The sequence below is a fragment of the Pseudophryne corroboree genome, chromosome 5 (assembly GCF_028390025.1).
Source record: "Pseudophryne corroboree isolate aPseCor3 chromosome 5, aPseCor3.hap2, whole genome shotgun sequence".
Lineage (NCBI taxonomy): Eukaryota > Metazoa > Chordata > Amphibia > Anura > Myobatrachidae > Pseudophryne > Pseudophryne corroboree.
In genome coordinates this window covers 220,658,627-220,719,670 of record NC_086448.1, presented here as the reverse complement: position 1 = coordinate 220,719,670, position 61,044 = coordinate 220,658,627, and the positions used below count along the sequence as shown (strand labels likewise).

Genomic DNA, 61,044 nt, shown 5'->3' with positions numbered 1-61,044 from the left:
GGTATCTGTGTACACACATATAGATCAGCCCACATATGTCTCTTAAAGATAACGTATCACCAATGGTATGGCTGATTAAATATGAGTCGAAAACTAAAGCAAGTATGAAAGATAACCCAATTAATTAATTACTTGATTGAAAAAAATTGGAAATGTTCTGGTTAGTCTATTCTAATAGACTTGTAGGGGGATGCAGACACTGTGGCTCTACACCCAAATCCTATCCAACCAGCACAAGCAGGGCTTGTGTTAATGAGACCTCAATGGGTCAATGGACTGGACTGCTATTGGGAATATAGATCCTTGTTAATAATAAAATGTATACATTTTTCGGAATGTCAGGGAAAAACGGCACATAAGAAAAAGATCCAGTAAAGAAGCAAGAAGAAAAAGTAAAGAGATGATTGAAGAAAAAATGTGGTGATCCTGCTGTTGGTATATAGTCGAGACAGGTCATGAATTACAACACCGGGTATTCTCTGGGGGTCCCCCTCACAGATACTGACCCAGCCCACCACCGTTTTGCTTCCAAGATCGGACGAGATCGGGCTCTATCGGTGGGGTATGGTAGTAATTTCTTGGGGCCACTTCAGCCGACTTACCAATGAGAGTGCACCTAAGGAAGAATTGGAGAGAGGAAAGAAAAAATTGCGGATCTGCTGTCTACGTTAGGCACAGGATTGCCCCGTGAATCATAGATGAGAGTCCGCGGATATAAGTAAATGGGAAGTAAAGAAATGAAAAATTAGTAAATTGGGACTGTATCAGGTGTCAGCATATAATGTTATGCCGGCACTGTGTCAGAATTGGAATTGGGATGCATAGATCAGAGCAATTACAATATCAAGTATGCTTAGCAGTCACCCTCTTTCCAAACACAATAAAGCAAACAGGGGCACATAGGCCCTAATGAGTGCTGATTGGCCCAATTACTCATACATATATACACATTAAATCCCTGTGCAGGACTATCTAGGTTCTATTGGATAGTTGCTGGAAAAAGTATAGCCAGGAAAAATTGGTGTCCCTAAACACTGTTAGTTTGGTATAGGTTCCATTCTAATGATGCCCTGTAATGTTGAGTATACCTCGTTATCTACTGGGTGTTGTACGCTTAATGCTGACAGTATACTGTATCGGATAACTAGGGAATAACAATCCCTGCCCAGATCCCTGGGTCACCATAAGTACAGTCAAATTGGTTTTAGTGTAGGGCTATAGATCTGTGCTTGACAGCCTACTGGAGACAAAATATGTCCAGAAAGTATCCAGATCCCTGAGTCCAGGGGCGGATTGGGAACAAAAAGCGGCCCTGGAAAAAAAATTGTACTAGTGGCCCCACTTGGGCAGCACCAGAGGTGTAAGGTCTAGCCATGGGCCATGGCAGCAGCACCCTCCCCCCAAAACTTTCCAGATAGTGGGCAAGTTAAAAAGAAATAAAATTAAATATTATGAGCACATTATATGATACACCTTTAGAATTTAGGAAACTATATAATTCTTTAGAAAGATATATTTTCTTGCTTATTACACCAAACATATCCCAATCACTATTCACTCAATCTTATATGTCAGCCAAGCAGGTAGACAGAGCATACACTAGATCATCTGCAATCACAGGCTAAGTGGCAAAGTCATTTTCATATATGCAAATTGTTTGGCATCTTATTCATTATGTCTATAAATAGGACCACATGTCCTCAAACAAAACAGGCACCACAGGTGCGTCGGTCCACCGGGAATCTTCCCTGTAGACCCTATGGCCCTGTGACCCTATTCCCTGTAGACCCTATGGAACTATTAATTAGTATGCCTTATACTGTTGAGGGGTTAGAACAAGGACGTGAGGAGTATCTCCTAGATCCTGTTAACCCCAGACTGACCCAGGGACCTGGGCAGGGACCGGTACTTTTCTATCCAGCCATCAAACCTTATATACCAATTACATTGGAATTGATATATACATCTAACCCCTCAACAGTATAAGGCATACTAATTTCCAATTCACACGAAACTGAGGGACTCAGGGATCTGGATACTTTCTGGACATATTTTGTCTCCAGCAGGCTGTCAAGCACAGATCTATAGCCCTACACTAAAACCAATTTGACTGTACTTATGGTGACCCAGGGATCTGGGCAGGGATTGTTATTCCCTAGTTATCCGATACAGTATACTGTCAGCATTAAGCGTACAACACCCAGTAGATAACGAGGTATACTCAACAGTACAGGGCATCATTAGAATGGAACCTATACCAAACTAACAGTGTTTAGGGATACCGATTTTTCCTGGCTATACTTTTTCCAGCAACTATCCAATAGAACCTAGATAGTCCTGCACAGGGATTTAATGTGTATATTAGAGATGAGCGGGTTCGGTTTCTCTGAATCCGAACCCGCCAGAACTTCATGTTTTTTTTCACGGGTCCGAGCGACTCGGATCTTCCCGCCTTGCTCGGTTAACCCGAGCGCGCCCGAACGTCATCATGACGCTGTCGGATTCTCGCGAGGCTCGGATTCTATCGCGAGACTCGGATTCTATATAAGGAGCCGCGCGTCGCCGCCATTTTCACACGTGCATTGAGATTGATAGGGAGAGGACGTGGCTGGCGTCCTCTCCATTTAGATTATAAGAGACTGAGAGAGATTTACTGGAGCTGACTAGGAGGAGTACTGTTACTGTAGAAGTGTAGAGACTGAGTGGAGAGAGTTTACTAGTGAGGACAGTGCAGTTTACTTTATAATCCGTTCTCTGCCTGAAAAAAGCGATACACAGCACACAGTGACTCAGTCACATACCATATCTGTGTGCACTGCTCAGGCTCAGGCCAGTGTGCTGCATCATCTATTATCTATATATAATATTATATATATCTGTCTGACTGCTCAGCTCACACAGCTTATAATTGTGGGGGAGACTGGGGAGCACTACTGCAGTGCCAGTTATAGGTTATAGCAGGAGCCAGGAGTACATAATATATTATATAGTGAGTGACCACCAGACACACAGTGCAGTTTATTTAATATATCCGTTCTCTGCCTGAAAAAAGCGATACACACAGTGACTCAGTCAGTCACATACCATATCTGTGTGCACTGCTCAGGCTCAGGCCAGTGTGCTGCATCATCTATTATCTATATATAATATTATATATATCTGTCTGACTGCTCAGCTCACACAGCTTATAATTGTGGGGGAGACTGGGGAGCACTACTGCAGTGCCAGTTATAGGTTATAGCAGGAGCCAGGAGTACATAATATATTATATAGTGAGTGACCACCAGACACACAGTGCAGTTTATTTAATATATCCGTTCTCTGCCTGAAAAAAGCGATACACACAGTGACTCAGTCAGTCACATACCATATCTGTGTGCACTGCTCAGGCTCAGGCCAGTGTGCTGCATCATCTATTATCTATATATAATATTATATATATCTGTCTGACTGCTCAGCTCACACAGCTTATAATTGTGGGGGAGACTGGGGAGCACTACTGCAGTGCCAGTTATAGGTTATAGCAGGAGCCAGGAGTACATAATATATTATATAGTGAGTGACCACCAGACACACAGTGCAGTTTATTTAATATATCCGTTCTCTGCCTGAAAAAAGCGATACACACAGTGACTCAGTCAGTCACATACCATATCTGTGTGCACTGCTCAGGCTCAGGCCAGTGTGCTGCATCATCTATATATATTATATATCTGTCTGACTGCTCAGCTCACACAGCTTATAATTGTGGGGGAGACTGGGGAGCACTACTGCAGTGCCAGTTATAGGTTATAGCAGGAGCCAGGAGTACATATTATATTAAAATTAAACAGTGCACACTTTTGCTGCAGGAGTGCCACTGCCAGTGTGACTGACCAGTGACCTGACCACACTGACCACCAGTATAGTTAGTAGTATACTTATATTGTGATTGCCTGAAAAAGTTAAACACTCGTCGTGTGACTTCACTTGTGTGTTTTTTTTTTTTTTATTCTATAAAAATAAAACTCATTCTGCTGACAGACAGTGTCCAGCAGGTCCGTCATTATATAATATATAATATATACCTGTCCGGCTGCAGTAGTGATATATATATATTTTTTATATCATTTATCATCCAGTCGCAGCAGACACAGTACGGTAGTTCACGGCTGTGGCTACCTCTGTGTCTCTGCACTCGGCAGGCAGTCCGTCCATAATTGTAATACCACCTAACCGTGGATTTTTTTCATTCTTCTTTATACATACATAGTTACATAGACATCTTCTCTTTATCAACCAGTCTATATTAGCTGCAGACACAGTACAGTACGGTAGTTCACGGCTGTGGCTACCTCTGTGTCTGCACTCGGCAGGCAGTCCGTCCATAATTGTATACCACCTAACCGTGGTTTTTTTTCATTCTTCTTTATACATACATAGTTACATAGACATCTTCTCTTTATCAACCAGTCTATATTAGCTGCAGACACAGTACAGTACGGTAGTTCACGGCTGTGGCTACCTCTGTGTCTGCACTCGGCAGGCAGTCCGTCCATAATTGTATACCACCTAACCGTGGATTTTTTTCAGTCTTCTTTATACATACATAGTTACATAGACATCTTCTCTTTATCAACCAGTCTATATTAGCTGCAGACACAGTACAGTACGGTAGTTCACGGCTGTGGCTACCTCTGTGTCTGCAGTCGGCAGGCAGTCCATAATTGTATACTAGTATCCATCTCCATTGTTTACCTGAGGTGCCTTTTAGTTGTGCCTATTAAAATATGGAGAACAAAAATGTTGAGGTTCCAAAATTAGGGAAAGATCAAGATCCACTTTCACCTCGTGCTGAAGCTGCTGCCACTAGTCATGGCCGAGACGATGAAATGCCAGCAACGTCGTCTGCCAAGGCCGATGCCCAATGTCATAGTACAGAGCATGTCAAATCCAAAACACCAAATATCAGAAAAAAAAGGACTCCAAAACCTAAAATAAAATTGTCGGAGGAGAAGCGTAAACTTGCCAATATGCCATTTACCACACGGAGTGGCAAGGAACGGCTGAGGCCCTGGCCTATGTTCATGGCTAGTGGTTCAGCTTCACATGAGGATGGAAGCACTCAGCCTCTCGCTAGAAAAATGAAAAGACTCAAGCTGGCAAAAGCAGCACAGCAAAGAACTGTGCATTCTTCGAAATCCCAAATCCACAAGGAGAGTCCAATTGTGTCGGTTGCGATGCCTGACCTTCCCAACACTGGACGTGAAGAGCATGCGCCTTCCACCATTTACACGCCCCCTGCAAGTGCTGGAAGGAGCACCCGCAGTCCAGTTCCTGATAGTCAGATTGAAGATGTCAGTGTTGAAGTACACCAGGATGAGGAGGATATGGGTGTTGCTGGCGCTGGGGAGGAAATTGACCAGGAGGATTCTGATGGTGAGGTGGTTTGTTTAAGTCAGGCACCCGGGGAGACACCTGTTGTCCGTGGGAGGAATATGGCCGTTGACATGCCAGGTGAAAATACCAAAAAAATCAGCTCTTCGGTGTGGAGGTATTTCACCAGAAATGCGGACAACAGGTGTCAAGCCGTGTGTTCCCTTTGTCAAGCTGTAATAAGTAGGGGTAAGGACGTTAACCACCTCGGAACATCCTCCCTTATACGTCACCTGCAGCGCATTCATAATAAGTCAGTGACAAGTTCAAAAACTTTGGGTGACAGCGGAAGCAGTCCACTGACCAGTAAATCCCTTCCTCTTGTAACCAAGCTCACGCAAACCACCCCACCAACTCCCTCAGTGTCAATTTCCTCCTTCCCCAGGAATGCCAATAGTCCTGCAGGCCATGTCACTGGCAATTCTGACGAGTCCTCTCCTGCCTGGGATTCCTCCGATGCATCCTTGCGTGTAACGCCTACTGCTGCTGGCGCTGCTGTTGTTGCCGCTGGGAGTCGATGGTCATCCCAGAGGGGAAGTCGTAAGCCCACTTGTACTACTTCCAGTAAGCAATTGACTGTTCAACAGTCCTTTGCGAGGAAGATGAAATATCACAGCAGTCATCCTACTGCAAAGCGGATAACTGAGGCCTTGACAACTATGTTGGTGTTAGACGTGCGTCCGGTATCCGCCGTTAGTTCACAGGGAACTAGACAATTTATTGAGGCAGTGTGCCCCCGTTACCAAATACCATCTAGGTTCCACTTCTCTAGGCAGGCGATACCGAGAATGTACACGGACGTCAGAAAAAGGCTCACCAGTGTCCTAAAAAATGCAGTTGTACCCAATGTCCACTTAACCACGGACATGTGGACAAGTGGAGCAGGGCAGGGTCAGGACTATATGACTGTGACAGCCCACTGGGTAGATGTATGGACTCCCGCCGCAAGAACAGCAGCGGCGGCACCAGTAGCAGCATCTCGCAAACGCCAACTCTTTCCTAGGCAGGCTACGCTTTGTATCACCGCTTTCCAGAATACGCACACAGCTGAAAACCTCTTACGGCAACTGAGGAAGATCATCGCGGAATGGCTTACCCCAATTGGACTCTCCTGTGGATTTGTGGCATCGGACAACGCCAGCAATATTGTGTGTGCATTAAATATGGGCAAATTCCAGCACGTCCCATGTTTTGCACATACCTTGAATTTGGTGGTGCAGAATTTTTTAAAAAACGACAGGGGCGTGCAAGAGATGCTGTCGGTGGCCAGAAGAATTGCGGGACACTTTCGGCGTACAGGCACCACGTACAGAAGACTGGAGCACCACCAAAAACTACTGAACCTGCCCTGCCATCATCTGAAGCAAGAAGTGGTAACGAGGTGGAATTCAACCCTCTATATGCTTCAGAGGTTGGAGGAGCAGCAAAAGGCCATTCAAGCCTATACAATTGAGCACGATATAGGAGGTGGAATGCACCTGTCTCAAGTGCAGTGGAGAATGATTTCAACGTTGTGCAAGGTTCTGATGCCCTTTGAACTTGCCACACGTGAAGTCAGTTCAGACACTGCCAGCCTGAGTCAGGTCATTCCCCTCATCAGGCTTTTGCAGAAGAAGCTGGAGGCATTGAAGAAGGAGCTAAAAGGGAGCGATTCCGCTAGGCATGTGGGACTTGTGGATGCAGCCCTTAATTCGCTTAACAAGGATTCACGGGTGGTCAATCTGTTGAAATCAGAGCACTACATTTTGGCCACCGTGCTCGATCCTAGATTTAAAGCCTACCTTGGATCTCTCTTTCCGGCAGACACAAGTCTGCTGGGGTTGAAAGACCTGCTGGTGACAAAATTGTCAAGTCAAGCGGAACGCGACCTGTCAACATCTCCTCCTTCACATTCTCCCGCAACTGGGGGTGCGAGGAAAAGGCTCAGAATTCCGAGCCCACCCGCTGGCGGTGATGCAGGGCAGTCTGGAGCGACTGCTGATGCTGACATCTGGTCCGGACTGAAGGACCTGACAACGATTACGGACATGTCGTCTACTGTCACTGCATATGATTCTCTCAACATTGATAGAATGGTGGAGGATTATATGAGTGACCGCATCCAAGTAGGCACGTCACACAGTCCGTACTTATACTGGCAGGAAAAAGAGGCAATTTGGAGGCCCTTGCACAAACTGGCTTTATTCTACCTAAGTTGCCCTCCCACAAGTGTGTACTCCGAAAGAGTGTTTAGTGCCGCCGCTCACCTTGTCAGCAATCGGCGTACGAGGTTACATCCAGAAAATGTGGAGAAGATGATGTTCATTAAAATGAATTATAATCAATTCCTCCGCGGAGACATTGACCAGCAGCAATTGCCTCCACAAAGTACACAGGGAGCTGAGATGGTGGATTCCAGTGGGGACGAATTGATAATCTGTGAGGAGGGGGATGTACACGGTGATATATCGGAGGGTGAAGATGAGGTGGACATCTTGCCTCTGTAGAGCCAGTTTGTGCAAGGAGAGAATAATTGCTTCTTTTTTGGGGGGGGGTCCAAACCAACCCGTCATATCAGTCACAGTCGTGTGGCAGACCCTGTCACTGAAATGATGGGTTGGTTAAAGTGTGCATGTCCTGTTTTGTTTATACAACATAAGGGTGGGTGGGAGGGCCCAAGGACAATTCCATCTTGCACCTCTTTTTTCTTTTCTTTTTCTTTGCATCATGTGCTGATTGGGGAGGGTTTTTTGGAAGGGACATCCTGCGTGACACTGCAGTGCCACTCCTAGATGGGCCCGGTGTTTGTGTCGGCCACTAGGGTCGCTAATCTTACTCACACAGTCAGCTACCTCATTGCGCCTCTTTTTTTCTTTGCGTCATGTGCTGTTTGGGGAGGGTTTTTTGGAAGGGACATCCTGCGTGACACTGCAGTGCCACTCCTAGATGGGCCCGGTGTTTGTGTCGGCCACTAGGGTCGCTAATCTTACTCACACAGCCACCTCATTGCGCCTCTTTTTTTCTTTGCGTCATGTGCTGTTTGGGGAGGGTTTTTTGGAAGGGACATCCTGCGTGACACTGCAGTGCCACTCCTAGATGGGCCCGGTGTTTGTGTCGGCCACTAGGGTCGCTAATCTTACTCACACAGCTACCTCATTGCGCCTCTTTTTTTCTTTGCGTCATGTGCTGTTTGGGGAGGGTTTTTTGGAAGGGCCATCCTGCGTGACACTGCAGTGCCACTCCTAGATGGGCCCGGTGTTTGTGTCGGCCACTAGGGTCGCTTATCTTACTCACACAGCGACCTCGGTGCAAATTTTAGGACTAAAAATAATATTGTGAGGTGTGAGGTATTCAGAATAGACTGAAAATGAGTGTAAATTATGGTTTTTGAGGTTAATAATACTTTGGGATCAAAATGACCCCCAAATTCTATGATTTAAGCTGTTTTTTAGTGTTTTTTGAAAAAAACACCCGAATCCAAAACACACCCGAATCCGACAAAAAAAATTCGGTGAGGTTTTGCCAAAACGCGTTCGAACCCAAAACACGGCCGCGGAACCGAACCCAAAACCAAAACACAAAACCCGAAAAATTTCAGGCGCTCATCTCTAGTGTATATATGTATGAGTAATTGGGCCAATCAGCACTCATTAGGGCCCATGTGCCCCTGTTTGCTTTATTGTGTTTGGAAAGAGGGTGACTGCTAAGCATACTTGATATTGTAATTGCTCTGATCTATGCATACCAATTCCAATTCTGACACAGTGCCGGCATAACATTATATGCCGACACCTGATACAGTCCCAATTTACTCGTTTTTTCATTTCTTTACTTCCCATTTACTTATATCCGCGGACTCTCATCTATGATTCACGGGGCAATCCTGTGCCTAACATAGACAGCAGATCCACAATTTTTTCTTTCCTCTCTCCAATTCTTCCTTAGGTGCACTCTCATTGGTAAGTCGGCTAAAGTGGGCCCAAGAAATTACTACCATACCCCACCGATAGAGCCCGATCTCGTCCGATCTTGGAAGCAAAACGGTGGTGGGCTGGGTCAGTATCTGTGAGGGGGACCCCCAGAGAATACCCGGTGTTGTAATTCATGACCTGTCTCAACTATATACCAACAGCAGGATCACCACATTTTTTCTTCAATCATCTCTTTACTTTTTCTTCTTACTTCTTTACTGGATCTTTTTCTTATGTGCCGTTTTTCCCTGACATTCCAAAAAATGTATACATTTTATTATTAACAAGGATCTATACTCCCAATAGCAGTCCAGTCCATTGACCCATTGAGGTCTCATTAACACAAGCCCTGCTTGTGCTGGTTGGATAGGATTTGGGTGTAGAGCCACACTGTCTGCATCCCCCTACAAGTCTATTAGAATGGACTAATCAGAACATTTCCAATTTTTTTCAATCAAGTAATTAATTAATTGGGTTATCTTTCATACTTGCTTTAGTTTTTGACTCATATTTAATCAACCATACCATTGGTGATACGATATCTTTAAGAGACATATGTGGGCTGATCTATATGTGTGTACACAGATACCATTACATTCTTACTGATTAACTGTGGTGTAATATGAAAGTGTGGATCTTTTCTAAAAATAAATAGATAATAAAAGTTATGTTTTAATATTTTCATATAAACAAATCAATACAAGAGTGCACCAACACAAGAGTCTTCTGTAAGCAAATTTTCTTCCAAGTTTCCCTCTGACTCTGGGTGCACCACCAGGTACAAATATTAGGAATTGTTCCTGTACACTGTTTTAATTCTGGTACTATACAATTTTGTCTGGACCTTTTTTGGACTGGTGCTGAATCATACCCTTTTCTCTCAGATGTGTACTCATACAGCTAGTTATATATGACCAGCGCGACTGAGCCAATCTAAAAGATGTGGCATTGTAGGCACAGCAAAAAAACTGCTTACAGTGTTCCAGAGACATTAGGCTGTAACTTTACACACAGGCCCAGCGCTACCCGCTCAGCAAAGGGAAGCAGGGCAGGGAGGTGCCAGGCAGGAGAGGCGCTCTCCTGCTCTGCATCCCCGCTATTGCGCTGCCTGTCTCTCCTGCTGCTGCTGCCGTGCCTGTCACAGTAGAACAGGCAGCAGCGCCGGCAGCTTGAAACCTCCTCTCCTATCCCCAGTGACAGTGTCAGCGGTCAGCACAAAGGGGGTGGAGCTACACGGATGGAGGGGGTGGAGCTACACAGATGGAGGGATGGAGCTACAAGGGCAGAGGGGGCGGAGCTACACGGGACCAGGCTACCTACTGCAGAGATCCAGTCAGTATGTGGTAAGTGGATGGAAAGAGTGTGTGAGAGAAAGTGTGTGTGTATATGTGTGTGTTGTTAATGTGTGTGTGTGTGTGCACGCACACGCAGTTCAGGATTTTGGGGTGGGGCACACAGTCACGTGTCTCCCCTGTCATTTTCAGGCATTTTATTTATTTTTTTAATTGCTGTCTGCAACATATCCAGGCTGCGGTGACAGGAGAGGACTTTACTGGCAGTTGGGATGTCTACACTGTGGGGCTACCTCTCTTATGGGTCTTACCCCTCACAGCCTCTCCCCAGTGCCAGCTGCTGTTGGAATTTCTCCACAGGACCTCCTGCATCCATCCCCACAACCCCTGTCCCGTCCCCTCAGTCCTCTTCCCCCATATCCCTTGCAGCCATACCCACAGCCTGTTCCAAAAGCCGTCCTGCTTTACCCAGGAATCTGTCCCCTTTGGCCGCTGTATTCTGTCCCCACAGCCCTTTCTCCTCTTTAGCCAGGGTTCTAACCCCTGCAGCCTTTCTGCTGCGTCCACTGTATTCTGTCCCTGCAGCCAGTGTGTCCTGTCAGCGCAGTACTCTAACCCTTGCAGCTGCTGCATAAATGACTGGGTCTCTGAGATAACACCATGAACTTCAGTCTCAGGTAAGTAATTAGCAGGGCTGCAAGTTTGGCGGTACGGGTCAGTAGTGCGTACCGGCAAGAAATTGCCAGCATGCCCGACCGCCATGCTTGCAGCCATTGCTGTGTGACGGGAGGCGAGCGCAGCGTGTGCCTCTCCTGCCCCTCAATGCTCAGTGAAGTGCGGTCTCTGGCGACGGCAGCGGCGTGAATCTCAAATAAGGCGCTGGTTCATTAGCCAATCAGAGCTTGCGGACCCGCAGCCTCATTTGAGATACACGCCGCCGGAGACCGGACTTCACTGAGCATTGAGGGGCAGGAGAGGCGTGCGCTGCGTTCTCCCCTAACACAGCAGCAGAAGCAACAACAGCAGCGGTAATTAGTGGAAAGGGTTTTCATGTGATTCTGGTGGGGGTAGCGAGTTTACTGTGCTGTGGGTAGTATTTGGGGGGGTTTCTTGCTAGTTGCGGGTGCTGCTAATGAGGGTGGGAGGGGGGCCAGTGTCTCTGGTTGTGGGTGCTACTGACGGTAGGAGGGGTCATGGGTTTTGCTGGGAGCCGCAGGCAAAAAGGACACAGCAGGGAGGAATATAAAAAGACCACATGTCACCCACTGCCTCCATCTTACCAACTTCCTTCCATTTCACCCACTATCTCCATGTCACCATCTGCCTCTCCCTGTTACCCCCGCTTCTCTATTGTCTCTGTCACCCACTGACTCCATATCACCCATTGCCTCCCCAGTTACCATTTCCTTGTGAGACCACACCCCTTTTTTGACACGCGCTGCAGGCGCGCCTGTCCCTTTTTAAAGTATGGGCGGGCAGAAATTTATAGTTTGCAGGGTGGCGCCGAACACCCTAGCACCGGCCCTGTTTACACACATACAAAGTTGCAGATCAAGCAATGTAACTTGGCGTGAGAAAAAGCTGCAGCCGCTACATTGTAGCACTTCAGATATAGATTCAGACCCATCTGCATACAAATGATGTACATCAGATTGATCAGTGTAATCTAGCAGAGTCGATTTCCGCTTCAAGTTTTTATAGCTGTGAATGAGATGCAGTATTTGAGCGACAAATATTGTCTGCGCAGTCAATCAGGATTTGGCTGTTTGGAGCAACTGTATGAGGACACATTTGTATGCTTGCTAATATTTTATTATCCACATGAATAAGTGGAATGAGGCGATTCACACTTCTTATGGTGAAGGTTCAGTCCTCTGCAAGTAGGGGTGAATCCATTTTCCTCCACTTTTCCTCCATTTGATGTAGTAGTTACACCTATAAAATGACTCTTGTCACCATGGGGGTCATTCCGAGTTGTTCGCACGCAAGCTGCTTTTAGCAGCATAGCACATGCTAAGCCGGCGCCTACTGGGAGTGAATCTTAGCTTCTTAAAATTGCGAACGAAAGATTCGCAATTTTGCGATAAGACATCTCTGTGCAGTTTCTGAGTAACTCGAGACTTACTCGGCATCTGCGATCAGTTCAGTGCTTGTCGTTCCTGGTTTGACGTCACAAACACACCCAGCGTTCGCCCAGACACTCCTCCGTTTCTCCAGCCACTCCCGCGTTTTTCCCAGAAACGGTAGCGTTTCTTCACACACTCCCATAAAACGGCCAGTTTCCGCCCAGAAACACCCACTTCCTGTCAATCACATTACGATCACCAGAACGAAGAAAAAACCGTGAGTAAAATTCCTAACTGCATAGCAAATTTATTTGGCGCAGTCGCAGTGCGGACATTGCGCATGCGCACTAAGCGGAAAATCGCTGCGATGCGAAGAAATTTATCGAGCGAACAACTCGGAATGACCCCCCATGATCTTCCCTTTCTGGAAAACTTATCATGTTAAGATTTTTTCTCTTTTTAATTAATAATGTGAAAGTGCTTGATCTAATCGTCTACACTTGAACTGTTTTTAAATGAAAACCAGAAAGCAGAGAAATATCACCAAATGCTACTGTGGGGTGCCGCAGGGAGAGAGGAGAGGGGAGAGGAGTGTGGGTACTAATTACCCAGGCCCAGGCCTGATGGAGGGGCCTGAATCTGTTACCACCCCCTGTTACCTGGCAACAGTAGCTGTGCTTAATGTATTGTTTTTCCTGTATTGTCTCTATGGAAGTGTAGCCATGCCTCCAGCAATTACTTCCCCACCCCTCAAAAAAAAAGTACATGGCCCTGGCCAGGTTCTCTACTGCCATGCCTGCTCACAGCAGACACACTGATGTTCCATAGAGCCTTGAGAGGTGAGAAATGGCTCTACAGTACACTTTACACTTGCCACCAAACACGGCTATGATTTGTATACTGGTGGTTAGAGTGAGCTCTGCTCATTTGTTCATAATCTCCCTGAACGTCCAGAAGACTTGCAAATTTCGGGAAGTCCTTAGAAACCCAGGCGCAACAGGCTGCTGTCTCGCATGTTGCCAACTTCCTAGGGAAATGGTTGTGACGGGTGGGTTAATAAGGCGATTCTCAGATAATTCTATCATCACTGCCCCTACCCTTCCGGAGGAGTGATTAAAGAGACGGAAACATGGCTTTGTGTGGTATAGTCTGCACCAAATTGTATAGTGATCATTAAACTGCTCTGCTTTGCATGCTTGCCACCAATGGACTCACTTTGGTAGGAATGCAGCTGAGAATGGTGTACATATGACAGTATGTGATGGGCATGTGGCTATATACAGTATAATGAATTGTGCTACATAATATGATATCCATGGGACTATATAATATTCTTAACAGCTGGGCCTGATATGCACAACATTTACTTTCAAGCCATACCATGCATGACATGTATTAAGTTCTCCACTGTGCCATGTGCTGTGCATTGCAGCAGTACTCAGGCAAAGTCAGCTGGATATGTGGAGATTCCAGGATCAGCCACCATGGTGTGAGCTTCTGAATAATGTACAGAAAAAAGTGCAATGCAGCAGCTTCCAGCAACATCTCCTGGTAACTATTTGGCACAAAAAGTTCACAAAAGTGCAGCCACCAGCCGGACCCCCTACCCCTTTCCTAAACAAGTATGGGTGCTGTGTGTCCAGGGACCAGTTCAATAAGCATTAGGGTTTCTGCAATGTTGGCAAGGGCTGTACACAGTGATCAGAGCCTACGCGATGTAACAGATGGTCTGTGCAATGATACCGGAAATATATGCTACTTGTCTGGAAGACCTGCACATTAAAAATGAAGTTTACTAATGGGGAGAGGTCACTGGCATCTTGTACATCAGGATGCCAACTGCATCCCATGGGGAGAATAGATTAAGCATGAGGTCCCATAAGAGATGATACATCTCTGTAGGATATCATTGCTAGCGCAGCAGTGAGAGGCATAGCCAGAAGTTTGTGAGCCCCAGAGCAACATTTAGAAGAAGCCCCTGTCCTTATGCATCTGGAGAAACAGCTCTCCACAGCATTTTGTGATTTTGTGCCCTAGATCCTTTTCTGAACCGTAGTAGTGGCCTAGCTTATTTTATGCCCCATTGTAGTACCCTAGTTTACATTATGTCACATTGTAGGGCTGCCAGTACACATTATGCAACATAGTACTGCAACTTCACATTATAGCATACAGTGCCCTCATTTCCCATTGTACCTCATTGCAGTGACCCGGTTCATATTATGTAACATTATATTATGCCCTTCATTTCATTTATACCACATTACAATGAGCAGGTCCAGGGGCATAACTAGGCTCCAAGGCCAAAGTCTGTAAGGGCCCCTATGTACCACCACCCAATGGAGATAAATATATGTAATTGTGACAGGGTATTAGCCCCTCTGAGCTCTGAGCCCCAAAGCTGCTGCACTCCCTGCACCTATGGTAGCTACACCCTTGACTGCAGTGTTTCTTGTACCATATTGCCATGAATCGTTTGCAAGACCTCATCATGACAGGCTCCTACCTGACCTCGGCTCACACTTCATGGAATTTACTTATTATTTTATATTTATATGGCTGCAAGAGTTATGTAGCGCCATACATGGGGACAAGAACAAACATCACATTATATTTATATATATATATATTAGTGATGAGCGGGTTCGGTTCCTCGGAATCCGAACCCCCCCGAACTTCACCCATTTTACACGGGTCCGAGGCAGACTCGGATCCTCCCGCCTTGCTCGGTTAACCCAAGCGCGCCCGAACGTCATCATCCCGCTGTCGGATTCTCGCAAGATTCGTATCCTATATAAGGAGCCGCGCGTCGCCGCCATTTTCACTCATGCATTGGAGAGGATAGGGAGAGGACGTGCAGCGTCCTCTCAGTTGTGTTCAGTGTGCTACAAATATCTGTGCTCAGTGTGCTGCAAGTATCTGTGCTCAGTGTGCTTGCAAATATCTGTGCTGAGTGTGTTGAAAATATCTACGTTCTCTGCCTGAAAAACGCTCCATATCTGTGCTGCATTGTAGTATAGGAGGACAGGACAGTGCAGAATTTTGCTGTCCAGTGACCACCTGTATTGCAGTATGGTACAGTAGTCCACTGCTCTACATACCTCTGTGTCGTCAAGTATACTATCCATTCATCCCTGTGGTGCATTTTAGTTGTTGTGCGGTGTATATATAGTAGGAGGACAGTGCATAATTTTGCTGACCACCAGTATATAATATATAGCAGTACGGTACAGTAGTCCACTGCTCTACCTACCTCTGTGTCGTCAAGTATACTATCCATCCATACCTGTGGTGCATTTTAGTTGTTGTGCGCAGTAGAAGGAGGACAGTGCATAATTTTGCTGACCACCAGTATATAATATATAGCAGTACGGTACAGTAGGCCACTGCTCTACCTACCTCTGAGTCGTCAAGTATACTATCCATCCATCCCTGTGGTGCATTTAAGTGGTGCGGTGTATATATAGTAGGAGGGCAGTGCATAATTTTGCTGACCGCCAGTATATAATATATAGCAGTACGATACAGTAGGCCACTGCTCTACCTACCTCTGTGTCGTCAAGTATACTATCCATCCATCCCTGTGCTGCATTTAAGTGGTGCGGTGTATATATAGTAGGAGGACAGTGCATAATTTTGCTGACCGCCAGTATATAATATATAGCAGTACGGTACAGTAGGCCACTGCTCTACCTACCTCTGTGTCGTCAAGTATACTATTCATCCATACCTGTGGTGCATTTTAGTTGTTGTGCGGTGTATATATAGTAGGAGGAGAGTGCATTATTTTGCTGACCACCAGTATATAATATATAGCAGTACGGTACAGTAGGCCACTGCTCTACCTACCTCTGTGTCGTCAAGTATACTATCCATCCATCCCTGTGGTGCATTTAAGTGGTGCAGTGTATATATAGTAGGAGGACAGTGCATAATTTTGCTGACCACCAGTATATAATATATAGCAGTACGGTACAGTAGGCCACTGCTCTACCTACCTCTGTGTAGTCAAGTATACTATCCATCCATCCCTGTGGTGCATTTAAGTGGTGCGGTGTATATATAGTAGGAGGACAGTGCATCATTTTGCTGACCACCAGTATATTATATATAGCAGTATGGTACAGTAGTCCACTGCTCTACCTACCTCTGTGTCGTCAAGTATACTATCCATCCATACCTGTGGTGCATTTTAGTTGTTGTGCGGTGTATATATAGTAGGAGGACAGTGCATAATTTTGCTGACCACCAGTATATAATATATAGCAGTACGGTACAGTAGGCCACTGCTCTACCTACCTCTGTGTCGTCAAGTATACTATTCATCCATACCTGTGGTGCATTTTAGTTGTTGTGCGGTGTATATATAGTAGGAGGAGAGTGCATTATTTTGCTGACCACCAGTATATAATATATAGCAGTACGGTACAGTAGGCCACTGCTCTACCTACCTCTGTGTCGTCAAGTATACTATCCATCCATCCCTGTGGTGCATTTAAGTGGTGCAGTGTATATATAGTAGGAGGACAGTGCATAATTTTGCTGACCACCAGTATATAATATATAGCAGTACGGTACAGTAGGCCACTGCTCTACCTACCTCTGTGTAGTCAAGTATACTATCCATCCATCCCTGTGGTGCATTTAAGTGGTGCGGTGTATATATAGTAGGAGGACAGTGCATCATTTTGCTGACCACCAGTATATTATATATAGCAGTACGGTACAGTAGTCCACTGCTCTACCTACCTCTGTGTCGTCAAGTATACTATCCATCCATACCTGTGGTGCATTTTAGTTGTTGTGCGGTGTATATATAGTAGGAGGACAGTGCATAATTTTGCTGACCACCAGTATATAATATATAGCAGTACGGTACAGTAGGCCACTGCTCTACCTACCTCTGTGTCGTCAAGTATACTATCGATCCATCCCTGTGGTGCATTTAAGTGGTGCAGTGTATATATAGTAGGAGGACAGTGCATAATTTTGCTGACCACCAGTATATAATATATAGCAGTACGGTACAGTAGGCCACTGCTCTACCTACCTCTGTGTCGTCAAGTATACTATCGATCCATCCCTGTGGTGCATTTAAGTGGTGCAGTGTATATATAGTAGGAGGACAGTGCATAATTTTGCTGACCACCAGTATATAATATATAGCAGTACGGTACAGTAGGCCACTGCTCTACCTACCTCTGTGTCGTCAAGTATACTATCCATCCATCCCTGTGCTGCATTTAAGTGGTGCGGTGTATATATAGTAGGAGGGCAGTGCATAATTTTGCTGACCGCCAGTATATAATATATAGCAGTACGGTACAGTATGCCACTGCTCTACCTACCTCTGTGTCGTCAAGTATACTATCCATCCATCCCTGTGGTGCATTTAAGTGGTGCGGTGTATATATAGTAGGAGGACAATGCATAATTTTGCTGACCGCCAGTATATAATATATAGCAGTACGGTACAGTAGGCCACTGCTCTACCTACCTCTGTGTCATCAAGTATACTATCCATCCATCCCTGTGGTGCATTTAAGTGGTGCGGTGTATATATAGTAGGAGGGCAGTGCATAATTTTGCTGACCGCCAGTATATAATATATAGCAGTACGGTACAGTAGGCCACTGCTCTACCTACCTCTGTGTCATCAAGTATACTATCCATCCATAATTGTGGTGCATTTTAGTTGTCGTGCGCAGTATATATAGTAGTAGGCCATTGCTATTGATATATTACTGGCATATAATTCCACACATGAAAAAATGGAGAACAAAAATGTGGAGGGTAAAATAGGGAAAGATCAAGATCCACTTCCACTTCATGCTGAAGCTGCTGCCACTAGTCATGGCCGAGATGATGAAATGCCATCAACGTCGTCTGCCAAGGCCGATGCCCAATGTGATAGTAGAGAGCATGTAAAATACAAAAATCAAAATTTCAGTAAAATGACCCACAAATCAAAATTAAAAGCGTCTGATGAGAAGCGTAAACTTGCCAATATGCCATTTACGACACGGAGTGGCAAGGAACGGCTGAGGCCCTGTCCTATGTTCATGGCTAGTGGTTCAGCTTCACATGAGGATGGAAGCACTCATCCTCCTGCTAGAAAACTTAAAAGAGTTAAGATGGCAAAAGCACAGCAAAGAACTGTGCGTTCTTCTAAATCACAAATCCCCAAGGAGAGTCCAACTTGGTCGGGTGCGATGCCTGACCTTCCCAACACTGGACGGGAAGAGGTGGCACCTTACACCATTTGCACGCCCCCTGCAAGTGCTGGAAGGAGCACCCGCAGTCCAGTTCCTGATAGTCAAATTGAAGATGTCACTGTTGAAGTACACCAGGATGAGGATATGGGTGTTGCTGGCGCTGGGGAGGAAATTGACAAGGAGGATTCTGATGGTGAGGTGGTTTGTTTAAGTCAGGCACCTGGGGAGACACCTGTTGTCCGTGGGACGAATATGGCCATTGACATGCCTGGTCAAATTACAAAAAAAATCACCTCTTCGGTGTGGAATTATTTCAACAGAAATGCGGACAACTGGTGTCAAGCCATGTGTTGCCTTTGTCAAGCTGTAATAAGTAGGGGTAAGGACGTTAACCACCTAGGAACATCCTCCCTTATACGTCAACTGGAGCGCATTCATCACAAGTCATTGACAAGTTCAAAAACTTTGGGTGACAGCGGAAGCAGTACACTGACAACTAAATCCCTTCCTCTTGTAACCAAGCTCCTGCAAACCACACCACCAACTCCCTCAGTGTCAATTTCCTCCTTACACAGGAAAGCCAATAGTCCTGCAGGCCATGTCACTGTCAAGTCTGACGAGTCCTCTCCTGCCTGGGATTCCTCCGATACATCCTTGTGTGTAACGCCTACTGCTGCTGGCGCTGCTGTTGTTGCTGCTGGGAGTCAATCGTCATCCCAGAGGGGAAGTCGGAAGACCACTTGTACTACTTCCAGTAAGCAATTGACTGTCCAACAGTCCTTTGCGAGGAAGATGAAATATCACAGCAGTCATCCTGCTGCAAAGCGGATAACTCAGGCCTTGGCAGCCTGGGTGGTGAAAAAAGTGTTTCCGGTATCCACCGTTAAGTCACAGGGAACTAAAGAATTGCTTGAGGTACTGTGTCCCCGGTACCAAATACCATCTAGGTTCCACTTCTCTAGGCAGGCGATACCGAAAATGTACACAGACGTCAGAAAAAGAGTCACCAGTATCCTAAAAAATGCAGTTGTACCCAATGTCCACTTAACCACGGACATGTGGACAAGTGGAGCAGGGCAGACTCAGGACTATATGACTGTGACAGCCCACTGGGTAGATATATTGCCTCCCGCAGCAAGAACAGCAGCGGCGGAACCAATAGAAGCATCTCGCAAACGCCAACTCGTTCCTAGGCAGGCTACGCTTTGTATCACCGCTTTCCAGAAGAGGCACACAGCTGACAACCTCTTACGGAAACTGAGGAACATCATCGCAGAATGGCTTACCCCAATTGGACTCTCCTGGGGATTTGTGACATCGGACAACGCCACCAATATTGTGCGTGCATTACATCTGGGCAAATTCCAGCACGTCCCATGTTTTGCACATACATTGAATTTGGTGGTGCAGAATTATTTGAAAAATGACAGGGGCATGCAAGAGATGCTGTCTGTGGCCCGAAGAATTGCAGGCCACTTTCGGCATTCAGCCACCGCGTGCCGAAGACTGGAGCACCAGCAAACACTCTGTTAGGATCTCCTGCTCTGTGCTGCCACGTCGCCATGGCAACCGGGAGGTAAGTGTTAGCGAAGTAACCTGAGCGCAGCTGATACTCCGGTCCGGGTTTTAACTGTGTAGTGGTTACAGGCTCTGTGCACGGCAGGGAATCCGGTGCTGGTTTTGTGCTCACAGTCTGTGAGATCTGAGTGGGGCGTGGACAGCACCTGCTATATAAACCATCCTCTCAGGCTAGGCAAATGCTGCTGAATCTTTGTTTGTTAGTCAGTTCCAGAGAGTTAGCTAGTACTGTGTGACTTTGTATTTACTTGTTGCTTACTGCGAATAGGCCTTGGGATTCGGTACTTCATTCTGCCAATCCGGACCTAGCAGTAAGACTGGAGTCAGTTGTTTGACCTGCTGGGGTTCTTTTGCTATTCTGTGAACCCAGCAGGTTTGCGGCTGTACTCTCAGACCTGCTTGCTTAATCCTCCCTCACTGTGCAGGGCGTCCAGGTGTCAGTTTAGTGGCAGTAAGCTGAACCTGTGCCCTGCAAGTGGGGGTTAGGATTGTGGATACTCTCCTTGTGTCTATATTTCTATCTCTGACCAAGGAGTTTATTCCCACACCCGTTGGTAACCCTTTGGGTTTTTCTCTGTTGCTCTTAGCAACATCATTTCTGGTGCTCCACATGTTAAATCACTACACCTCGCTTCATTGTCCGCTCTATTCCATCTGAGCATTCCTGACACTAGGGAGACACCCAATTCCTGAGGCTTTGGGCTTCTCCGTTCACTTTGTGTTTATTAGTTATTCCTTCACCTCCTGTGTATGTTATGTTATACTGTCTGTGAATTCGTTTGCTTCGCTTCCCTCTCTGTTCATACACCGGTATACTCCTGTTAGCACTGGTGTGCGTAACATATTCAGCAGCCCTACTCCTGTTGAAATTTTGTGGGAATATGGAGCATACCCCTCAAAATACTTTGTAACAGGTGGTCGATCAGGTGCAGGTCCTGACTCGACAATTTAATGAGATGTCCATTAAAATGAACACCCCGCAGGCCGCTAGCGGAGCTCCCGCAGCAGCAGTGGCAAGTTCAGGGGTTAAGGAGCCGAAAGTAAATCTCCCGGATCGTTTTTCTGGAGATCGCTCGCAGTTCTTTTGTTTCAAGGAGAGCTGTAAGCTATATTTCAGGCTTAGGCCCCAGTCTTCTGGGTCGGAGATTCAGCGGGTGGGCATGGTGATTTCCTTGCTACAAGGAGACCCACAGGTCTGGGCATATGGGTTACAGCCTGACTGTCCGTCGCTTAAAAGTGTTGATGCTTTTTTTACGGCACTGGGTATTTTGTATGATGACCCTGACAAGATGGCTTCAGCCGAGGCTCAGACTACGGTTCTTAAGCAAGGGCGACGGCCAGCTGAGGTTTATAGTACGGAGTTTCGGAGGTTGGCTCATGATACCCAGTGGAATGACCCAGCCCTGAGAAACCAGTACCGAAGGGGCCTTTCTGACCAGATAAAGGACCAACTGGTACAATATCCCTCGCCTGATAGCTTAGATCAGCTCATGCAGTTATCCATCCGGGTGGATAGACGGCTGAGAGAGCGTAGGCTTGAAAGGGAGACCGCAGTTTCCTTTTTTCCCAAGGGAACCTCAGACTCTGAGGAATATTCCGAGGAGCCTATGCAGATTGGGGCTACCCGCCTCTCCTCGCGTGAGAAGACGCGGAGGAGACAGCAGGGTTTGTGTTTGTACTTTGGGAATAAAGGTCATGTTGTAGTATCATGCCCAGAAAAAACGGAAAACTTCAGGGCCTGAGGGTGATGGGAAATATCCTGTCAGGCCAGAAGTCAGAATTTCCCAAAAAGACTTTTCTCATTCTGGTGACTTTGGAGATCCGCGGTCAAAATGTCAAGACTGAGGCCTTTGTTGACAGTGGGGCCGATGGGGTTTTCATGGACCGTCAATTCGCCCTGGAACACTCTGTTCCCTCAGTACCTTTGGCATCAGAGATTGAGATCTGTGGGTTAAACGGGGAACCATTGTCCCAGGGTAAAATTACCTCCTGCACCAGCCAAATTCCTTTGTTTATTGGAGCCACACACTCTGAAAAATTGTCTTTTTATGTGACTGTCTGTTCTTTTGCCCCATTGGTTTTGGGGTTACCCTGGTTAAGGGCCCATAACCCTCAATTTGACAAGGTCTCTGGGGAGATTCTTAGTTGGGGTAGTGATTGTTTCAGGAGTTGCTTGAGCCTTCCAGTCAGGCTCTCGCAGCTAAGTTTGCCAGGATTGCCAGGATGTTATGCAGATTTCTCTGACGTCCTAGTGGATGCTGGGAACTCCGTAAGGACCATGGGGAATAGCGGCTCCGCAGGAGACTTGGCACAAAAGTAAAAGCTTTATGACTAGCTGGTGTGCACTGGCTCCTCCCCCTATGACCCTCCTCCAAGCCTCAGTTAGATTTTTGTGCCCGGCCGAGAAGGGTGCATGCTAGGTAGCTCTCCTGAGCTGCTTAGAGTAAAAGTTTAAATAGGTTTTTTATTTTCAGTGAGACCTGCTGGCAACAGGCTCACTGCATCGTGGGACTAAGGGGAGAAGAAGCGAACTCACCTGCATGCAGAGTGGATTGGGCTTCTTGGCTACTGGACATTAGCTCCAGAGGGACGATCACAGGCTCAGCTTGGATGGGTCCCGGAGCCGCGCCGCCGGCCCCCTTACAGAGCCAGAAGAGCGAAGAGGTCCGGAAAAATCGGCGGCAGAAGACGTTCCTGTCTTCAATAAGGTAGCGCACAGCACTGCAGCTGTGCGCCATTGCTCTCAGCACACTTCACACTCCGGTCACTGAGGGTGCAGGGCGCTGGGGGGGAGCGCCCTGAGACGCAATAAAACACGTTTTAAACCTTATATGGCTAAAGAAATGCATCACATATAGCTCCTGGGCTATATGGATGCATTTAACCCCTGCCAGTTTTCCTAAAAAAAGCGGGAGAAAAGGCCGCCGAAAAGGGGGCGGAGCCTATCTCCTCAGCACACAAGCGCCATTTTCCCTCACAGCTCCGCTGGAAGGACGGCTCCCTGACTCTCCCCTGCAGTCCTGCTACAGAATCAGGGTAAAACAAGAGAGGGGGGGCACTAATTGGCAGATAATACAAATACAGCAGCTATAGAAGGGAGAAACACTTATATAAGGTTATCCCTGTATATATATAGCGCTCTGGTGTGTGCTGGCAAACTCTCCCTCTGTCTCCCCAAAGGGCTCGTGGGGTCCTGTCCTCTATCAGAGCATTCCCTGTGTGTGTGCTGTGTGTCGGTACGATTGTGTCGACATGTATGAGGAGGAAAATGATGTGGAGGCGGAGCAATTGCCTGTAATAGTGATGTCACCCCCTAGGGAGTCGACACCTGACTGGATGGTCGTATGGAAGGAATTACGTGACAGTGTCAGCACTTTGCAAAAAACTGTTGACGACATGAGACAGCCGGCAAATCAGTTAGTGCCTGTCCAGGCGTCTCAAACACCGTCAGGGGCTCTAAAGCGCCCGTTACCTCAGATGGTCGACACAGACCCAGACACGGATACTGACTCCAGCGTCGACGGTGACGAGACAAACGTAATGTCCAGTAGGGCCACACGTTACATGATCACGGCAATGAAGGAGGCTTTGAACATTTCTGATACTACAAGTACCACAAAAAGGGGTATTATGTGGGGTGTGAAAAAACTACCCATAGTTTTTCCTGAATCAGATGAATTAAATGAGGTGTGTGACAAAGCGTGGGTTTCCCCCGATAAAAAACTGCTGATTTCTAATAAATTATTGGCATTATACCCTTTCCCGCCAGAGGTTAGGGCGCGTTGGGAAACACCCCCTAGGGTAGATAAGGCGCTCACACGCTTATCAAAACAAGTGGCGTTGCCGTCTCCTGATACGGCCGGCCTCAAGGAACCAGCTGATAGAAAGCTGGAAAATATCCTAAAGGGTATATACACACATACTGGTGTTATACTACGACCAGCAATCGCCTCAGCCTGGATGTGCAGCGCTGGAGTGGCTTGGTCGGATTCCCTGACTGAAAATATTGATACCCTGGATAGGGACAGTATATTATTGACTATAGAGCATTTAAAGGATGCATTACTATATATGCGAGATGCACAGAGGGATATTTGCACCCTGGCATCAAGAGTAAGTGCGCTGTCCATTTCTGCCAGAAGAAGTTTATGGACACGACAGTGGTCAGGTGATGCGGATTCCAAACGGCATATGGAAGTTTTGCCGTATAAAGGGGAGGAGTTATTTGGGGTCGGTCTATCGGACCTGGTGGCCACGGCGACGGCTGGGAAATCCACCTTTTTACCCCAGGTCACCTCTCAGCAGAAAAAGACACCGTCTTTTCAAACTCAGTCCTTTCGTCCCCATAAGGGCAAGCGGGCAAAAGGCCACTCATTTCTGCCCCGGGGCAGAGGAAGGGGAAAAAGACTGCAGCAGGCAGCCTCTTCCCAGGATCAGAAGCCCTCCCCCGCTTCTGCCAAGTCTTCAGCATGACGCTGGGGCTTTACAAGCGGACTCAGGCACGGTGGGGGCCCGTCTCAAAAATGTCAACGCGCAGTGGGCTCACTCGCAAGTGGACCCCTGGATCCTGCAGGTAGTATCACAGGGGTGCAAATTGGAATTCGAGACGTCTCCCCCTCGCCGGTTCCTGAAGTCTGCTCTACCAACGTCTCCCTCCGACAGGGAGGCAGTATTGGAAGCTATTCACAAGCTGTATTCCCAGCAGGTGATAATCAAGGTACCCCTCCTACAACAGGGAAAGGGGTATTACTCCACGCTGTTTGTGGTACCGAAGCCGGACGGCTCGGTGATACCGATTTTAAATCTGAAATCATTGAACACTTACATAAAAAGGTTCAAATTCAAGATGGAGTCACTCAGAGCAGTGATAGCGAACCTGGAAGAAAGGGACTATATGGTGTCTCTGGACATCAAAGATGCTTATCTCCATGTCCCAATCTACCCTTCTCACCAAGGGTACCTCAGGTTTGTGGTACAAAACTGTCATTATCAGTTTCAGACGGTGCCGTTTGGATTGTCCACGGCACCACGGGTCTTTACCAAGGTAATGGCCGAAATGATGATTCTTCTTCGAAGAAAAGGCGTCTTAATTATCCCTTACTTGGACGATCTCCTGATAAGGGCAAGGTCCAGGGAACAGTTAGAGGTCGGAGTAGCACTATCTCAGGTAGTGCTACGTCAGCACGGGTGGATTCTAAATATTCCAAAATCGCAGCTGATTCCAACAACACGTCTACTGTTCCTAGGGATGATTCTGGACACAGTCCAGAAAAAGGTGTTTCTCCCGGAGGAGAAGGCCAGGGAGTTATCCGAGCTAGTCAGGAACCTCCTGAAACCAGGACAAGTGTCAGTGCATCAATGCACAAGGGTCCTGGGAAAGATGGTGGCTTCTTACGAAGCGATTCCATTCGGAAGATTCCATGCAAGAACTTTTCAGTGGGATCTGCTGGACAAATGGTCCGGATCGCATCTTCAGATGCATCAGCGGATAACCCTATCTCCAAGGACAAGGGTGTCTCTCCTGTGGTGGTTGCAGAGTGCTCATCTTCTAGAGGGCCGCAGATTCGGCATTCAGGACTGGATTCTGGTGACCACGGATGCCAGCCTGAGAGGCTGGGGAGCAGTCACACAGGGAAGAAATTTCCAGGGCTTGTGGTCAAGCATGGAAACGTCTCTTCACATAAATATCCTGGAACTAAGGGCAATTTACAATGCCCTAAGTCAAGCAAGGCCTCTGCTTCAGGGTCAGTCGGTATTGATCCAATCGGACAACATCACGGCAGTCGCCCACGTAAACAGACAGGGCGGCACAAGAAGCAGGAGGGCAATGGCAGAAGCTGCAAGAATTCTTCGCTGGGCGGAAAATTATGTGACAGCACTGTCAGCGGTGTTCATTCCGGGAGTGGACAACTGGGAAGCAGACTTCCTCAGCAGACACGACCTCCACCCGGGGGAGTGGGGACTTCACCCAGAAGTCTTCCACGTGATTGTAAACCGTTGGGAAAAACCAAAGGTGGACATGATGGCGTCTCGTCTCAACAAGAAACTAGACAGATATTGCGCCAGGTCAAGGGACCCTCAGGCGATAGCGGTGGACGCTCTGGTAACACCGTGGGTGTACCAGTCAGTGTATGTGTTCCCTCCTCTGCCTCTCATACCCAAAGTATTGAGAATCATAAGAAGGAGAGGAGTAAGAACTATACTCGTGGCTCCGGATTGGCCAAGGAGGACTTGGTACCCGGAACTTCAAGAGATGCTCACGGAGGACCCATGGCCTCTACCTCTAAGAAAGGACCTGCTCCAGCAGGGACCTTGTCTGTTCCAAGACTTACCGCTGCTGCGTTTGACGGCATGGAGGTTGAACGCCGGATCCTGAAGGAAAAAAGCATTCCAGATGAAGTCATCCCTACCCTGATCAAGGCCAGGAAGGATGTAACCGCAAAACATTATCACCGCATTTGGCGAAAATATGTTGCGTGGTGTGAGGCCAAGAAGGCCCCTACAGAGGAATTTCAACTGGGTCGTTTCCTGCATTTCCAGCAAACAGGACTATCTATGGGCCTAAAATTAGGGTCCATTAAGGTTCAAATTTCGGCCCTGTCAATATTCTTCCAAAAAGAACTGGCTTCAGTGCCTGAAGTTCAGACGTTTGTCAAAGGGGTACTGCATATACAGCCTCCTTTTGTGCCTCCAGTGGCACCTTGGGATCTCAATGTAGTGTTGAGTCTCCTAAAGTCACATTGGTTTGAACCACTCACCACTGTGGAATTAAAATATCTCACATGGAAAGTGGTCATGCTGTTAGCCCTGGCTTCAGCCAGGCGTGTCTCAGAATTGGCGGCTTTATCATATAAAAGCCCTTACCTAATTTTTCATTCAGACAGGGCAGAACTGAGGGCTCGCCCTCAATTTCTCCCTAAGGTGGTTTCAGCGTTTCACATGAACCAGCCTATTGTGGTGCCTGCGGCTACTAGGGACTTGGAGGACTCCAAGTTGCTGGACGTAGTCAGGGCCCTGAAAATATATGTTTCCAGGACGGCTGGAGTCAGAAAATCTGACTCGCTGTTTATCCTGTATGCACCCAACAAGCTGGGTGCTCCTGCTTCTAAGCAGACGATTGCTCGTTGGAATGGTAGTACGATTCAGCTTGCACATTCTGTGGCAGGCCTGCCACAGCCAAAATCTGTAAAAGCCCATTCCACAAGGAAGGTGGGCTCATCTTGGGCGGCTGCCCGAGGGGTCTCGGCTTTACAACTTTGCCGAGCAGCTACTTGGTCAGGGGCAAACACGTTTGCTAAATTTTACAAATTCGATACCCTGGCTGAGGAGGACCTGGAGGTCTCTCATTCGGTGCTGCAGAGTCATCCGCACTCTCCCGCCCGTTTGGGAGCTTTGGTATAATCCCCATGGTCCTTACGGAGTTCCCAGCATCCACTAGGACGTCAGAGAAAAAAAGAATTTACTTACCGATAATTCTATTTCTCATAGTCCGTAGTGGATGCTGGGCGCCCATCCCAAGTGCGGATTGTCTGCAATACTTGTATATAGTTATTGTTACAAAAATCGGGTTGTTTATTGTTGTGAGCCATCTTTTCAGAGGCTCCTACGTTTATCATACTGTTAACTTGGTTCAGATCACAAGTTGTACGGTGTGATTGGTGTGGCTGGTATGAGTCTTACCCGGGATTCAAGATCCTTCCTTATTATGTACGCTCGTCCGGGCACAGTATCCTAACTGAGGCTTGGAGGAGGGTCATAGGGGGAGGAGCCAGTGCACACCAGCTAGTCATAAAGCTTTTACTTTTGTGCCCAGTCTCCTGCGGAGCCGCTATTCCCCATGGTCCTTACGGAGTTCCCAGCATCCACTACGGACTATGAGAAATAGAATTATCGGTAAGTAAATTCTTATTTTTGCGGATGTGTTGTCCAAAAAAGTTGCGGAGGTACTACCTCCCCATCGCCCCTATGACTGTGCCATTGATTTGTTGCCAGATGCTAAGCTTCCCAAGAGCAGGTTGTACTCCCTGTCACGTCCTGAGACTCAGGCTATGGCAGAGTACATTCAGGAGAACTTGGCTAAGGGATTTATCAGACCCTCACAGTCCCCAGTTGGGTCGGGGTTCATCTTCGTGGGTAAAAAGGACGGTTCGTTGCGACCCTGCATCGACTTCAGGGAATTGAACCGTATCACGATTAAAAACTCGTACCCGCTGCCTCTCATTTCGGTTTTGTTTGACCAGCTTCGTACTACCACCATTTTTTCTAAGATTGACCTACGCGGTGCTTACAATCTAATCCGAATAAGAGAGGGGGATGAATGGAAGACTGCCTTTAATACCCACTCAGGGCATTATGAATATTTGGTGATGCCTTTTGGGCTCTCTAATGCCCCGGCAGTCTTCCAGGAATTCATGAACGATGTGCTCAGGGAATATTTGGATAGATTCTTAGTTGTTTATCTAGATGACATCCTAATCTTCTCTCATTCCCTGGAGGAACATCGGAAGCATGTACGCTTAGTCCTCCAGAAACTCAGAGACCACCAGCTTGGGGCGAAGCTGGAGAAGTGCGAGTTTGAAGTCCAGCAAATCGCATTTCTAGGGTATATTATCTCCTCAGAAGGTTTCCAAATGGAGGGTTCTAAGGTGCAGGCAGTCCTGGATTGGGTGCAGCCCACTAGTTTGAAGGCGCTTCAGCGTTTTCTGGGCTTTGCGAATTTTTATAGACGGTTTATCGCTGGATTTTCGTCTATAGTGGCCCCCTTGGTGGCACTCACTAAGAAAGGGGCGGATGTTGCTCACTGGTCTTGTGAGGCCAAAGCGGCCTTTGTCCATCTCAAAAGGGCATTTGTCTCAGCCAAGGTGCAGCGACACCCAGATCCAGAGCGTCCTTTTGTGATAGAAGTGGATGCCTCTGAGATAGGTATTGGGGCAGTGCTCTCTCAGATGGGGGTGTCTGATAATCGCCTTCATCCCTGTGCTTACTTTTCCCGTAAATTTTCATCTGCCGAGATGAATTATGATGTGGGTAACCGGGAATTGTTGGCTATAAAGGATGCACTCGGGGAGTGGAGACACTGGCTTGAGGGGGCTAAGTTTGTGGTCTCAATTCTCACCGACCATAAGAATCTGGCATATTTAGAGTCAGCGAAGCGGCTCAATGCCAGGCAGGCACGATGGGCTTTGTTTTTTGCTCGCTTTCATTTTTTGATAACATATCGCCCTGGGTCAAAAAACATCAAGGCTGATGCGCTCTCGCTGAGTTTTGCTCCAGTTCAAGAGACCACCGAGGAGCCATTGTCCATTGTGTCCCCATCATGTATAAAAGTGGGCATTACCCAGGACCTCTTGTCATTAGTCCTTAGAGCACAGGAGCAGGCTCCTCCAGACCTTCCGGTAGGTCTCTTGTTTGTGCCTCCTAGGTTAAGACAGCGAGTGTTCCTGGAATTCCATGCCAAGAGGTCGGCAGGGCATCCGGGTATTGCCAGAACTCGGGAGTTGCTGTCTAGGGTGGTGTGGTGGCCCTCGGTGGCTAGGGATGTGGATCAGTGGGTTCGGGCATGTGACGTTTGTGCCCGAAATAAAACTCCTAGAGGGGTTCCTGTCGGCCCATTACATTCACTCTCTATTCCGTCTAAGCCATGGACCCACATTTCCATGGATTTTGTGGTGGACTTGCCCAAATCCTCGGGGATGACAGCCATTTGGGTTGTCATTGACAGGTTTTCGAAGATGGCGCATTTCGTTCCACTGGTTGGGTTGCCATCGGCCAGACGCCTGTCTGAGTTATTTATGCAGCATGTTGTGCGCCTCCACGGGTTGCCACTTGATGTGGTCTTTGACCGTGGATCCCAGTTTGTGGCCAAATTCTGGAGGGCATTTTGTTCTGATCTCCAGATTTCTGTGAGCTTGTCGTCAGGCTACCATCCACAGTCTAATGGGCAGACTGAGAGGGTGAACCAGTCCTTGGAGCAGTTCCTCAGGTGTTATGTCTCCAAGTGTCATACTGACTGGGTTGCTCATCTGTCCATGGCGGAGTTTGCCTATAACAACGCGGCTCACTCTGCTACAGGTATCTCTCCCTTCCTTTGTGTGTATGGGCATCATCCTAAGGCCAATTCTTTTGACCCCCTGGATTCCACGCCTGGTGGTTCCTCTGTTGTTTCGGTCCTTAGGGGTATTTGGAGGAAAGTGAAGAAAGCCCTTGTGTCTGTGTCATTAGTGACCAAAAGGGTTTTTGATAAGCGGAGAAGACCCTGCAGCTTCAAATTAGGAGACTTCGTCTGGTTGTCCACCAAGAATTTGAAGTTGAGACAGCCATCTCATAAGTTAGGCCCCCGGTTCATCGGCCCTTATAAGATCACCAGGGTTATCAATCCGGTGGCATTTCAGTTAGATCTGCCCCGTTCATTGGGTATCAATAAAACATTTCATTGTTCCCTTTTAAAACTGGCGGTTAGTAATCCTTCTTCCAGTGGAAGACCTTCTCCTCTTCTGATACGGGGTCAGAGGGAGTTTGTGGTTGAAAGGGTTCTTGACTCCAAGATGGTTCGGGGTCGGCTGTCATTTTTGGTGCACTGGAAGGGGTATGGCCCGGAGGAGCGGTCGTGGGTGCGCAGTTGTGATCTTCATGCCCCCAGACTGATACGCTCTTTCTTCTCGCAGTTCCCCGATAAACCCGGTGGTAGGGGTTCTTTGACCCCTCGTCAGAGGGGGGGTACTGTTAGGATTTCCTGCTCTGTGCTGCCACGTCGCCATGGCAACCGGGAGGCAAGTGTTAGCGAAGTAACCTGAGCGCAGCTGATACTTCGGTCCGGGTTTTTACTGTGTAGTGGTTACAGGCTCTGTGCACGGCAGGGAATCCGGCGCTGGTTTTGTGCTCACAGTCTGTGAGGTCTGAGTGGGGCGTGGACAGCACCTGCTATATAAACCATCCTCTCAGGCTAGGCAAATGCTGCTGAATCTTTGTTTGTTAGTCAGTTCCAGAGAGTTAGCTAGTACTGTGTGACTTTGTATTTACTTGTTGCTTACTGCGAATAGGCCTTGGGATTCGGTACTTCATTCTGCCAATCCGGACCTAGCAGTAAGACTGGAGTCAGTTGTTTGACCTGCTGGGGTTCTTTTGCTATTCTGTGAACCCAGCAGGTTTGCGGCTGTACTCTCAGACCTGCTTGCTTAATCCTCCCACACTGTGCAGGGCGTCCAGGTGTCAGTTTAGTGGCAGTAAGCTGAACCTGTGCCCTGCAAGTGGGGGTTAGGATTGTGGATACTCTCCTTGTGTCTATATTTCTATCTCTGACCAAGGAGTTTATTCCCACACCCGTTGGTAACCCTTTGGGGTTTTTTCTGTTGCTCTTAGCAACATCATTTCAGGTGCTCCACATTTTAAATCACTACACCTCGCTTCATTGTCCGCTCTATTCCATCTGAGCATTCCTGACACTAGGGAGACACCCAATTCCTGAGCCTTTGGGCTTCTCCGTTCATTTTGTGTTTATTAGTTATTCCATCACCTCCTGTGTATGTTATGTTATACTGTCTGTGAGTTCGTTTGCTTCGCTTCCCTCTCTGTTCATACACCGGTATACTCCTGTTAGCACTGGTGTGCGTAACACACTCCTGAACCTGCCCTGCCATCATCTGAAGCAAGAGGTGGTAACGAGGTGGAATTCAACCCTCTATATGCTTCAGAGGATGGAGGAGCAGCAAAAGGCCATTCAAGCCTATACAGCTAACTACGATATAGGCAAATGAGGGGGAATGCACCTGACTCAAGCGCAGTGGAGAATGATTTCAACGTTGTGCAAGGTTCTGCAACCCTTTGAACTTGCCACACATGAAGTCAGTTCAGACACTGCCAGCCTGAGTCAGGTCATTCCCCTCATCAGGCTTTTGCAGAAGAAGCTGGAGAGATTGAAGGAGGAGCAAATACACAGCGATTCCGCTAGGCATGTGGGACTTGTGGATGGAGCCCTTAATTCGCTTAACCAGGATTCATGGGTGGTCAATCTGTTGAAATCAGAGCACTACATTTTGGCCACCGTGCTCGATCCTAGATTTAAAACCTACGTTGTATCTCTCTTTCCGGCAGACACAAGTCTGCAGAGGTTCAAAGACCTGCTGGTGAGAAAATTGTCAAGTCAAGCGGAACGTGACCCGTCATCAGTCTGGAGCGAGTGCTGACATCTGGTCCGGACTGAAGGACCTGCCAACGATTACTGACATGTCGCCTACTGTCACTGCATATGATTCTGTCACCATTGAAAGAATGGTGGAGGATTATATGAGTGACTGCATCCAAGTAGGCACGTCAGACAGTCCGTACGTATACTGGCAGGAAAAAGAGGCAATTTGGAGGCCCTTGCACAAACTGGCTTTATTTTACCTAAGTTGCCCCCTCCAGTGTGTACTCCGAAAGAGTTTTTAGTGCAGCCGCTCACCTTGTCAGCAACCGGCGTACGAGGTTACTTCCAGAAAATGTGGAGAAGATGATGTTCATCAAAATGAATTATAATCAATTCCTCCGTGGAGACATTCACCAGCAATTGCCTCCAGAAAGTACACAGGGACCTGAGATGGTGGATTCCAGTGGGGACGAATTAATCTGTGAGGAGGGGGATGTACACAGTGAAAGGGGTGAGGAATCGGAGGATGATGAGGAGGTGGACATCCTGCCTCTGTAGAGCCAGTTTGTGCAAGAAGAGATTGATTGCTTCTTTTTTGGTGGGGGCCCAAACCAACCAGTCATTTCAGTCACAGTCGTGTGGCAGACCCTGTCGCTGAAATGATGGGTTTGTTAAACTGTGCATGTCCTGTTTATACAACATAAGGGTGGGTGGGAGGGCCCAAGGACAATTCCATCTTGCACCTCTTTTTTCTTTCATTTTTCTTTGCATCATGTGCTGTTTGGGGACTATTTTTTGAAGTGCCATCCAGTCTGACACTGCAGTGCCACTCCTAGATGGGCAAGGTGTTTGTGTCGGCCACTTGGGTCGCTTAGCTTAGTCGTCCAGCGACCTCGGTGCAAATTTTAGGACTAAAAATAATATTGTGAGGTGTGAGGTATTCAGAATAGACTGGAAATGAGTGTAAATTATGGTTATTGAGGTTAATAATACTATGGGATCAAAATGACCCCCAAATTCTATGATTTAAGCTGTTTTTGAGGGGTTTTTGTAAAAAAAACACCCGAATCCAAAACACAACCGAATCCGACAAAAAATTTTCTGGGAGGTTTTGCCAAAACGCGCCCGAATCCAAAACACGGCCGTGGAACCGAATCCAAAACCAAAACACAAAACCCGAAAAATGCCCGGTGCACATCACTAATATATATATATATATATATACATACAGCGGTATGACTTGGCACTCAATATTGGGAAAAGATTACTTGCTGCGGTGCCCTCTGGGGAACTGATCCAGATCCTTAATAGTGTACTGGAAGCAGCGGCACTCAGAAGTCTGGTCTGGTACAAAAAAAAGCCTTTATTCCGGTCCAAATAAAGGCTTTATTTGTACCAGACCAGACTGCTGAGTGCCGCTGCTTCCAGTACACTATATATATATATATATATAAAACATAATTACAACATTCAAACTCTCTCAGCAAAGCGTAATGACGCAAATAGTCCAATCCTGCACCCGTCACTGGACACCCGTATCTCCTCTCCGGGCCTCTCCAGGAAAGATTATCAAAGTAAACAAACAGGGCCGTTTCGAGAGTTGGGCAAGCCATGCAATAGAGAGCAGCGCCGGCCCACAGCTAGTGTGTGCAGTATTCTATGCAGTCTGGTCGGCCACATATAATACTGTGAAAATGTCCATCCCAAAATGGCCACCACCTGAGAGACGACAGTTGTGAATGAAGCTAGAGTAGGCTGCAGCCATTTTGGAAGGGACATTTACTAGTAGAGGAATGCACGTGTGAACAGAGCTCCCCGGAAGTGCCGGGACACCAGACTGACAGGATAGGGAGTGCGCAAACAAGATGCTGAGCTGGCATACTGCATTTAACCCCTGACAACAAACAGCTATTTTTGAAGGGGCATTACTGTGTGGGCATAACATGATGTCAGGGGCACCATTGTGTGGAGCGTAAATAATATGGTGTTAATGTGCACTATTATGTAGAGCATAATAAGGTGTAAGGGGTACTTAATGTTATAAGGGGCATTTTGGTTGTGTGGCATGAAGTTTAAGGGGCAGTATGGTGTGGGGCTTAATACAGTGCAGTGAGCATTAATGTGTGGGGTATAGTATGGTGCAAGGAGCATTACTGTGTATGGCTTAACATGGTGCAAGGGGCATTACTGTGTATGGCTTAATATGGAGCAGAGGGCATCACTGTGTGGGGCATAATTTAGTAGAATTTTTCTTTCCTGTGGTGGCCGAGATCTGGGGATGCAGGGTCAAAAACTGTGGTGTAAAGTAGTCTTTTCCTGCAAGGACATGCCCATTTTTGCATGGCCACACCCATTTTAGTGAGGCCACACACCCTTTCCGGGAGGGAGGGGTGCATTTTAGAATGTGTATGGGGGTGAGGGGGGAAATTTTTTTACTGTCTGCACTGGGATCTAGATTGGCTAGAAACGCCTCTGTAAACAATTATTTACATAATTTCATAAAAGGAACAAAGGGTCTGTCCATGAGAGATAACAGATGTGCCCCTACGGGTGTGTGCAATGTGACATGACACTGTGCAATGTGACTATCAGACTATGCAAAATTGATTATTGTCTGTGCACTGTGTCTGGGGATCTGTGTAATATGACTGCAAATGTGGCTTCTGTGATATTGTGGGAGAACTAACTAGCACACTGTGGAGATCTAAACACTTTATAATGGGGTGTGGTATTGAAGGTCAATCACAATTAGGTCGAATGTGTCTAGGTTGACCACTATTGGTTGACAGTAACTAGGTCGACAGGTCAAAAGGTCGACATGAGGTTTTAATCTTTTTTTTTTTTGTCTTTTTCGCTGTACAGTGACCGGGAACCCCAATTAGGGCACCACGCTGCTGCGCTCGCCATGCTTCGGGCAAGTTACCGTTCCCAATCATAGTCCATGTGAATCGTAAAGTATGAAGAAGTACAAAAAAAGAAAAAAAATGAAAAACTCATGTCGACCTTTGAAACCTATCGACCTAGAACATGTCGACCTAGAGACCCTGTCGACCTAGAAACCCTGTCGACCTAGTTACTGTCGACCAATAGTGGTCAACCTAGACACTGTCGACTTAAGTCTTGTGTACCTAATGTACCTAATACAGTTGTTCACTAACTCTACACTAATTGTATTCCTCTTATGTCAGAGTGGCTTAGAATGAGACTGGCCCTGCTGGCAAACTGATAACAAATAATGCTCGCCAATTCTTTAATTTACTGAAATCTGTTAGGAAACTGTGGCCAAATTTAGTTGTGTTTTGTTTAACTTAACAGAGGCATTTTATTGGGTTATTTACTAATTGCTGCTAAGCGTAGCGACTTTCTCCAAACAAATGTATGACTTTTGTACAAGTTTCCTTTCAGAATGTGTACACAATAGCACATCTGTTATGATGCAGAGCTGTAGTTTCATCCCCTGGCTTATTTCTTTCACATTAGCACCCACAGAGACGTTTTAACACTGAATCATTTGCAAACCACATGTGCTACAAGGGCAGAAATAAGAGTCATAAATTATGAGTGCTTTCCCAAGTGGCTGCTAGTGGCTAATAGCAGTGTTACTTATGCATATGTTTTGCACACAATTTATCTGCAGTATGTGTCTCTTCACAATGTGCAGCCAGAAGTCTGTCTTGAGTTTACATTATGTTGCAGTGCTAATAAAAACTGTCATGAGTAAATGCAGTTAACAATATGTCTTCTAATTAATTTGTTAACCTAAACTGAAAGGCATGGCGGAAAAATTAATAATAAGATTTTAATATTTCATAAATCACTTCTTTCTGGACATGACATTATGTCAGATTAAAATAATCATATTATGTTACTATATCTTTGATACTAGCAATATGTGAGTTAGTAGTTAAGTTATTGAAATATAGCAGAAACAGATGTGAATGAATGAATGTTCATTCCCTCACAGTTTAGTCTTGTAACCTGTGGTAGCATTTAAAGCTGCTGTACCACACACAGGGGGTTATTCAGAGTTGTTAGCAAACCTAGCAAACCAAAAAAGCACACTAATGGACAAAACCATGTTACACTGCAGGTGGGGCAGGTGTAATGGCGTCAGAAGGCGGGTGCCCTCGGAAGGGGTGACGCCAAAGTGCCAGCTCTTCTGCAGTGACAGGAGCCGAGTGCTGCAGTGAGATAATCTCCTGCAGCACTCAGCTCCTGTCACAGATAAGAGCCGGCACACACACAATCCAGTCTCCGGGGGCAGCCAGCATGACCCGTGAGGCTATGCCCCTTTTAAAATAGACCATGCCCCCTTTTTGGACACCCGCGGCTCCAGCGGCCTAAGCGGGGAGGGGGTGTAATATTACAGAGTGTGCTCCGGGTGTCACCACACCCAGTGACGCCTCTGGGCAGATGTAACATGTAACATGTGCAGAGAACTTACATTTGGGTGGGGTGTGTTCAAACTGAAATCTAAATTGCAGTGTAAAAAAGCAGCCAGAATTTACAATATAGCCCATCCAAATCTAAATCTCACCGCACATGTTATATCTGCCCCACCTGCAGTGCAACATGGTTTGCTAATTAGTGTGCCTGAATAATTCCCACTATTCATTTGAAAAATAAGTTAAAGATTACACAAGCAGGACCCATGGGGCTGCTCTGTGTAGTCTTTTACTTTGGGCCATAGTTGAAACCCACTAGTACTGTGTTGTCTAACTCCAGCACTAAAGGTGCATACACACGGTGAGATTCGGGCTAACCCCGATTCTCACTGTGCAATAGGGACTAGGGCGAGTATTTACTAAAAATCTGAGTTTGGACGATTTGTGTTTTTTTTTCTAAGTCCCAATCCGGGAATTCACTAAGCAGAAAACTCGGCAGTGTCTGGTCTATTCGTAATGGTTTGATTGGCAAAGTTCTGAAATACGAATGAATAGACCATCGGTCAAACGCGGCTGTTATTTCATACAATACGGGCATTCACTATTCATTCGTATTTGGGTGTTAGTCTCTGAGTGCTCAAGTGCGGGTCTATTTTTTTTCGATTCGTTAAAAAAAGCAGCAAAAAAAATAGACCTGCTTTTTCCAGTCGAGTTTGGATAACTATGCACGGATCAGTGAGATCTGTGCATGGTTATCTATGGGAAAGGGTCTGTTTAGTGTAAAAACTGAAAAAAAAATTGCGTGGGGTCCCCCCTCCTAAGCATAACCAGCCTCGGGCTCTTTGAGCCGGTCCTGGTTGAAAAAATATGGGGGGAAAAATGACAGGGGTTCCCCCATATTTAATCAACCAGCACTGGGCTCTGCGCCTGGTCCTGGTTCCAAAAATACGGGGGACAAAAAGCGTAGGGGTCCCCCGTATTTTTGAAACCAGCACCGGGCTCCACTAGCCAGGTACATAATGCCACAGCAGGGGGACACTTTTATAGTGGTCCCTGCGGCCCTGACATTACATAACCAGCTAGTCACCCCTGGCCGGGGTACCCTGGAGGAGTGGGAACCCCTTAAATCAAGGAGTCCCCCCTCCAGCCACCCAAGGGCCAGGGGTGAAGCCCGAGGCTGTCCCCCCCATCCAAGGGTGGCGGATGGGGGGCTGATAGCCTTTTGAAGAAATGTGAATATTGTTTTTAGTAGCAGTACTACAAGTCCCAGCAAGCCTCCCCCGCAAGCTGGTACTTGGAGAACCACAAGTACCAGCATGCGGTGGAAAACCGGGCCCGCTGGTACCTGTAGTACTACTACTAAAAAAATACCCCCCAAAAAACAGGACACACACACACACACACACCGTGAAAGTATAATTTAATTACATACATGCACACCTCCAAACATACATACTTACCTATGTTCACATGAGGCTCTGTCCTCTTGTCCCTGTAGAATCCTTGGGGTACCTGTGAAAAAAATTATACTCACATTATCCAGTGTAGATTGTGTCCAATGTATAATTCACGTACTTGGCAAAACAAAAAAACGGAAACCCGACCACGCACTGAAAGGGGTCCCATGTTTACACATGGGACCCCTTTCCCCGACTGCCAGGACCCCCCTGACTCCTGTCAAAGAGAGTCCCTTCAGCCAATCAGGTAGCGCCACGTCATGCCACTCTCCTGATTGGCTGTGTGCTCCTGTAGTGTCTGTGAGGTAGCACACGGCAGAGATACAATGTAGCGCCTATGCGCTCCATTGTAGCCAATGGTGGGAACTTTGCGGTCAGCGGTTGACCGAAAGTAACCTCACCGCTGACCGCAAAGTTCCCACCATTGGCTACAATGGAGCGCATAGGCGACGTGGCACTCCCTGATTGGCTGAAGGGACCCTCTTTGACAGGAGTCAGGGGGGGTCCTGTCAGTCGGGGAAAGGGGTTCCATGTGTAAACATGGGACCCCTTTCAGTGCGTGGATCGGGTATGCGGTTTGTTTTTTTGCCAAGTACGTGGATTATTAAAAAAGGACACGACACACTAGATTTAGGTGAATATAATTTTATTTTCAGGTACCCTGGAATCGACGTCGAGACGTGGGCCGAGTCGGCATCTGAACATAGGTAAGTATGTGTGTGTCGGAATGTATGTAATAAAGTTGTACTTTCAAGGTGTGTGTGTCCTGTTTTTATTTGGGTATTTTTTTTGCAGAAGAACTATAGGTACCAGCGGGCCCGTTTAACCCCCGCATGCTGGTACTTGTGGTTCTCCAAGTACCAGCTTGCGGGGGAGGCTTGCAGGGACTTGTAGTTCTTGTGCAAAAAACAATATTCTTTTATTTTACACTTGGCTATCAGCCCCCCATCCGCAGCCCATGGATGGGGGGGACAGCCTCGGGCTTCACCCCTGGCCCTTGGGTGGCTGGAGGGGGGGACCCATTGATTTAAGGGGTTCCCACTCCTCCAGGGTACCCCGGCCATGGGTGACTAGTTAGTGATTTAATGCCAGGGCCGCAGGGACCTATATAAAAGTGTCCCCCGGCTGTGGCATTATCTCTCTGACTAGTGGAGCCCGGTGCTGGTTCAAAAAATACGGGGGACCCCTACGCTTTTTATCCCCCATATTTTTTGCACCAGGACCAGGCGCAGAGCCCGGTGCTGGTTGATCAAATATGGGGGAACCCTTGTCAATTTTTTCCCCATATTTTTTCAACCAGGACCGGCTCAAAGATCCCGAGGCTGGTTATGCTTAGGAGGGGGGACCCCACGTAATTTTTTTCAGATTTTTAAAAACTTTTAAAACCTTTTTGAGGTACACAATGAAGCCCTGCACGGATCTCACAGATCCGGCCGGGATTCCTTGTATTTTGTCAGGCAGTGTTTTACTCATCACTCCCGTAAAACACTGCCTGATATTACGAATCACATCGACATCGGAAAATACGAATTGTGAAAAGTCGGCAGCTTAGTGAATGACCGTATCAGGATTCAAAAAGTTGCAGTAAAATGCACCCGATACCAATTAGTGATGAGCGGATTCGATTTTACTCGGTTCTCAATACGGCATCTTATTGGCTATCCAAAACACGTGACATCCGTGAGCCAATAAGATGCCGTTTTGAGAACCGAGTAAAACCGAGTAAAACCGAATCCGCTCATCACTAGATACCATTCGAGTTCAAACACCCTTAAAACCGGCCAAAACACGAATCTTTGTAAATATACCCCTAGATCATTATCGCAAGCATATAACGACTGTGCTTGCGATACTGACTATGGTGGTCATTCCCAGTTGATCGCTCGTTATTTTTTTTTCGCAATGGAGTGATTAGTCGCTAATGCGCATGCGCAATGTCCGCAGTGCGACTGCGCCAAGTAAATTTGCTATTAAGTTAGGTATTTTACTCACGGCATTACGAGGTTCTGGTGATCGTAGTGTGATTGACAGGAAGTGGGTGTTTCTGGGCGGAAACTGCCCGTTTTATGGGTGTGTGCGAAAAAACGCTGCCGTTTCTGGGAAAAACGCGGGAGTGTCTGAAGAAATGGGGGAGTGTCTGGGTGAACGCTGGGTGTGTTTGTGACGTCAAACCAGGAACGAAACTGACTGAACTGATCGCAGTGGCAGAGTAAGTCTCGAGCTACTCAGAAACTGCTAAGAACTGTCTATTCGCAATTCTGCTCATCTTTCGTTCGGAATTTTACTATGCTAAGATTCACTCCCAGTAGGCAGCGGCTTAGCGTGTGCAAAGCTGCTAAAAGCAGCTTGCGAGCGAACAACTCGGAATGAGGGCCCTGGTTTTGCCGAACTGCTAAAAAAATTCCTGCTGCGATCAACTTGGAATTACCCCCCATGTGTACACACCTTTAGGGAATTCTTAAGCTGGGATCACACTTGTCCAGCAGATCAGACTGTGTATACAATCCATACTTGCCTACCTGACTCTCTCCAGGGGGTAAATTTACTAAGGTGGGAGGGCCAGATACATAAATGCCCCCACAGTGCCAGATACATAAATGCCCCCAGTGCTAGATATGCCCCCACAGTGCCAGATACATAAATGCCCCCACAGTGCCAGATACATAAGTGCCCCTACAGTGCCAGATACATAAATGCCCCCACAGTGCCAGATACATAAATACCCCCACAGTGCAGATATAACCCCACAGTGCCAGATATGACCCCACAGTGCCCTGCCTGCTCCAATACATAAATGCCCCCAGTGCCCGATCCATAAATGCCCAATACCTGTGGTGCTGGGAGCCATGAGGGGGAGTGCTGTTGAGGGCGCGAGCAGACTCTTCAAAACTCTTGTGTGCATGCTATGCGTGCTGTGCGGCGCCGGCGTCTGACATAAGACGCCGGCATCGCATAGAGCGCACACAAGAGTTTAGGCCGGTGCCAGGACACTGCAGGCTGGCTCCAGGCATGAATATGGCGGCACCAGCGCGCGGCGCCCATTAAGGGTGGCGCCCCACGCGGCCGCTCTATTCAAACATGCCTGGAGCCGGCCCTGGCAGGTTACCGCTAACTTTATGAGTTTATTAACTTGACTTCAGTTGCTTCAATTTCAATAAAAACTAAAATAATGTGGGAGTCCTAAAACTTTTGACGGGTAGTGTTTCTGAACACATATTACATTTTCTTGGGAAGGCACCCTGGCAATATAACTCTGGATGAGTACTGAGCATCTGTGGCTGAATTGTATTTAGAATTCACTTAAAATTACAGCATTAATCTACATTACTTTATTACCTAAATTCTCTAGTACTATGTATCCTACAGGTCCAAGCTGGTAACTGTTAATACTCAATCTATGTCATACAATCAAACATCAGCTGGATTTAAAACACCCGGAGTGACCAGCATTTATCAAGTGACAGTTGTTTTGCTAACATTTTGATAAATTCTTGCTTTCTTATAGTATCAAAAAGAATGAAACTATATTATATGAAACATAACAATATGTTGGCTGTGTACTGTAATTTTGCAGGCAATGGGGAATAAGTTTTAGGCAATCTGTGGGTCTCCAGCTGTTGTATTGAAACGTGTGTTGCTAGCTGGTAGGACATACTTGGAGGTAGTTCAAGAGAATTTGTAGAACCATACTGTAGAGGATAGGCTTTCCAAACACACAGTCGAGGTTTAAGAGACAGAAGTAGCAACAGAACATGCTGTCTATAGACATTCGATAAACTTCTCCTGCTGGTAGACAGCTGTTGTACATTGGCAGGAGTTAGACATTTTAGCAATAAGATATCTTGTAGAATCTTAATTAGCATTGTATAAGAGTCCGAGTCTCAAAATACTCAGAGGAAAGGTGCAGAATCGTTTTAGTGCAATATATTTTATTGAAAAATTTATTTATGTATTTCGTCCAAGACTTTCCTACAAATTATAATCGGTGGTGATTCCTAGGAGTAACGTTTGCTATATACACACTGTGTAGAAATTACTATGAGCATGTTAGTCTTTTACACCTACAAAAACACAAAATGTATTCAGGAATTTAAATTTACATACTTGTTGTTGCAGCAATAATTGACAGTTATAGGCATCGAAACACTAATTAATATGTATGACAACCAATTATTTAGTTGCAAAAGTAGAGGTTCCATGCTGTGAACATATCAAGACAACACATCCTTGCCAGCACTGTAAGGTTATCCTATCAGTAATTACAAGTGGTAGCAGTTGAAACTAGAATTAGCTCTGCAAATTTCTAACAGATATTTTGGGTATCATACACCATTGAATTTATACTTGAATAATAAAATACACATTTAAATACAGCATATGTGCACAAATATTTATACTTGTGACCGCCTGCATTTTCAGTAGCGTGTCTTGATTCCTGGGATAGGAAGGGATGGGCATCGATAAGCCAGGTACAGTAAGGATGTGTTATCAAAAATGGGATAGAGGTACACCTGGACAAAGAAGCATATTGCCTGTCAGTTGGTATATGTCTTGCTGGTTCTAAACCCCTGGCGCAAAATATATATCGATGATAATGATGATGCATTTTGGAGCTGATTCTGTCTAGATCCCACCCACTGATGATAGCCAGAAAAAAAAAAACACATGGAACAACCCCACACTGTCAAAAAAAATATCATAAAGAAAAGTTACATCATGTGTTACAAATGGTAATGAGAAAAGAATGCACATGAAAAAAGAAGACCACGGGGAAAAAAACCCAGTCATAATGCAATTTCCCTGTGGGCTTTTTTCCATGTGTTTTTTTTTCCATAGAACCCCCACTGATAGTGTATAAATCATTAGTGTGGCTACTATAAATATGAAGTTGTGGCCATACTGTATATTCACATTTCGTAAATGATATTTGCATTCAGCACGCAGCAATTAAGAATATTTCTCTTATTTGCTTCGTGCTGAATGCTCTGCTGCCTTAGCCTCAACGACCTCTGATGGGAGCTATATCACCTATACTGTACACTATCTGTAACAGTATTGATTTCTGACCTACAGCTAACTACTTGTCTTCTATGCATAAAATGTGTACACATAGCCATATACTGTATTTGTGTTGTAAGACTTTCATTTTCCATCTTTGTAGGAACAAGTATGTTTCTTATTTATAGTATGTTAACAAGAAATTGTTCTCCTTTTCAGCTTACATAACAGGCCAGACAATAGGTCTATTCGTGGTCAACAAATAGATGTTTACATTTGATTAAGTGGCCTAGACATCTAAAATACGCAAAGGTAAAGGGCTATTTGTCCTACATTAGAATTCAATACAACAATAGATTTCACAATATTGTACAAGTGACCAGGGACTCCAATGACATGTGTATGGAGATATGATCCCTTGACCACCTCTCAGAATTCTGGGTTAAATAGAGGGTCACGTCAGACTGATGGCAGCCTCCATTGAGACCTGAGACTGGCAATAGGGTTCCTTTGACTGACAAAACCTAGGCGCTACGCAGCGACAGGAGGCTCCCTGGGACTACACCTTATGCTAGGACTCTGCTTATCCTGTATAACTGCCTTAAGGAACGTGGATAAGTATATTTTAATTATTGTCAATGATATTGTAAATAAATGATTTGTTAAACTGTATTAGTGTTCCTGACTCTCACTATACTTCCGATATAATAGTCCCACTGGGAACAAAATTTGGTGTAAGAAGCGGGATCGTAAGAATTAATAGTGATCAGGAGACCTAATACAGTTGTTTTATGTGTGCCTCTGTCTCACTGCCATATGAGGGAGGTATCACATTGTACTGTATGTTTCTCTCTGATTCTTTGCTAGATGAGAGAGGTATTTTGTGATTTAGTGGAAAATCACAGTGTATGTTTGTCTGTTTCCCTCTGTCTCATCCATATGAGAGGTTTTGTGATTTAGCAGTAGGAAATTACAGTGTATGTTTGTCTGTCCTGTACTGTATGTTTCTCTCTGTCTCATCCATATGAGAGATGTTTTGTGATTTAGAAGAAATCACAGTGTATGTTGGTCTGTCCTGTATGTTTCCCTCTGTCTCATCCATAGGAGAGAGGTTTTGTGATTTAGAAGTAGGAAATCAGTGTATGTTTGTCTGTCCTGTACTGTATGTTTCTCTCTGTCTCATCCATATGAGAGAGGTTTTGTGATTTAGCTAAAGAAATCAGTGTATGTGTGATCAGATACAGGATCACGATATATCAGAGTGCTTATATATAAAAATAAAATAAAAACCTGTTCTGGTTTAAGGCTAAAACTGATAAAGTTAAGGGTGTAACTTTACCATCATGGGTGTCAAAATATGGACATTGGACCCCATGTATGCGTGAAGCATGCAAATATGTTACCTTGGTCCATTTAGCGGACCCCAGAAATGCTGTGGTAAATATTGATTTACATAAAATGACAAAAGGTGAACAAGTACAATGTGCTCATGTATTTTATATGTGTGCTCAGGCTTTGTTTGCAACAGAGGAAGAAACGGTTAAGTTAACTGATGAACACTGTATTGAAAGAACAACTAGCTGTCTTACGTACATGTATTAGAGATCAGGGAAAATAGATTGAAACTGTAAAAGATAATGCCACCCAATATGTTGTAAATGTATTGAACCAGAAACAATTGAACAGGCGAAGGCAGACAGTTGACCCTTTACTTGTTAGAACTGTTGTAGAAGGAAACAATTGGGATGGACTGTGTAGAATAGACCCAGAGGAATTCACAGATGATGGAATTGAGTTTGAGGTGAATGGCAGAAAATTACACCCAGTAACCACCTCCAAAGTAATATCACATAAGAAGTAGTGATGAGCGGGTTCGGTTCCTCGGAAACCGAACCCCCCCCCCGAACTTCACCCATTTTACACGGGTCCGAGGCATACTCGGATTCTCCCGTATGGCTCGGTTAATCCGAGCATGCCCGAACGTCATCATCCCACTGTCGGATTCTCGCGAGATTCGGATTCTATATAAGCAGCCGCGCGTCGCCGCCATTTTCACTCGTGCATTGGAAATGTTAGGGAGAGGACGTGGCTGGCGTCCTCTCCATTTATTAATAATATTTGTGCTGCTTATTGCTTAATTGTGGGGACTGGGGAGCAGCTGTATTATATAGGAGGAGTACAGTGCAGAGTTTTGCTGACCAGTGACCACCAGTATATGTTGTCTGCCAGATAAACACTCCATATCTGTGCTCAGTGTGCTGCATATATCTGTGCTCACACTGCTTAATTGTGGGGACTGGGGAGCAGCTGTATTATATAGGAGGAGTACAGTGCAGAGTTTTGCTGACCAGTGACCACCAGTATACATTGTCTGCCTGAAAAACACTCCATATCTGTGCTCAGTGTGCTGCATATATCTGTGCTCACACTGATTAATTGTGGGGACTGGGGAGCAGCTGTATTATATAGGAGGAGTACAGTGCAGAGTTTTGCTGACCAGTGACCACCAGTATACGTTGTCTGCCTGAAAAACACTCCATATCTGTGCTCAGTGTGCTGCATATATCTGTGCTCACACTGCTTAATTGTGGGGACTGGGGAGCAGCTGCATTATATAGGAGGAGTACAGTGCAGAGTTTTGCTGACCAGTGACCACCAGTATACGTTGTCTGCCTGAAAAACACTCCATATCTGTGCTCAGTGTGCTGCATATATCTGTGCTCACACTGCTTAATTGTGGGGACTGGGGAGCAGCTGTATTATATAGGAGGAGTACAGTGCAGAGTTTTGCTGACCAGTGACCACCAGTATACGTTGTCTGCCTGAAAAACACTCCATATCTGTGCTCAGTGTGCTGCATATATCTGTGCTCACACTGCTTAATTGTGGGGACTGGGGAGCAGCAGTATTATATAGGAGGAGTACAGTGCAGAGTTTTGCTGACCAGTGACCACCAGTATACGTTGTCTGCCTGAAAAACACTCCATATCTGTGCTCAGTGTGCTTCATATAACTGTGCTCACACTGCTTACTTGTGGGGACTGTGGAGCAGCTGTATTATATAGGAGGAGTACAGTGCAGAGTTTTGCTGACCAGTGACCACCAGTATACGTTGTCTGCCTGAAAAACACTCCATATCTGTGCTCAGTGTGCTGCATATATCTGTGCTCACACTGCTTAATTGTGGGGACTGGGGAGCAGCAGTATTATATAGGAGGAGTACAGTGCAGAGTTTTGCTGACCAGTGACCACCAGTATACGTTGTCTGCCTGAAAAACACTCCATATCTGTGCTCAGTGTGCTGCATATATCTGTGCTCACACTGCTTAATTGTGGGGACTGGGGAGCAGCAGTATTATATAGGAGGAGTACAGTGCAGAGTTTTGCTGACCAGTGACCACCAGTATACGTTGTCTGCCTGAAAAACACTCCATATCTGTGCTCAGTGTGCTGCATATATCTGTGCTCACACTGCTTAATTGTGGGGACTGGGGAGCAGCAGTATTATATAGGAGGAGTACAGTGCAGAGTTTTGCTGACCAGTGACCACCAGTATACGTTGTCTGCCTGAAAAACACTCCATATCTGTGCTCAGTGTGCTGCATATATCTGTGCTCACACTGCTTTATTGTGGGGACTGGGGACCACCAGTATATTATATAGGAGGAGTACAGTGCAGAGTTTTGCTGACCAGTGACCACCAGTATATATAGCAGTACGGTACGGAAGGCCACTGCTCTACCTACCTCTGTGTCGTCAAGTATACTATCCATCTAGATTCTATACCTGTGGTGCATTTTAGTTTTGCAGTTTGCTGACAGTGACCACCAGTATATATAGCAGTACGGTACGGAAGGCCACTGCTCTACCTACCTCTGTGTCGTCAAGTATACTATCCATCCATACCTGTGGTGCATTTCAGTTGTGCGCACTATAAATAGTAGTAGGCCACTGCTATTGATACTGGCATATAATTCCACACATTAAAAAATGGAGAACAAAAATGTGGAGGGTAAAATAGGGAAAGATCAAGATCCACTTCCACCTCGTGCTGAAGCTGCTGCCACTAGTCATGGCCGAGATGATGAAATGCCATCAACGTCGTCTGCCAAGGCCGATGCCCAATGTCATAGTAGAGAGCATGTAAAATTCAAAAAACAAAAGTTCTGTAAAATGACCCAAAAATCAAAATTAAAAGCATCTGAGGAGAAGCGTAAACTTGCCAATATGCCATTTACGACACGGAGTGGCAAGGAACAACTGAGGCCCTGGCCTATGTTCATGGCTAGTGGTTCAGCTTCACATGAGGATGGAAGCGCTCATCCTCTCGCTAGAAAACTGCAGTGCCACTCCTAGATGGGCCAGGTGTTTGTGTCGACCACTTGTGTCGCTTAGCTTAGTCACACAGCGACCTTGGTGCGCCTCTTTTTTCTTTGCATCGTGTGCTGTTTGGGGACTATTTTTTTGAAGTGCCATCCTGCCTGACACTGCAGTGCCACTCCTAGATGGGCCAGGTGTTTGTGTCGGCCACTTGGGTCGCTTAGCTTAGTCACACAGCTACCTCATTGCGCCTCTTTTTTTCTTTGCATCATGTGCTGTTTGGGGACTATTTTTTTGAAGTGCCATCCTGCCTGACACTGCAGTGCCACTCCTAGATGGGCCAGGTGTTTGTGTTGGCCACTTGGGTCTTTGTGTCGGCCACTTGGGTCGCTTAGCTTAGTCACACAGCTACCTCATTGCGCCTCTTTTTTTCTTTGCATCATGTGCTGTTTGGGGACTATTTTTTTGAAATGCCATCCTGTCTGACACTGCAGTGCCACCCCTAAATGGGCCAGGTGTTTGTGTCGGCCACTTGGGTCGCTTAGCTTAGTCATCCAGCGACCTTGGTGCAAATTTTAGGACTAAAAATAATATTGTGAGGTGTGAGGTGTTCAGAATGGTTCCGGTATGAATGGTCGACCATGTTATGGTCGACAGTCATTAGGTCGACCACTATTGGTCAACATGGACACATGGTCGGCACATGAAAATGGTCGACACGTGAAAGGTCGACACATGAAAAGTTCGACATGAGTTTTTTTACTTTTTTTGGTGTCGTTTTTTGCGTAATGTGACTGGGAACCCCAATTAGTGCACCGCGTCCCCTCGCATGGCTCGCTTCGCTCGCCATGCTTCGGGCATGGTGCCTTCACTCCGCTACCGCTTCGCTCGGCACAGATTACCGTTCCAATCGTAGTCCACGTGGATCGTAAAGTATGGAAAAGTTCCCCAAAAGAAAAAAAAGTTAAAAAGCTCATGTCGACCTTTTCATGTGTCGACCTTTCATGTGTCGACCATTTCCATGTGTCCATGTCGACCATGTCAATGTCGACCAATAGTGGTCGACCTAATGACTGTCGACCATAACATGGTCGACCATCTGAACGGATACCGTTCAGAATATACTGGAAATGAGTGGAAATTATGGTTATTGAGGTTAATAATACTATGGGATCAAAATGACCCCCAAATTCTATGATTTAAGCTGTTTTTGAAGGTTTTTTTGTAAGAAAAAACCGAATCCAAAACACACCCGAATCCGACAAAAATTTTCAGGGAGGTTTTGCCAAAACGCGTCCGAATCCAAAACCAAAACACAAAACCCGAAAAATTTCCGGTGCACATCACTAATAAGAAGCAGAAAAAAGATAGAAGAAATGTGTCAGGTGACTCTGCATCAAACAGCTTAAATCATAGAGTGAGGAGGAGGAGTCAGAAAAAGTTGGGCGATGACACCACCACAGACACCCGTAATTATACCCCTAGTGAAATTACTGAGTTGGTTGCAAAATACAGGCAGCACAAGGGACAGGGACTTTTGCAATGGGTCCTACAGATATGGGATAATGGAGGAGACTCTATAATGCTGTACACCACTGAAGCATTGGGGCTGGGTTCCATCTGTGCAGATCCACGAGTCAGACGGCAGTTACAAAATCACAAAGTTGGATTACATGTCCGTTCTTTATTGTATAGGGTGAGAGAGGCAATAGCTACTGTGTATGACCATCCCTCTGATCTCATTCCCCTTGACCCTTGGCCAGATTTGTGTGCAGGGATTGAACGATTGAGAGTGCTGGCATGTATGACTGCTTTTCATAAAAATGTGGGGGGGAGACAGGTTGAAGTTGATTGGGAAGGTCCTGATATGACCCATGTCACACAGCATATGATGTCTTTCTTTCTACAATCAGCCCCACTGCATTTGAGAATGTCTTTGTTCACTCTTTCACCTGACACAGCTAAGCAGGTTACTGTGTTTGAAATGATTACTGTGTTAGAACAGAAGAGTTTATTGCAACCAAAGGGAGTAGCTCCAGACAAAGTAGTCCAAGCTAGGGCGCTGGCCACCCCTGCTACCCAGTACAAAAGCAAGATGTGGCATGATAGACCCCCCAATAGATACAGACGTACACGTAATCAAATGTTTTTTGATCTGTTGAATGCCGGGGTCCCAAAAGATAAGATTGATGGCATTGGAAATGATGCTATGTTTAAAATGTGGAAAAAGATACAGTCTAAGCTCAAAAGTGAACCAGTTAGTAGACAAAACAATGAAATGGGGAGGGAAAGCTGGTACAGATTACACAACCCTTTACCCACACAGCCAAAAGCCCTTATGCAGAGGCACAGGAAATGCTAAGGGAGGTGCCCCAAGCGGGTGGGAACACTGGGACTTCCCCCTGGCCAATGTCACAGCCCCTATGAAGGGGAGGCAGGTCCCGGGAAGCAAAGATACCCTACAGTATTTGTTTAATGAAACACCGGGACTGACGCCCTTTTGCTAATGTTAGCATACAGTGGAATAAAAACACACAAACATAGTACGCAGCCCTGCTCGATACTGGTGCTGAGGTTTCCCTATTTCATCGGGCAGGCATCCTACATGACACCTCATTGGGCAAACATACATGGGTTGCTGTAGAGGGACTAGGAGGTATGCAGACATGGGGGTATATTTACTAAAATTCGTATTTGTACCGATTTGGAGTGAGATTCATCACGAATGACATCGAATGTGTAAATTTGCAACTTTTTGAATTTGTTACTCCTCATTTTTTAAGCTGTCGTATTTGTATTTTTCGTGCTTTCCAATGTCGATGTCATTCGTGGTTTTGTGAGGTAGAATGCGGCCGATTTATTGGTTTTGCGGACGTGTTATGAGGTTTTTTTTACGACTGCGTCACATTTTGGTTACGGCAGTGTTTGTCCGTTCACGGAAGCGTTTTTTTCCTAAGTTTTGTTTTTGTCACTCGTCCGTGATTGGTTTGATTCGTGATGGAGGAGTGTCTGTGCACATTACTATAAAAACGCCCCAAACCGTCCGAACCTCGTGGGTTTAGCTAGTGGAGAGGTGAGAGGAAGGTGTGTTAGGAGTTGGTGAGTTGTTTGGAGTTTTTGGCGGTTTTGAGGAGGTTCTTTGTGATTGTTGAGTGCTGTACTGTGTGTGTAAGTAGTCTTGTCATACTTGTTGTGTAGTTATTTAAAAGTCTGTCTAGTTTTTTGTCATTGTTTTTTTTCACATCTATTGTCATTGTTTGTGAGTGAGTGAGTGAGTAAGTGAGTGAGTGAGTGAGTGTGTGTGTGTGTTTGGTGTGTGGTGTGTAGTGGTAGTGGAGGAGTGTGTTTACTGTATTTTTTTCTCAGTGTTATTTGTTGTTTGTCCTAATTATGTCCCAGTCAGAGGTGAGTGAGAGGGAGGAGGTGAGTGAGGTGGAGGAGGTGAGTGAGGTGGAGGAGGTGAGTGAGAGGGAGGAGGTGAGTGAGGTGGAGGAGGTTAGTGAGGAGGAGGGGGAGGTTGTTGCTGCGGCCTCCAGTGATAATGATGGTGTTGTGGCTCCGCAGCCACGCACCACTACAAAGACTGGCCGCAATGTAAAATTCAGTTACGCAGAAAATATGGCTTTGGTGCAGGAGCTGATGAGGCATCATCGGCAGTTGTTTGGCCATGATGCTGCAAAGGTGTCGTCACGCAGGAAGACTGTTCTGTGGGGGAAGGTCGTGGCGGCTGTGAATAGTGAGGGTGTGGTGAGGCGGACCGAGGACACGTGTTGTAAGCGTTTCTACGACATAAAGCGCCGTGTCAAGGCGAAGATGGCCAAGGAGGCTAAATCAGCCCGCCAAACCGGGGGTGGACACCCCTTCCGTGCATCTTACCGTGATTGGGAGGAGCCTGTGCGTGTACTCATTCTGCCAGAAGTGGTTGGTGCCACTCCTGTCCGGGATTCGGATCGGCCAAGGCAGGATGGTGAGTGTTTTTAATTTTTTTAAATTTTTTTAACATCTGTGCTTTGTCCTTAGTTGTCTGAAATGTCTTCTATCTAATTGTGATTGTCAGTTTGTTCATTCTTCTAATGTGTTGGTGTTGTAGTGCAGGCCTGCCCAACCTGTGGCTCTCCAGCTGTTGTAAAACTACAAGTCCCATCATGCCTTGCCACAGTTTTGCTATTAGGGAATGCTAAAACTGTGGCAGGGCATGCTGGGATGTGTAGTTTTACTACATCTGGAGAGCCACAGGTTGGCCAGGCCTGATGTAGTGTTATTCTCAGTTATGTATTTTTTTATCCTTTGTATAGTATTTTTTTCTGGTTGCCTTGGCCTTTTTCTGGTGTTTTATGTCAAAAGTAAATGTTTGTAGGTGTATTTTAAAGAAGTGTGATGAATATGTTTTTTACAATGTTTTTTTTAGATACATTTCATAGCATTTATGTTTATTGTGTGTTGTTCTGGGTTGTCCTTTGTGTGCTTGATGTGTTTTTTCATGCATATTTGGTTGTGATGTTTCCAAGTTTTAGCAGATACTTGTGGCTAGTGTTTGATTCTTAGCATCAAAATTTGGGACCTTAGCGTGCAAGATTGTGGTTGTGTCAAGCTACGACGTTTTGGTTTTAAGTAGTATAATTGTTTGCATTATGCGCCTTTGTGTATGGATTATTTTGCCATTTTTTTAAAAATTTAAAGTATACACACCCAATGAAGTCAGGCAGAAAAGCATAAGCATCATTTAGTTTACTTCTCATCAGGTACCACATATGTTTACATCACAATAAGGAATTTGCATAAACATATTCTTAAACAAAGTATGTTCATAAGGACAATCTTCATATTTCTATAGTACGCCAGAGAAGCAGCACAGCCAGGCCACATCCAACACTGCCAAGAGATGCAGATGGTGGCAATGCAGGTAAGATTTAACTGTAAACACATATTCTGCAAACACATAGAAACACAAAATGTTAATGATTATCTTATCACATAGGTTCTTCTTCTGCAAATCCCCCTCCCCTAAGGCGGCCATCACAGGGCTCGGTTACTGTGGCTACGAGGCCACCCAAGAGACGCAGTCTTGAGGCTGAAGCTCCAGCACCAGCATCACCATCCCAACGGCGCATCTCCGCAGTGTCGGCCCTGCCACCACTAGCTCTTTTGGCCAGCCCACAAAGTGAGGATCCACAATCCCCTCAGTTGTCTGGTGAGTAAACATAACAATTACGTGTAAATAAGTTAAAAAACAGTGGTGTAGATTTATTAACCTGGAGAAGGCATAAGGAAGTGAAAAATCAATGATATGTGCAAGGTGATAAAGGCAGCAGTACAAAATAAACACAACTGTGAATGTACATATTGGAGCTGTTTGCCTTGTACCTTTATCACCTTGCACATATCACTGGTTTTTAACTTCCTTAAGCCTTCTCCAGGTTTATACATCTGCACCACTGTTAGTACAGATTTTAAAAAATTACACAAATGATCACTGATCCTTGCAATAATCAACAACAACAAGCAGATGTTGTTAAGGTATTTTTAGATGGTTTAGTGTCAGATGTGATGTTGGCCGTATCAACATATTTTTGTAACATAAATTTTTGACAAAAAAAAACAACATAAATGTTAAGTCTCATCCAATTGTTTTGCATGGCCAACAACACCAGTTTTAAACATAGGGCACCTTAATACTTTTTCAACCATTGTTAATGTGTACATTTTAGATCACTCTATTTGTTAACGTTTTGGGCAGACCACTGACTGCCTTGAACAATGTATGAGTGTATTGGTCAACACATTTATTGTATTGTGTGTGTTGTTCCAAAGGAAGCTTCATACCCAATATGTAAATGTAGTACTTTGTATTTGTTAGAGTTCTTCGTGTTTAAACAGTAATTATGGCTGTGAATCCATCTATTCCCACAAACTTTTAACAACTGAGTAGTGAACGTCAGAAGCCACATATTTTTTTAAAAAGGTGAACAACATAGTTAAGTTTAGGCCCCAATCTATTTAGCAATTACAACATTAATATTAAGAAGTAATGCATGTTGACGTAAAGCTATAGTAAGACCTATGCTATATATTTACTAAATAGTGGCTGTCTTCAACCCCATACAGACCCAGCCATCAGCACAGAGGATGCCCAGCAGGAACGTGACCAGGAGACCTTCACACTCCACCTGCAGCCCATCGATCCTACACAGCCAACCACGGCGCAGGACATACCCCAACCACCACAAACATCCCCCAGCCCCCAATTGAGCACAACACAAGTCCACACACAAATGGGCACTGAGTTTTGGAGCCGTTGGGCCACACAACAGGTGGACCACTATGCGTGCCTCAACACTCACAGCCAATACCTGTCAAGTCTGCCCCATCATCTGCCTAGACTGAGTCGCAACTCAGGCAGACTTATAGTGCAGGTGGGCAGAATCGCAAACTCCATGGAGCAGATGAGGGCAGACAACAGCCAAATGCAATCAAACCTCCAACGCATCTTGGATGAACAGCAGCGGCAGCAACAAACACTCATCCAGATCATCCAACATAACCAAATGATAAATGAGAACCTATCACGAATTATATCCAACAACACTGCTGCTAATACGCAGCTCACAGCAAGCTTGAACAATCTTAGTCAAAGCCTAAGTGTGTTGGCATCACACCATGTGACATCGAGCTCGGGGACAACTACACCAAGCCACACCCCAGTTCGACGCTCAAGTCGAACCCGCACCAACGAGCCAGCACAATCCTCGGCACCCAGCACACATAAAAAAACAACAAATAATAATGCATGCACAGAATATGGTGACCATTAAATTTTGTTGTTTTTATGGATCATAAATTGGTGTGTTCAAAAAAATAAATTGTTAACACGGAATATGTGTATTGTTTAATTCACTCCACAAACCACCTCCACATTAGTGTCTTGGGCCAGATGTGTATTGGTATAAATATATTGTCTGCCCCTAGGTGTCCTCAGCTCAACGTGTGTCTAATCTATGGCACCCAGCACATTGGCCATGGCCGCAAGATCACATAAAGCTACCCTGACTGCATGCCACTGCAACTCCAGGGTAGGGAAGCAGAGAGAGGCATCTATGTGGCCATCCAAGACATCCAAAACCTGAGTGGACATTCCAAAATTAAAGGTGAGTGTCATGACCTGTAATCAATGCAATACTGTGTTCTATTACATTACAGAAGCACCACTTAGACATAGACGTGTATGTATGTTTTAAGTCACCTGAATTACATATTTCTAAAAGGTGGCCTGTGAGATACTAATGACATCGCTAGTCACAGGCTGGAAGCTGCCAGTAGCCATAAAGTGCAACACAGGCAGGAGTTTGTGCAGGCCTGAGACAGAGCGAGAGCGTGCTGTCTCAGGGTCTAGGTTCAGTTTGACAACGTCATACAGAGGGAAAATTTAATTTACATTTAGTCAGAGCATCTGTATAACATGTTCATCAGCAAATTTGATAAAGTTTAAACGACCACTAAAAAAACCAGCCATGCCCAGCCTACGCGGAACATGTACATCCTGCTGACCATGTTCATTTTCCTGGCCTTGGTTTATTGTAGCCTCATGGAGCACTGTCAGGTATCCCCCAGCAAACAAGAAAGCAGTACTACACACAGTAGCAGCCATTTCAGAGTGAGAGAGGAGAAAAATGTGTTTGTGCCCCTTTTAAAGGCCCAAAAAGTCAGGTGTGAGTAATGTAGAATTGGCAACACATGTAAACACGCTTCTTAAAAGCAGGTCTACTTTTTTTAGGCTTTTTGTACGATTAGTATTTTTTCACGGCCGCACATGCATTTTCACGGAAGAGATTTAAAATACGAATGCTTAGTAAATGACCGAGTTCTATACCTATACAGCCGCGTTTGACCGATGGTGTATTCATTCGTATTTTTACTACACAGCCGTAAAAAAAATACGAATGCCCTCATCACTGCCGAGATTTGTGCTTAGTAAATTCCCGAGATGACACTTTGAAGAAAAAACACCAAATCGGTCAAAATCGGGAGCTTAATAAATATACCCCATGGGCTGCCCGGATGCAGTGCAGACTCCAAATAGGGGACGGTCCCTACTTTGATGCTTCAGTGTTGGTTTCTGAGCTCCCCGACAACACAATTGGAATGGATATCTTGAGAGGACTAAAGTCGGTAGTTAGAGGGAGTGCAAAATGGTCACCCATACACATACCATCTCCTGCACAGCCAGCTAACCTGAAGCAATACCGCATACTAGGTGGTTTGAAGGAAATTGGGGACACTGTTCAGGCTCTGCTACAAGATGGAGTATTCCGTGAAGCACAAAGCTATAATGATCAAGTGTATCCTGTGAAAAAGCCAAATGGCTCATACAGACTGTCAATTAACTCTTGGGGACTAAACAAAGCGACACCACCCCTAGCTGCAGCAGTACCTTACATGATTACTTTGGTGGAACAAATCTCAAACACTAATGGACAAATAGCCTTACATGCTAGGGTGGATTTAGGAAACACTTTAGTTTCTGTACCCTTTGCAGCAGACAGTCAAGAATTTATGTGGTCTGCTGAACAAGAAGAGGTTTTTCAAATTGCAAATAGAGATGAGCGCCTGAAATTTTTCGGGTTTTGTGTTTTGGTTTTGGGTTCGGTTCCGCGGCCGTGTTTTGGGTTCGAACGCGTTTTGGCAAAACCTCACCGAATTATTTTTGTCGGATTCGGGTGTGTTTTGGATTCGGGTGTTTTTTTCCAAAAACACTAAAAAACAGCTTAAATCATAGAATTTGGGGGTCATTTTGATCCCAAAGTATTATTAACCTCAAAAACCATAATTTACACTCATTTTCAGTCTATTCTGAATACCTCACACCTCACAATATTATTTTTAGTCCTAAAATTTGCACCGAGGTCGCTGTGTGAGTAAGATAAGCGACCCTAGTGGCCGACACAAACACCGGGCCCATCTAGGAGTGGCACTGCAGTGTCACGCAGGATGTCCCTTCCAAAAAACCCTCCCCAAACAGCACATGACGCAAAGAAAAAAAGAGGCGCAATGAGGTAGCTGTGTGAGTAAGATTAGCGACCCTAGTGGCCGACACAAACACCGGGCCCATCTAGGAGTGGCACTGCAGTGTCACGCAGGATGGCCCTTCCAAAAAACCCTCCCCAAACAGCACATGACGCAAAGAAAAAAAGAGGCGCAATGAGGTAGCTGTGTGAGTAAGATTAGCGACCCTAGTGGCCGACACAAACACCGGGCCCATCTAGGAGTGGCACTGCAGTGTCACGCAGGATGGCCCTTCCAAAAAACCCTCCCCAAACAGCACATGACGCAAAGAAAAAAAGAGGCGCAATGAGGTAGCTGACTGTGTGAGTAAGATTAGCGACCCTAGTGGCCGACACAAACACCGGGCCCATCTAGGAGTGGCACTGCAGTGTCACGCAGGATGTCCCTTCCAAAAAACCCTCCCCAAACAGCACATGACGCAAAGAAAAAAAGAGGCGCAATGAGGTAGCTGTGTGAGTAAGATTAGCGACCCTAGTGGCCGACACAAACACCGGGCCCATCTAGGAGTGGCACTGCAGTGTCACGCAGGATGTCCCTTCCAAAAAACCCTCCCCAATCAGCACATGATGCAAAGAAAAAGAAAAGAAAAAAGAGGTGCAAGATGGAATTATCCTTGGGCCCTCCCACCCACCCTTATGTTGTATAAACAAAACAGGACATGCACACTTTAACCAACCCATCATTTCAGTGACAGGGTCTGCCACACGACTGTGACTGATATGACGGGTTGGTTTGGACCCCCCCCAAAAAAGAAGCAATTAATCTCTCCTTGCACAAACTGGCTCTACAGAGGCAAGATGTCCACCTCATCTTCACCCTCCGATATATCACCGTGTACATCCCCCTCCTCACAGATTATCAATTCGTCCCCACTGGAATCCACCATCTCAGCTCCCTGTGTACTTTGTGGAGGCAATTGCTGCTGGTCAATGTCTCCGCGGAGGAATTGATTATAATTCATTTTAATGAACATCATCTTCTCCACATTTTCTGGATGTAACCTCGTACGCCGATTGCTGACAAGGTGAGCGGCGGCACTAAACACTCTTTCGGAGTACACACTTGTGGGAGGGCAACTTAGGTAGAATAAAGCCAGTTTGTGCAAGGGCCTCCAAATTGCCTCTTTTTCCTGCCAGTATAAGTACGGACTGTGTGACGTGCCTACTTGGATGCGGTCACTCATATAATCCTCCACCATTCTATCAATGTTGAGAGAATCATATGCAGTGACAGTAGACGACATGTCCGTAATCGTTGGCAGGTCCTTCAGTCCGGACCAGATGTCAGCATCAGCAGTCGCTCCAGACTGCCCTGCATCACCGCCAGCGGGTGGGCTCGGAATTCTGAGCCTTTTCCTCGCACCCCCAGTTGCGGGAGAATGTGAAGGAGGAGATGTTGACAGGTCGCGTTCCGCTTGACTTGACAATTTTGTCACCAGCAGGTCTTTCAACCCCAGCAGACCTGTGTCTGCCGGAAAGAGAGATCCAAGGTAGGCTTTAAATCTAGGATCGAGCACGGTGGCCAAAATGTAGTGCTCTGATTTCAACAGATTGACCACCCGTGAATCCTTGTTAAGCGAATTAAGGGCTGCATCCACAAGTCCCACATGCCTAGCGGAATCGCTCCGTGTTAGCTCCTTCTTCAATGCCTCCAGCTTCTTCTGCAAAAGCCTGATGAGGGGAATGACCTGACTCAGGCTGGCAGTGTCTGAACTGACTTCACGTGTGGCAAGTTCAAAGGGCATCAGAACCTTGCACAACGTTGAAATCATTCTCCACTGCACTTGAGACAGGTGCATTCCATCTCCTATATCGTGCTCAATTGTATAGGCTTGAATGGCCTTTTGCTGCTCCTCCAACCTCTGAAGCATATAGAGGGTTGAATTCCACCTCGTTACCACTTCTTGCTTCAGATGATGGCAGGGCAGGTTCAGTAGTTTTTGGTGGTGCTCCAGTCTTCTGTACGTGGTGCCTGTACGCCGAAAGTGTCCCGCAATTTTTCTGGCCACCGACAGCATCTCTTGCACGCCCCTGTCGTTTTTTTAAAAATTCTGCACCACCAAATTCAAGGTATGTGCAAAACATGGGACGTGCTGGAATTTGCCCATATTTAATGCACACACAATATTGCTGGCGTTGTCCGATGCCACAAATCCACAGGAGAGTCCAATTGGGGTAAGCCATTCCGCGATGATCTTCCTCAGTTGCCGTAAGAGGTTTTCAGCTGTGTGCGTATTCTGGAAAGCGGTGATACAAAGCGTAGCCTGCCTAGGAAAGAGTTGGCGTTTGCGAGATGCTGCTACTGGTGCCGCCGCTGCTGTTCTTGCGGCGGGAGTCCATACATCTACCCAGTGGGCTGTCACAGTCATATAGTCCTGACCCTGCCCTGCTCCACTTGTCCACATGTCCGTGGTTAAGTGGACATTGGGTACAACTGCATTTTTTAGGACACTGGTGAGTCTTTTTCTGACGTCCGTGTACATTCTCGGTATCGCCTGCCTAGAGAAGTGGAACCTAGATGGTATTTGGTAACGGGGGCACACTGCCTCAATAAATTGTCTAGTTCCCTGTGAACTAACGGCGGATACCGGACGCACGTCTAACACCAACATAGTTGTCAAGGACTCAGTTATCCGCTTTGCAGTAGGATGACTGCTGTGATATTTCATCTTCCTCGCAAAGGACTGTTGAACAGTCAATTGCTTACTGGAAGTAGTACAAGTGGGCTTACGACTTCCCCTCTGGGATGACCATCGACTCCCAGCGGCAACAACAGCAGCGCCAGCAGCAGTAGGCGTTACACGCAAGGATGCATCGGAGGAATCCCAGGCAGGAGAGGACTCGTCAGACTTGCCAGTGACATGGCCTGCAGGACTATTGGCATTCCTGGGGAAGGAGGAAATTGACACTGAGGGAGTTGGTGGGGTGGTTTGCGTGAGCTTGGTTACAAGAGGAAGGGATTTACTGGTCAGTGGACTGCTTCCGCTGTCACCCAAAGTTTTTGAACTTGTCACTGACTTATTATGAATGCGCTGCAGGTGACGTATAAGGGAGGATGTTCCGAGGTGGTTAACGTCCTTACCCCTACTTATTACAGCTTGACAAAGGGAACACACGGCTTGACACCTGTTGTCCGCATTTCTGGTGAAATACCTCCACACCGAAGAGCTGATTTTTTTGGTATTTTCACCTGGCATGTCAACGGCCATATTCCTCCCACGGACAACAGGTGTCTCCCCGGGTGCCTGACTTAAACAAACCACCTCACCATCAGAATCCTTCTGGTCAATTTCCTCCCCAGCGCCAGCAACACCCATATCCTCCTCATCCTGGTGTACTTCAACACTGACATCTTCAATCTGACTATCAGGAACTGGACTGCGGGTGCTCCTTCCAGCACTTGCAGGGGGCATGCAAATAGTGGAAGGCGCATGCTCTTCACGTCCAGTGTTGGGAAGGTCAGGCATCGCAACCGACACAATTGGACTCTCCTTGTGGATTTGGGATTTCAAAGAACGCACAGTTCTTTGCGGTGCTTTTGCCAGCTTGAGTCTTTTCAGTTTTCTAGCGAGAGGCTGAGTGCTTCCATCCTCATGTGAAGCTGAACCACTAGCCATGAACATAGGCCAGGGCCTCAGCCGTTCCTTGCCACTCCGTGTGGTAAATGGCATATTGGCAAGTTTACGCTTCTCCTCCGACAATTTTATTTTAGGTTTTGGAGTCCTTTTTTTTCTGATATTTGGTGTTTTGGATTTGACATGCTCTGTACTATGACATTGGGCATCGGCCTTGGCAGATGACGTTGCTGGCATTTCATCGTCTCGGCCATGACTAGTGGCAGCAGCTTCAGCACGAGGTGGAAGTGGATCTTGATCTTTCCCTAATTTTGGAACCTCAACTTTTTTGTTCTCCATATTTTATAGGCAGAACTAAAAGGCACCTCAGGTAAACAATGGAGATGGATGGATTGGATACTAGTATACAATTATGGACGGACTGCCACGGTTAGGTGGTATAAAAAAACCACGGTTAGGTGGTATATATTGTAATACAATTATGGATGGACGGACTGCCTGCCGAGTGCCGACACAGAGGTAGCCACAGCCGTGAACTACCGCACTGTACACTGGTTGATAAAGAGATAGTAGTATACTCGTAACAACTAGTATGACTGACTATGACGGT

General features: G+C 46.1%; 2 pseudogenes; one reads left to right on the top strand and one right to left on the bottom strand.

Moving 5' to 3' along the window:
- Positions 1–457: 457 nt before the first annotated feature.
- Positions 458–576, bottom strand: LOC134930405 (5S ribosomal RNA; annotated as a pseudogene).
- Positions 577–9,379: 8,803 nt separating this feature from the next.
- Positions 9,380–9,498, top strand: LOC134930404 (5S ribosomal RNA; annotated as a pseudogene).
- Positions 9,499–61,044: the final 51,546 nt, after the last annotated feature.